Source organism: Carcharodon carcharias, chromosome 34, assembly GCF_017639515.1.
Source record: "Carcharodon carcharias isolate sCarCar2 chromosome 34, sCarCar2.pri, whole genome shotgun sequence".
Classification (NCBI taxonomy): domain Eukaryota; kingdom Metazoa; phylum Chordata; class Chondrichthyes; order Lamniformes; family Lamnidae; genus Carcharodon; species Carcharodon carcharias.
The window spans coordinates 5053245-5125087 of record NC_054500.1 but is presented as its reverse complement, the minus strand read 5'-3'; the positions used below and the strand labels follow the sequence as shown (position 1 = coordinate 5125087).

Genomic DNA, 71843 nt, shown 5'->3' with positions numbered 1-71843 from the left:
TCCAAGTCACACACCATCCTGACTTGGAAATATATCGCCGTTCCTTCACTGTCGCTGGGTCAAAATCCTGGAACTCCCTCCCTAACAGCACTGTGGGTGTACCTAGTGGTTCAAGAAGACAGCTCAACACCACCTTCTCAAGGGCAACTATGGATGGGCAATAAATCCTGGTCTAGCCAGTGACACCTTCATCCCATGAAAGAATATAATGTGCCCTCCCTAAACCTTTTTGCCTCTCAAGCTCTCTCTCCTCCCTTAAGATGCTCCTCCTTCTGTAACTAAGCTTTTATCGTCTCTGTTCATTTCTCTGTCTTTGACACAGTCTTGTAAACACAATCTGTAAGCTCACATCCTGGCATATCCCTCACTCAGCCATTACCATTCAGCCTGGGGACCAACCCTGAATCAACGAAGAGTGCAGAGGGCCATGTCAAGAGCAGCAGCAGGCATACCTAAAATGAGACGCCAACCTGGTGAAGCTACAACTTCCTCCAAATAAAAGGTGTGGCTATGGGTACCCGCATGGGCCCCATCTATGCCTGTCTCTTTATGGGGTATGTGGAACATTCCATGTTCCAGTCCTACTCCAGCCCCCTCCCACAACTCTTTCTCCGGTACATCGATGATTACTTCGGTGCTGCTTCATGCTCTTGTCGAGACTTGGAAAAATTTATTAATTTTGCTTCCAATCTCCACCCCTCCATCATTTTTACGTGGTCCATCTCTGACACTACCCTTCCCTTCCTTGACCACTCTGTCTCAATCTCTCGTGATAGACTGTCCACCAATATCCATTACAAGCCTACCGACTCCCACAGCTACCTTGACTACAGCTCCTCACACCCCGTTTCCTGTAAGGACTCCATCCCATTCTCTCAGTTCCTTCGCCTCCGTCACATCTGTTCTGATGATGCCACTTTCAAAAAAGGTGCTTCTGACATTTCCAAAGCTACAACTCGCCTGCTAAACACCGGGAAGAGCGTGTTATAGTCAGAGAGTGATAGAGATTTACAACACCAAAGAGGTCATTTGGATTCAGAAATAAGCCATTCCCCAGCCAACGAATCAGATCAAAGTGCTGCCACACCTAGTCACCGATGGCGATGGATAATAAGCAACAACTATGAGGAGGAGGAGGCCCCAGGAACATCCCCATCTTCACCAAAGGCAGAATCCCGACAAGTGAGTGCAGCAGACAAGGCTGAAGTGTTAGCAACAACCCTCAACCAGAAATGTCGAGTGGACGATCCATTTCGGCCTCCTCCTGAGGCCCCCAGTCTTCAGCCAATTCGACTCACTCCACAGGATATCAAGAAACAGCGGAAGGCACTGGATACTGCAAAGGCTATGGGCCCTGACGACATTCTGGCTGGACCAGCACCACCAACATTATATAGCACCTCTAACATAGTGAAATGTCCCATGGTGCTTCATTGGAGTATTATAACACAACGTATGCCATCGAGCCACATAAGGAGATGTTAGGTCAGATGACCAGAAGCTTGGTCAAAGAGGCAGATTTTAAGCGGAGGAAAGTGAGGTAGAGAGGCGGAGAGGTGTGGGAGGGAACTCCAGAGCCTGGAGCCCAGGCAACTGAAGGCACGGCCGCTCTTGAATATTTTTAAGGCAGAGCTTAATAGATTCTTGATTAACAAGGGGGTGAAAGGTTATTGGGGGTGGGCGGGAAGTTACAATCAGGTCAGCCATGATCTTATCGAATGGCGGAGCAGGCTTGAAGGGCCGAGTGGCCTACTCCTGCTCCTAGTTCGTATGTATGTTCAATGGTGCGGCGATTATGATTGGGAGTACACAAGAGGTCAGAATTAGGGGGGGGGGGGGGCGCAGGTATCTCGGAGGGTTGTGGAGCTGGAGGAGGTTACAGAGGTCGGGAGGGGTGAAGCCATGGAGGCATTTGAAAACAAGGATGAGAATTTTAAAACCAAGTCGCTGCTGGATCGGAAGCCGGTGTAGGTCAGCGAGCACAGGGGTGATAGGGGAATGGGAGGGGCTGCGAGTTAAGACATGGGCTGCAAAACGTTGGATAACCTCAAGCGGAGCGCAGAATGTGGGAGAGCAGCCAGGAGTGCATTGGAATAGTCGAGTGCGGAGGTAATAAAGGCATGAATGAGGGTTCCAGCAGCAGATGAGCTAAGACGGGGGTGAAGTCAGATGATGTTACAGAAGTGGAATTAGGTGATCTTAGTGATGGTGTGAATATGAGGTCAGAAGCTCATCTCAGGATCAACTGTGACACCGAGACTGTAAACAGACTGGCTTAATCTCAGACTGTTGCCAGGGAGAGGGATGGAGTCAGTAGTTTAGGAACAAAGTTTGGAATGGGGACTGAAAGTAATGGCTTCAGTCTTACCACTATGAAGACTTGTGCTCCAGAACTTGCCGCGCCCCTAGCCAAGCTGTCCCACTGACATCTAACCAATAATGCGGAAAAGTGCTGAGGTAAGTCCTGTCCAGAAAAAGCAGGACAAATCCAACCCGAGCCATTAAGGCCCCTTCAGCCTACTCTCAACATGAGCAAAGTGATAAGGGTGTTGCCAACAGTGCTATCAAGCAGCACTTACTCAGCTATAGTCTGCTCACTGACACTCAGTTGGGATTCCCCCAGGGTCACTCAGCTCCTGATCCCATTACAGCCTTGGTTCAAATATGGACAAAAGAGCTGAGCTCCCGAGGTGAGGTGAGAGCGACCGCCCTTGACATCAAGGCCAGATTTGACCGAGTGTGGCAGCAAGGAGCCCTAGCAAAACTGAAATCATAGGATTATGCAGGGTATATGGTACAGAAGCAGGTCACTCAGCACAGCCAGTCCATGCTGGTGTTTATGCTCCACTCAAGCCTCCTCCCATCTTTCCTCATTTAAATCTACCAGTATAACCCTCTATTCCCATCTCCCTCATATAATTGTCCAGCTTCCCCTTAAAAACATCTATACCATTCGCTTCAACCACTCCTTGTGGTAACGAGTTCCACATTCTCCCCACTCTCTGGGTAAAGGAATTTCTTCTGAATTCCCTATTGGGTTTCTTGGGGGCTATCTTATCTCAATGGCCTCTAGTTGTGCTCCTCCCAACAAGAGGTAACATTCTTTCTGTATCTACTCGATCAAAACCTTTCATAATTTTAAACACCTCTCTCGGTCACCCCCTTAGCCTCCAATTTTCAAGAGAAGAGAGACCCAGCCTGGCAACCCTTTCTTGATATGTATGCCCATGCACTCCAGGTAATCATCCTTGTAAATCTTCTCTGCACCTTCCCCAGTGCCTCGATATCATGTTTATCATATGGTGACCAGAACTGGACACAATGCTCCAAATATGATCTAACTAAGGTTCAATACAGGTTCAGTATCGCCTCTAGAAATAAAGGCTAGTACTTGGTTTGTTTTACTCCTGACCCTGCTAACCTGTGCTGCAATTTCTAATGATTGATGTATCTGTATTCTGAGATCCCTTTGTCTCTCTCCCACATCTCAACTTGCACCTTCCGGGTAACAATTGACTTCCCAAATTCTGCCCCCCCAAAACTTAAATACCTCACATTTATCTGTGTTGATGTCAATGGGAATCAGGGGGAAAACTCACCGCTGGTTGGAGTCATACCTAGCACAAAGGAAGATGTTTGTTGGAGGTCAATCGCCTTAGCTCCAGGACATCACTGCAGGAGTTCCTCAGGGAAGTGTCCTTGGCCCAACCATCTTCAGCTGCTTCATCAATGACCTTCCTTCCATCATAAGGTCAGAAGTGGGGATGTTCGCTGATGATTGCACAATGTTCAGTACCATTCGCAACTCCTCAGATACTGTCAGTCCATGTCCAAATGCAGCAAGGCCTGGACAATATCCAGGCTTGGGCTGACAAATGGCAAGTAACAATCACGCCGCACAAGTGCCAGGCAATGACCATCTCCAACAAGAGAGAATCTTAACGATTGCCCCTTGATGTTCAATGGCATTACCATCATTGAATCCCCACTATCAACATCCTGGGGGTTACCATTGACCAGAAACTGAACTGGGCTATCCATATAAATACTGTGGCTACAAGAGCAGGTCAGAGGCTGGGAATCCAGTGATGAGTAACTCACCTCCCGACTCCACAAAGCCTGTCCACCATCTACAAGGCACAAGTCAGGAGTGTGATGGAATACTCCCCACTTGCCTGGATGAGTGCAGTTCCCACAACAATCAAGAAGCTTGACACCATCTAGGACAAAGCAGCCCGCTTGATCAGCACACCATCCACCACCTATAACATTCACTCCCTCCACCACCGACGCACAGTAGCAGCAGTGTGCACCATCTACAAGATGCACTGCAGCAACTCACCAAGGCTCCCTCAACAGCACCTTCCAAACCCTCAACCACTTCCACCTAGGAGGACAAGGGCAGCAGACACATGGGAACAGAACAACCTGCAAGTTCCCCTCCAAGTCACTCACCATCCTGACTTGGAAATATATCGCTGTTCCTTCACTGTCACTGGGTCAAAATCCTGGAACTCCGTCCCTAACATCACATGGCCAGCAGTGGTTCAAGAAGGCAGCTCACCACCACCTTCTCAAGGACAACTAGGCAATAAATGCTCCTGTGCCCATGATTCCCATGCACTGGTATTGAATAAATAAAAATAAATGACATTTTTAAAAAGTCTTAACATTTATCTGATTCCATTCTTGTGAAAGACCTCAGGAAGTCTCCTGCTGTTAAAGGCACAATTTAATTGTTGTTAGAGATGATGCTGAGCTTGGACTTTGAAAGACAGAAACAGCAAGGGAGCTCAGAGGGAGGCAGGGAGTTCCCTAGTTTGGAGATCCTGGACTTGTAGAGATTGTCAGCATCAAAGTGCGCACTGTGGTCCACCTGTCTTGCCCGGTGTAAAGTGTTAGAGAGAAGTGCAGCGTGAAGGATGGTGTATTTGGAGTTTAGAGAGAGCAAGAGAGAAAATTTCAGACAATCCAAACGTGACAGTTGATCAATCAGAGTGACAATCAATGTGTTACAGTCGGGAGAAGTCAGAACGGATCGGGTGTTCGAAGACAGGCTTTCCCTCCGACTCTGTCAAGGACCGTGAGGGAATTGAAAGTCAAATGGCGAGGGAAGATTCCAAGTTGGGAAAAGCCAAACTCAGGATTAATATCAGCAAGTGTTTTTTCAGAAAGTGTGCAAAGGAATTCTGGGGCAGCTAAAGGCCAAGGAGCCAAAGGTACCAACTGATAGGTATTTTGGGACATTTTTCTCTGTTGGCTTTGACCGACACTTGGGATGAACTAAGGGAGCAGAGGAGGCAAAAGGGACAGAACTATTGGAGGGACAATTAGATGTTGCAGGGTCATGTTGGGTGAACAATGGGCTGAATGGCTTCCCTCATCTGGAAATTGTGGTCAATATATTTTACATTTCGTTGACAGGAGGAAGTATCCTCTTTTAGGGATAATGATATCTAAACACTTTAAGATAAAGAAAAAGCCCTTTCTAACATCATTTCTAACAATTACTGTGTTCATTGCAGCTAATTTGACCTTTGCCCTTTGACATTACCCAATTTGAAGAGCAAAGGAATTTTAAACTATCGGGTTCTCATCTCCTCCCACATTCTGTTTCCAGATCTGATCCCTTTCGCATTTAGTTCTCCGAAGTATCTTCTCTGGCTTCCCCTCCCCTCCCCCACTTCACATAAAAGATTCTCAGATTATTTGCGTTTACGTAAGGTGAATGTACTGGAATTTCCCTGTCACTGAGTCCAAACAGGAAGTTGGTTTTCAGGCTGATGTTGAGTCTAGAGCGTCCTCTAGTGACTCCAGTCTCTGTCCTGGGCGTCCTATGGCAATCCGAGTTACAAGCAGCAACGCCATCTGGCTCCCCTGGTGGCACACTTAGTCACTGCGGGGGCTGATAATGAGCCATCCGAGTTCATCAGACCCCAGAGTCGGTGGTGATTTAACTCATCTCCATCGCGCCAGCAAAACAGAGGACTGAGGAGCAGGAGTAGGCCATTCGGCCCTTCGAGTCTGCTCCAGCGTTCAATAAGACCTTGGCTGACCTGGTCCCAACTCCACTCCCCTGTCTGCTCCCCCATAACCCTCGACTCCCTTGTGTATCTAAAATCCCTCTAACTCAGCCTTGAATAAAGTCAATGACCCAGCCTCCACTGCTCTCTGGGGAAGAGAATTCCACAGACTAATGACCCTCAGAGAAAAAAAATACTCTCCTCATCTCCGTCTTCAAATGATAGACCTCTTATTCTTCAACTGTGTCCCCTAGTTTTAGTCTCTCCCACAAATGGAAACATCCTCCTGGTACCCACCGTGTCAAGCCCCCTCAGGGTCTTATATGTTTCAATAAGGTCACCTCTCATTCTTCTAAATTCCACTGGGTGTGGGCCCAACCTGTTCAACTTTCCTTCACAAGTTAGGACATAATGATAAGGGTCCATCCTGTCCTCCCCTTCCACTCCATATACAATGGATTATCCTCCACCATTGCTGCTAGTTCCAGCAAACTTATCTCCCCCTCCTTTCCCCTTTCAGCATTCAGAGGGGACCGTTCCCTCCACAACAGCCTGGTCCAGCCTTCAGTCACTCCTAATACCCCCCCTCCTCCCTTCCCCCTGCCCCACCCCCCACCCCCCAGCACCTTTCCATGCAAGCACAGGAGGTGCATCACCTGCCCTTTTACCAGCTCTCTTCTCACCACACAAAGCCCCAAACACTCCTCCCGAGTGAAACAGGGATTCACTTGTCCCCCTTTCGGTTCAGTGCACTGTATTCACCGCTCACCATGTGGTCAGCTCCACACTGGACAGGCCAAATGCAGATGAGGCGAGCACTTTGTGTGTGACACCTCCATCCAGTCTGTAAGGATGACCCTGAACTTCCCATCACCTGTCATTTTAATTCTGCACCTTGCTGCCACACTGACCTCTCTGTCCTTAACCTTTCACCTCCCTCACCGCACCCCCCCCCCGCCCCTTGCTTAACCAGAATCTCTCTACCTTGGCCTTAAAGACATTCACAGACTCTGCTTCCACCGCCTTTTGAGGAAGGGAATTCCAAAGGCAGGAATTTTGCCTTTGGTGGGTGCAGACGCACGCGATTGGTGGGCCTGGGAGCCGGCGGGAAGCGGGAACGCAATCGGCCCCCGACTGGCGAGAGGCTCAGCTCTGATGGGGTGGGAGCGGGAGGAGGGCGAGCGATGACCTCACCGCAGGCATGGGTCAGCGCTGAGAGAGGGAGCTGCCTCAGGGAGCCGCAGACCTGGAAATCATCAAATAAAGATTTTAAAAGCTGATAAAAAAAATGCTGCCCACAGATATTCATTTTTATTTTATTTCATAACAGAGATTTTGTCCGGCCCTCGGCTGAGGTTTGGTGAGAAATGTAAAGGCCGCCTGGCCAATTTGCCTGTCCACCAACCGTAAGGTTGCACAGGCCACGGGAAATCGGAGACAATTTCACCGTCAACACTCCCGACGATCTGAGTGAAAAAATTTCTCATCATCTCTGTCCTAAACGGGTGATCCCTAGCTCTAGATTCTCCCACAAGAGGAAACATCCTTTCCACATCCACCCTGTCAAGACCCCTCTGGATCTTATATGTTTCAATCAAGTTGCCTCTTACTCTTCTAAACTCCAGCGGATACAAGCCAAGGCTGACCAACCTTTCCTCATAAGACAACCCACCCATTCCAGGTATTAGTCTGATCAGCCTTCTCTGAACTGCTTCCAACAAATAAAATCCTTCCTTAAAAAGGCACCCAATACTGTATATGGTACTCCAGATGTGGTCTCACCAGTGCTCTGTACAGCTGAAGCATAACCTCCCTACTCTTGTATTCAATTCCTCTCGCAATAAATGATAACATCCTATGAGCTTTCCTAATTACCTACTGTACCTGTATACTAACCTTTTGTGATTCATGCACTAGGACACCCAGATCCCTCTGCACCTCAGAGCTCTGCAATCTCTCACCATTTAGATAATATGCTTCTCTTTTATTCTTCCTCCCAAAATATACAGTCACTGGAGGTCAGCGGCTACACCTTGATGGGCACCACTCTGTAATAAGGAATCCCTCCGACTCTTACATTGGAGTGTGTTGGAAAGATTTACAGGTTGATCCTCAATTATGAACACACCTTCCATGGCCATCAAGTCCTGGAGTGGGTCTTGAACCTGGAGCTTCTAGCTCAAAGGCAGGGACACCACCCACTGCCCCACATGACCTCCATCCAACACCTCCACCATAACAATAGCAACTTGTATTTATATAGCGCCTTTAACAATGCTCTAACCTCCTAAGGCGCATGCCTCGGAGTGATCTCAGCCAAAATTTGACACCAAGCCTCACAAGGAGGAGTTAGAATGGGAGATAAAAGTCTTGGTCAAAGAGTTAAAGCATCTTAAAAGAGGACAGAGAGGCAGAGGGGTGTAGGGTGGGTATTCCAGAGCTTAGGACCCAGGCAGCTGAAGGCACAGCTTCCACCTGTTAACAACCATTTAAATCACCTGTTGCCTCTTCTGACTTCCGATTTTTGAATCCTAGCTGCATGAATTCCACAGAGTGTAGAGCGGACCAGGGGAAAGGAGGCCTGAACTTGGTGGATTCATTTGGATAGCCAGGGTTCTCCTTCAGATAGGGTCCTGGGACGCCTTTCAGATAGACAAGGCACCCTCTGGGATCGTTAGAAGTCAACATGGTTATGCACATTTTGTTCACAAACTCTTTGGAACTGTTCAGCTGTTAAGGAACTGTCAAACTGTCCAGGAACTGTCAAAGGACACTAGGTGAGTTGACATGGAGGGGGTAAGGGCAAAAGGCGGGGATGTGTGGGGGGCATGAGTTGGCAATAGTTGGTTCTAAATTGACAAAGGGAATGAGGAGCTAAAGGGGTAGGTAGAGGGGCTTGGGTAGGTATAGTTTGCATAGATGGGGCATAGGGAGTGTGTGGGAGGAGGTGGTGCTGGAGGGTTTTTAAAAATTTAATTAAAAACGGTGCCGGGAGACAGAGGCAGGACTTAGGCCCCCGGCCTCTCAACCCACCGAACTCCCCACCCACCGAGCTCCCCACCCCCCGGCCTCCCCACCCCCGGCCTCCCCACCCCCGGCCTCCCCACCCACCGAGTTCCCCAACCCCACCCCCCCCGGCCTCCCCACCCCCCCCAGCCTCCCCACCCCCGCTGGGCTCCGCACTCATTCCGGGGTCACTTCTGTTTCAGCTCCACATCCCCAGACCAAAAATCCCAGCTGTGCCTGGACATCTCTAAAAGCTGGTTTCACCGAGACGGGAAATCCGGAGCTCGGGGACAGGAACCCCGGCCACAGATCGGTCAACCTTCCCGGGGTGAGGAGATTGAGGGCTATGGAACCAGGGTGGGTAGCTGGAGATAAGATCGAGATCAACCATGATCTCATTGAACGGTGGAACAGGCTTGAGGAGCCGAATGGCCTTCTACTGTTCCTAATGTGACGGATGAATACATTTTATTCTTGATCGGACAACCCATCCATACACATGGACCCATTCCACTTGATTTCAATGGGGCATTAAGAAGGGATGGGTCTATTCTCCTCTCACCTCGCGAGCCCCCTCTCTCTGTCCAAGGCACAGCAGGAAGAGTTGTTGCAGATTTGCACTAAGCGCAGTAGCGGGTGGGAAAGAAGTTAATTTACCCGCCGGCCGCAATGGTTGGTTTTCACTCTGCGTTGTTCCACTCCCGCCTCATTAATAATACATTTGTGGGAAACACACTGGACAGGCTCGGATTTGCCTGCCCTGCTGTGACCTCAGCATTTCCTCGCTCCAGGCGCCATATTTAAACCAGAGCGCCGCCCACTGTCTCCAGACCAGGACTGCTCCGGGTGATATTTGGCCCTGAAAACAAAGAAGATGGCAGCCCACAAATTTAGAGATGCCTCTCTGGGGTGCTTGCTGGCTGCAGTGGAAGGCACCGCGATGTCCTCTACTCCCACTCTGGCCACAGGAGGTCCAGAGACATCAACCCAGCCTGGGAGGCGATGGCAGCAGTGGTCAGTGCCACTGGAGCACAGAGCAGGTCAGCCATCCAGTGCAGGAAGAGGATGAATGGTTACATCTGTCCACCAGGGTAAATCAACCACCTCATCACTCTCAACTCACACACTCACAAACCCAGCACACACCCACAGGGATCTCACACCTCAAGGGACAACACCACTAACTCTCACACACACCCTCACATCTCCATCAGGCTCATACCCTCTGGAGCTGACATCCACATCCTGTCCACGGCTCCTCTCACCACACTAACTCAGTGCCATGTGTCCTGCTCACACTCTCTCCAGCTGTTTTCATGCAGGAGAAGCTGGCTCACAGCAGCAGGGAGAGGTCCCAGACCGGGGGGGGTGGACTGGCCCACATTAGACCCCTCACTCCCTTTGAGGAGCGACCATTGTGCTGAGTGGTGAGGACATGGACCCTGCCTGTGGTGTGGGTGAGATTGGATGTGAACACCCTCATGAGGATCCTGCACCACATCATCCCTCTCAATGTAAATGTGAGTGCTCTCTCTCCTGCTTTTGATTCTGCTGCCATGCACTCATTATCTCTACTTTGGTTCACAGGGAGCTCTGCCAAGCGAACGACACTCTCAGCCAGCCAGTCCCTCTGCTCCATCCCGGTCCTCACCTCCAGCCAAGAGGACACCTCCTCCATTGAAACAGCCTGTAAAACCCATCACCGCACTTACCCACACCCTGCACCAGCCCAGAGACACACACCTGAGGCTCACGTTCACAATCTGGTTGTCACCACATGGACACAGTCTACAGCAGGAGGAGGTTGGTGTGAGGTCCCCGGCACCCCTTGGAATCACCTTCCACCTCCCCACCGTCACTTACCAGCCTGAACCCTTTTCTTTCCAGGATGTCCAGGTGAACATGTACATTCCCTACCTTCCTGAGAATCCCACCCCCATCCACATTGATCTGACTGACCTCCTCCTTCCCACTCCCAGGGTCCGTGTCTGCCTCCGAGTCCCCACCAACCACCCTCGCTGTCCCTTCTACCACTCCCTCCCACCCTTCTGGCTCTATCTGCCCCCTCTCATACTCACCATTTCCTCCTCCCACACCCACCCTCAGTTCACTCTCCAGGAGGCAGTCATCAACTCCACAGACCCCTCCCTTGCATGTTCACCTAGACAGGTCTCACCCCTTACTCTGTCCTCCACCCTTACTTCCTCCTCCACCCTTATTCCTTCCTCGACCCAGACTCCTTCCTCCCTCTGCCCTCCCCCCGCTCTCCCCAGACACCTTCTTTCCCTGAACTCCTTATCCCTCCAAACTCCTTCGCCCCTCTAAACTACCTCCACCTCTCAGACTCCTTTCCCTTCCTGAACTCCCTCCTCTCCCCCAACACCTTCCTCCCCCTGCGCTCCTTCCCCCCTCTGAACTCCCTCCTCCCCCCAGACTCGGTGCTCCCTCTGAGCACCCTCCTCCCCCTGGACACCATCCTCCCTCTCAACTCCTTGCCCCCTCCAAACTCCTTCCTCCCCCCCTTCCCCACCCACCCAGACATCTTCCCTCCTCTGAACTCCTTCCCTTACATTTTCCTTCCCCTTTACATCTACCATCCCACTTGCTGCATTCTCCCCTGTAAACCCCTCCTCACCCCTTATTCCCTCCTTTTGTCATGATTATAGCTGACTGTGGTTGTGGACTCTAGTATTAGATACTATACGGTGCTCTGTACTATATACAGGGTTACCTGACCTGGGGGTTGAAGGTCAGATAGCACCTGTCTTGATAGAATTCAGTTACCGCACATATGTGTTCATGTTGAGAAAATGTGTTATCAATAAAGTTAGCTCAGCTACAATGTTGATGGCCTGTGTGCACCATTAAAAAGAGAAACAAACAAGACATGGTGTCAGAAGTAAACTAAATGCAACAATGGAGGTTCTGAGACCACTAGAGTTCAGTTTGGAGGGAAATCTCACCAAAATGTGGAGGAGGTTCCGGCAGCGATTCGAACTTTACCTCACAGTGATGGGTAGGGATAAAAAATACCCTCAGGTACATTCTTCCATCTCTCTGCACGTAGCAGGGGAAGAAGACCTAGGAGTCTATAACACATTCACATTTGAAAGTGATGAGAAACAAAATGACTTGAAATAATGAAAAAATTCAAACCCTGCTGCAGCCCTAAGAAATACATCACGTATGAAAGATACCGATTTTTTACACACTTGCAAGGCAGTGACAACATTAATCAGTAAGTAACTGAGCTGAGAAAATGAGCTAAATCATGAGAATTTGGAGAGTTTGAAGAATCATTCACCTGAGATAGAATAATTTGTGGGATCACAAATGACTCTTTGAGAGAACAGCTTTTGAGAGAAGTTAATCTCATGCTGGAGAAAGTAATAAATATCTGCAGAGCGGCAGAGATAATGAAATGCTAGATTAAACAGATGACAGAAGATGATAAGCTGCACATGGTCAAGCAACTAGATGCAGTTAAACAGAAACAGCCTCAGGAAAGAACAAATAGACAGCCTGAAGGTAAAAAGAACAAAACTGCTATTAAAACATTTAAATACAGCTGATGCAGAACAGAGCATTTACCATGTAGTTGTCCAGCCTATGTAAAGCAGTGTAAGAACTGTGATAAACTAAATCACTTCGCTAAGATGTGTAAATCAAAGGAAGTGCACACGATTGCAGATGTTGACACAGACACTGAAATTGAACTTCTCGTTGGTGCAGTAACAACAAATTCCAAAGAAGACGAATGGAAGGTTGATTTAAAAATTGCCAACATGATGGTGAATTTCAAGCTTGACACAGGTGCACAAGCGAATGTTATTCCCATAAGCCTGAATCGTAAAATAAGCAAAGAAGAACAGCTAACTAAAACAAAAGTGAAGCTGTCAACTTATACAGGTGAAAACATTACTGTAGAAAGCAAGTTCACACTTAAAGTGAACTACAAATAACAGTCTAAAGCACTTCCATCCATAGTGGTGAAAACTGATGCAAAACCCATTCTTGGAATCAAAGCTTGTGCAAATCTGAAGCTAATCAAGAGAATAATGATCATCACCACTGATGACATCCTGAGTAAGTATAAAGATGTGTTCCAGGACAGTCTAAAAGGAGAACACACCAACACCATCAAGATTGACAAAAACAGAAAATGCTGGAGAAACTCAGAATGTCTAGCAGCACCTGTGGAGAGAGAAACAGAGTTAACATTTTGAGTCCATAATAACCCTTCTTCAGAGGTCTGAGGAAGCTGCCAGACCTGCTGAGTTTTTCCAACATTTTCTGTTTTTGTTTCAGATTTCCAGCATCTGCAATATTTTGCTTTTATCAAGATTGACGAAACTGTGACACCCAAAATACACCCGCCAGGAAAATACCAGTAATGCTGAGAAAGTGACTGAAAGCAGAGTTGGACAGAATGGAGAAACTTCACATCATCAAGAAAATTGAAGAACCGACAAAGTGGGTTAATCCAATTGTAATTGTAGAAAATTCAGATAGGAATCTGCGAGTCTGTCTGGATCCCAGAGATCTAAGCCAGGCAGTACAAAGAGAGCATTACCAACAGCCCACAGTAGAAGAGATCACAGGTAAACTAGCTGATGCTAAATACCATTCAACATTGGATGTGAGTTCAGTCTTCTGGCAGTCTTCTGACACTGAGGAATGCAGCTCCTATCTCTGTACCTTCAACATACCATACAGGCGATACAGGTTTTTACGCTTACCTTTTGGTGTTAATTCAGCTCTGGAGGTGTTCCACAGGACAGTGAAGCAGCTGTTTGAAGGGTTAGAGGGCATGGAAACCTACATCGATGATGTGCTGGTCTGGGGAGCCTCACAAGAAGAACAAGACCACAGACTGAGGCAGGTACTGGCCAGAAAGGAACCTCAAGTTGATGAAGGAAAAGTGAAAAATAGATCTTCATGACATCAAGTACATGGGACGTGAGCTATCAAGCAAGGGACCGAAGCCGGACCTGAGTAAAATCGAATCAGTCGTGAACATGCCTCCCCCAGAATGTAAGAAAGACCTGGAGAGGTTTTTGGGAATGGTGACCTTCATTCCAAACATGTCAGAGCTGACAGCATCTCTCAGAGAACTTCTATAAAATGATGTGGAATGGCACTGGGAACAAAGTCACCAGGAAGCTTTGACCAGTCTGAAGAGAACATTAACCCAGGAACCAGTGTTAAAGTATTACAATGTCAGTCAGCCGGTCAAGATCTCAGTTGACACTTCAAAGACTGGCCTGGGAGCTGTCCTCTTGCAAAATGAGGCACCAGTGACATACACTTCAGAGGTAATGACTGAAACACAGCAGTGGTGTGTCCAAATAGAGAAAGAAATGCATTTGACCTAGAACGCTTCCACCAGTTTGTCTATGGTGAAGATATGGAGTTACAGTCTGATCATAAGCCTTTGGAAGCTATATTTAAAAAGCCTCTGAACTGTGCACCATCAAGAATCCAAATATTTACTAATGTGTCTGCAGAAGTACCAGTTCAGAGTTAAATACAAACTGGGCAAGAAAATGTATATCACAAACACTCTGTCATGTACATACCCTACCCATCATGGAGAAAGAGGATAAAGAAACAGAAGCACAGGTTCACACACTGACAAAGAACTTAACTGTGGCTGTAAGGGTGAGATCAGGGAAATGACCAAAAACGACCCCACCCTGAGAAAACGGCAGCAGATTGTGGAAACTGACTGACCCACACACCGGAGCGGAGCCCCTACTGCTGTACAAGAGGACTGGAACCTTTATGAGGAACTTCATGTAGCAGGAGGAACACTTTCCAAGGGAGAAAAGATTGTAATTCCTGCAACACTGAGGAAAGCAATGCTGCAGCACATACATGAAAGTCACCTCGGCACAGAGACATGCAGGAGAGGAGCTCGAGATGTAATGTATTGGCCTGGAATGGGAGCACAAATCAGCGAAATGGTGGATGCCTGTGCAGTGTGCCAAAAGTACAGTAAATCATAACAAAAAGAACTTCAACCATACAGTGTTCCAGAGAGGCCCTGGCAGAAAATTGGAGTGGACTTATTCACATTTGACAACAGTGAGCACCGACTAGCAGGAGATTATTACTCAATGTTTTCTTGAGTCTGTGCTGCTGAGAAATGATCGTAAGAGCATCACTGTAATAAATCATTGAAATCAATGTTTGCTGCCACGACATATCTGAAGATAACGGTCCACAATGCTCAGGTATTGAGTTTCACAAAGTTGCTCAGGATTGGGAGTTTTGCCACATCACATCAAGTTCCAAATATCCACAATCCAATGGAATGGTGGATCGCACTGTGCAGACCCTGAAACACCTGTTGAAGAAGGCAAAGGCAGATGGAAGAGACCCCCACCTAGCTCTGCGGATTTCAGGAATACTCCATTACAGGGCATTGGATCATCTCCAGCACAGCTCCTGAGGGGGAGAAGACTAAGAACTCGGCTTCCAACTGCACCCCTACTGTTACTTCCACAGCCAGTGAGCTACAGCATGTAGGACCTGCTCAAACTGAGACAGCAAAAACAGAAACAGGACTTCAATTGAGGTGCCCGACCTCTGCCTGACCTGAACATGGAAGAGACAGTGAGGATTCAGCATGAAGGGATCTGGAATCCTGCTGTTGTCGCAGGAATCACAGGAGAACCAAGGTCTTACATAGTGCAGACTCCAAACGGACAACAGCACAGGAGAAGCTAGAAATTCTTACAGAAAACAAATGAAACACAACACTGCTCTGAACCAGGAAGTGTAGCTGAAGATCAAAATCCAGAATACACCAGTGAAGCAACAGATAACCAGACAAAGCCTGAGAGTCCTGAAAACTTTCCAAGGGCTGATAGTGACACAGAGCTGGAGAAGGCCCCTTGTCCTTCAAAATCACTTCTGTCACCGTTCAGAACATCCAGTGGAGGAATTGTGAAAAAAAGCCACAGAGGTACAGAGATGAGTAAAAGACAAAACACAGAGTGAGAAAGAATAGATAAGAGACTTTGTGTACTTGAGTGTATAAAAGTATTTTTTTAAAAAGGGAAATGTCATGATAATAGCTGATTGTGGTTATGAGCTCCAGTATTAGATACTATACGGTACTTTGTATTATATATGGGATCACCTGACCTGGGATTGAAGGTCAGATAGCCCATGTTGGAGTCTTTCTTGATAGAGTTTAGTTACTGCAGATATGAGTTTATGTTAAGAAAATGTGTTATCAATAAAGTTAGCTCAGCTACAATGTCAACGGCCTGTGTGCATCATTAAAGCAAAAAAACAAGAAACAAGACACCTCCCAACCCCCACCCGAACCCCCACCCTTTCTCTCTCACTCACAGCTGGACCTTCCTCTCCGCCCCCCTCCCCCACCCACTGATCATCCACGGCCGAGACTGTGATGTCCTGAATCAGACCCCAGACATCGACGGAGACCTCCCACCTCCCGTGAGCTGCTTCACCCAGCACGTGATGCACGTATTCCTCCAGCGTCCGGCAGCTGTAGGGCTCTTCTGCTCCTCGGACGTCCGCGATCTGAGTGAGGCCCTAACAGTGAGTCCCGACTTCTTCACGTCCCTCTTGTCCAGATGTGTTCTGGGTCAGTGTGTTTTCCTGCTGGAGTAATGGTAAAGATGGTGTTGGGGAGGGGGAGGGACACAATTCCGGTCAGGCGTTACTTTGCATCCCGGGATGTAAATTGGGTTCACACCGGCCTCCAGCGGGATTGGCTGCCCACGGACACCATCACCGGTGTGGAATCGATAATTGACATTCTCGTCATATTGTCCATCCCACTGCCCAATGCCAACAGGGGCTGGAAAATTCCAGCCAACACATCTTCATAAGATGAAGAACAGAAGTTTGAACTATTTACTAACTCGTCGACATAAGAAAATATTATGGGCTGGACGAGCCCTGAGCTGGAATAAACTTGTAACCCAGTCAGGCCTCCTGTGTCTGGGCTCCCTTGGAGTGAATGACCATTTACCATTAACTCTGTGTTGAGTCATTCTCTTCAGATTTCACAAGCTTACATTTAGGGTAGTTTTGGGGTTGCCGGATTGTTTTTGAGGCAGTTGCTCAGATTTTTCCTGGTATTGTAGGTTGGCATGGAAACAGTTCCGTTGTCATGGGCTAAGTCACAGTCTTGCTGACCCTTGGTGACCAGACTGCAGAGGAACATGAAATGCTGCAGTCTCTTGAATACCCACCAGATGGCACTAACTGCCCACAGTTCATCAAGATTCCTGGTGTGACCTTCCTATATCATAGTTGTAGAATCATTGTGGCACAGAAAGAGGCCATTTGGCCCATTGAGTCCATGTCGGCTCTCCATAGGGCAATACATTCAATCCCATTCCCTCACTCTATCCCCTGTAGCCCTGCGCATTTACTAGCCCCTCCCCCCCCACCCCCGCTGAGTGCCCACCCAATATCCTCTTGAAACCATTGGTCGTATCCATGTCCAGCACCTTCCTTAACACTCACTGTGTAATAAAATTCTTCATCATATTCCCCCCTTCATTTCTTACCCAAAATCTTAAATCTGTGTCCCCCTAGTCCTTGTGCCCTCAGTCAATGGGAACAGCTTATCTTTGTCTGCTTTATCTAATCCTGTTATAGTCTCGCACACCTCGATCAAGTCTCCCCTCAACCTCCTTTGCCCCAAGGAGAACAGCCCCAGCTTCACCAACCTAACCTTGTAGCTAAAACCCCTCATCCCTGGAATCATTCTGGCAAATCTCCCCTGCACCCTCTAATGTTCTCGTTGTGGCCTACCCAGATCTTGGTACAGGTTCATGTGCATTTATTTAGCACCTTTCACAGCCCTAGGACGTCCCAAAGATCTTTGCAGCCAATCAAGTGTTGTTGAAGTGTAGTCACTTTTGTCATGTGTTAATGATGAAGTGCGAGGCGAGGTGGAATTGCGATTCACTCCCCAGGTGAATAACCTGATAACATTTTCTGTCACACAGCAAGAATTAGCCCTTGGGTGAGTTATGGAGGGAGTCCTGCAGCTCAGGGAGCCGTATCCAGGAAAAGCAGGAAGCAGGAAACCCTCGAGTTGACTTCCCATGCTCGGGTCTATCACTCCCAGGTCATTCCCGAAAGTCAGTTCAATCCCTCATTTCTGATCGGTGATTATTGGAGAGAATGTTCGCCTGCGTGAAATGTAAAGGCCTCCACTGCGTAGAATCATAGCTTGGCTGCAGCACTGAAGGAGACTATTCAGCCCATCGTGCCCATGCTGACCCTCTGCAGGACCAATTCAGCCTCGTGCCGCTCCTCTTCCGGTTTCCCAGCAGCTCAGCTCATGGCCCACCTCCTTCGGCCATGAGGTCTGAAACAGGGGAAGCAGCACTGCCACCATGACACAGCCCTTGTAGCCCATCACCTACACCGGCAAGAAAGTCCCAGGCAGGCTGGGAGGATGCCACGTTTAAAGGGGCAGCCTCTACATTAAAGGAAAGGAACTCAGCCCATACCACACACTCGGTGTGTTCAAATTAAAGACAGGTTTTTTCATCCTATAGCACCTTTCACCACTTTGGGATGTCCCAAAGGTGCTTTACAGCCAAGGGCACACTTTTGAAGTGTCTTCACTGTTGTTATGTAGCAATCACAGTGGTCAATTTATGCACAGCAAGCTCCCACAAACAATTATACAATAACAATCAGAAAACCCGTATCTGGTGATGTTGATTGAGGAAAACATATTGTCCAGGACACCAGGGAGGAGTCTCCCAACTGGTCATGGGATTTCTTCTGTCCAGTTGAAACAGCAGTTAGGGACTCAGTTTAAATGTCCCATCTGGAGGACAGCACCCCCAACTGTGCAGCATTCCCTGAGTACTGCACAGGTGAGGCAGCCGCACTTGGACTGATGTCCTTGACTGGGACTTGAGCCAAACCTGTTCTCACTCAGAGTTAAGATCACTGCCCACTGTGGAGGCCAAGTCACTGAATAAACTTAAGAAGGAAACAGATAGATTTCTAGACTCTAAAGACACCAAGGAGTATGGGGAGAGAGATGGTGTTGAGAGAGAGGACCAGCCATGATCACATTGAATGGTGGAGCAGGCTCAAAGGGCTGAATGGCCTACTCCTGCTCCTAGTTTCTATGTTTCACCCCAGGGGTTTATTTTATTCTTTCGGGGATGTGGGCGTCTCTGGCTATGCCAGCATTTATTGCCCATCCCTAATTACCCCTTGAGAAGGTGGTGGTGAGCTGCCTTCTTGAACTGCTGCAGTCCATGTGGTGTAGGTACACCCACGGTGCTGTTAGGGAGGGAGTTCCAGGATTTTGACCCAGCGACAATGAAGGAACGGCGATATATTTCCAAGTCAGGATGGTGAGTGACTTGGAGGGGAACTTCCAGGTGGTGGTGTTCCCATGTGTCTGCTGCCCTTGTTCTTCTAGATGGTAGTGGTCGTGGGTTTGGAAGGTGCTGTCGAAAGAACCTTGGTGAGTTTCTGCAGTGCATCTTGTAAATGGTACACACTGCTGTCACTGTGCTTCGGTGGTGGAGTGAATGAATGTTTGTGGAAGGGGTGCCAATCGAGTTAGCTGCTTGTGTCCTAGATGGTCTCGAGCTTCTTGAGTGTTGTTGGAGCTGCACTCATCCAGGCAAGTGGAGAGTATTCCATCACACTCCTGACTTGTGCCTTGTAGGTGGGGAGTCAGATAACACATGGTGTGACACTCTCACCAGACAGACCCAAACTAATCCAGGTTCGATTTGTGGCCTGGATTAGGTCTCAATCAGAGTGATGTTCTAATATATTATTATCGCATTGCTGTTTGTGGGATCTTGCTGTGCACAAATAGACTGCTGTGTTTCCTACATTACAATAACGATTACCATTCAAAGGCACCTCATTGGCTGGAAAGCTCCGTGGGAGACTTTGAGATTGCGATAGGTGCTATGTCAATGCAATTTCCTCTTCCAACCTTTACAAGTTGAGCATTTCCAATTTGGCTGAGATAATGTGGGAGGGGCTTGTTTCTGAGGAGATTAGAATGGCCAATGATTAAATTATTACGCATTGCGACTTTTTAAAAATTTAAACAAAAGCGCTGGGGGCACTCGTTCCCTGATGTATTCTCCATGGCAAATCCTTGACCAATCAGAGTCAATTTGCCAACCAATCGGCACCCTTTTCTCATGCAGTATAAATTGTTGTTCCCTCTGAAATTTGGCATTCTTCAATCTGTCCTGGTGAAGCTTAGACAGCATTGTCTCTTTCTCAGCAATGATTATAGATTACTGCCTGTCACTGCAGTCAGTACTGGGATGGGGGATGATCCAGATTAGCTGGGATAATGCAGCTAGATCCACGGTTACTGGTCGTTCATAAACACCCACTATGAGGAGTCACTGGGCTCGATTTTACCCTGGGCCTGGGCAGCCTGATGTTGGGACCCAGTGGGGTTTCGGAACCTGAACTTGCAGGAGTGGGACTGATTCACTGGTCTTACAGGCAGAGGCCTCCCAGCTAGCAGCTCCATCACTGGGAGGGGTGGGGGCTGCTGAGACAGGCTGGCAACCAATAGGGCCCCCTCCAGGTAAACCGGTTCAACCTGAAGGACTCAGGGGGGCTGTGGGGCGGAGAGGAAGCCCCCTCGGGATGCTCCATGGGGGGGGGGGTCCCCGTGTTTGCCGCTCCTGTCCGTGACTCCCTCTTTGGCCGGTGGTCACCCACCCTGGGCTGCTGCAAGGAGACCTCCTCCATGAGGGTTGGCAGCCTCGCCATGCAGTGGGGGGGGCACACCGCCATCGACAAAACGCCAGCGGCCCCACTCAACGGCCCCTCACTGGGGCCTTAATCGTACAAATTGGCTGCCCGCCTGTGTGGGGTGGGCCTCATCCTTTCAATAACCCAGGGGCTACTCCAGCGGAAGGGGAGCAGGGTGAGGGAACTCCTGATGCTTCCCCGATCCCCCCTCCCCCACTCCCTCCATTCCAGCCGCTCGGGGGGGCGCTGGTAAAATTCAGCCCATCGATCGTCACCCAGAGACACAGGGGGACGAGCAGAAGAGAAAAAGAAAACCTCTTTTTCGGGAGGACAATTCCTCACAACCTCCCTTTCAGGGTCACCTGGAACCCACGGCGGGTTGTTGAATTCGGGTTTCTGAGATCAAGCCCCACCCTCAGGCTTCCGGGCGTGATGTAGGCCACGGTGAGAGGGTGTGCCGGGCGTCTGCGCTCTCAGTGAGGCCACTGAGCTAACCTAAAAGCTCCAGAAGGGCAGCTCGATGAAGAGACGAGGGTTTTCCTGGTGTCGGGTCCAACGTTATGTCCCCAAAGCAGGCTGGAGGGGGGGTGGGGGGGTGGGGAAGCAAAATAAAAAAACAGATTCAATCAGAGTTGCTGTTTTTGGGATCTCGCTGTGTGCAAAGTGCTGGCTGACAGTGACAGCCCCTGTAGATTCTGGTTGTCAGTTCAGAAGCACTTGTTTATTGTTTATTGTCTCTCAAGCTGCACTGTGTCCTCATCGATAAGCCCAGCCTCCAGGGTGCTCCAAGGCCTTGTATGAGGGAGCAACCAGATGTGACGTTCCCATCTATATTGCTCGTGTTTGGTTTTGTGACGCTGTCCATGTGGTTTCCAGGTCAAGAGCAGACCCTGAGCTCTGGATTCCCTACTCCCCTCCACCTCCACCTCCCCTCCACCTCCACCTCCACCACCTCCCCTCTAAACCTCTCTCTCCTCCTTTAACTTATTCCTATATGGATCACTTGTTCCAATATCACTATCTTTTGAGGCCAGATGTCAAATTTAATGGTATTTTACTATAATGAAAGCTTTGTGCATTCCTGTTTATTCTTTCACACAACGTAGGCATCACCAGCATCTGTTGCCCTTAATGCCCTTCAACCACATGGCTTGCTCGGCCATTGCCCAGGGGCAGCTAAGAGCCAAATCCTGGACTCGATGTTGACCCCCACCCTATGGGTCAGAGCAGGAAAGGCTCCCTAGGGGGAGCCAGATGGGTTTTTACAACAACTGCACTGAGGCTAGCTTTCAATTCCAAATTTGATTAACCGAATTTAAATTCCTCGGGTTGGGATTTGAACCCATGTCCCCCCAGAGAATTAGCCTGGGTCTCTAGCCCAGTGACGTTACCACTACGCTATGATCTTCCCCGTAAAGACGCTCTGTTGTTAAGTTTCCCTGAAACGCTTTCCTGTTCTGTAACATCACAGGACAAAAGCTTTGTGGACGCTGAATTTGCTCCTTTTCCTGTCCAGAAGCTGTCCTGCCGACCACAGCCAGGAGAGACTCACAGAATCACACAGCACAGAAGAGGTCCTTCGGCCCATCGAGTCTGCACCGACACGTGAGAAACACCTGACCTACCCACCCACCTAATCCCATTGACCGGCCAGAAAGTTTAATTCCATCTCTGGATCTTGACCTTTATCTCCAGCTGATACTTCCACACTCTGTGAGCTCTCCTGGATGCTCTGGTAGATATTTGCACCACTCTTTGCGCTGCAGAGACATACGCAGCGAGTTCCAGATAGCCCCCTACCCCCACTCTGACCCTGAACTGTGCTGATAGGTCTGATCTCAGCTGAGGCAGTGACTGGGGAGGGGAGGGGGAGGGGGAGCTGCAGTCAGCCGCGTAACCTGGGTTTCGGAGGTGGGGAGAGTTAACGCTAAAGAGCTGCCGGGGTTCCAGCTCCTGATCATCCGCCTGGCGATCGCACCCAAAAGGTGGCGGAATCTTGCTTGACTGTGACGCTGTATGTAGTCGAGAAGCTAACAACATTCCACGGCAACGTTTACACACAGCCCTTTTGTGGGGGCATAGTCAGAGGGGGGAGGGTGGGGGTTCCTGGTGGTTCTGCCCAACGCCCCCCCCCCCCCAATGAATCAGCGATCTTTATACCACTCCTTTCATCAGACTCCCCAAAGCACTTTACAGCCAATGAAATCCTTTTCAGGTGTAGTCACCACTGTAATGTGGGAGATGTGGCTGCCAATTTGTGCACAGCAAGCTCCCGCAGACAGCCAGGTGATAATGCCCAGGTAATCTGCGGTTGTGATGTTGGCTGAGGGATAAATGTCATCCGGGACACTGCGGGGAGTTCCCGAATAGTGCCATGGGATCTTTCACATCCACCTGAGAGAACAGGCAGGAGCTCAGCGCACGTGTTACCTGAGAGGCAGCGCCTCTGACAGTGCAGCACTTCCCTCAGCACTGCCCTGAAGTGCCAGCCTAGAATTTGTGCTGAAGCCTCCGCTGTGTGGACTTGACCTCATGACTTTCAGGTTCAGATGATGGGAGAGACACCCATTGGGCCAAGGCTGACACACTGAAGGGTAAAGGAGGAGCCAGACAGTGAAACCAGGAAATGAAGGGGACCAGTAAAACTTGTCCAAACTGGTCTTGTGCACCTCACAGAATCACAGAATCACACAGTGCAGAAAAGGCCCTCAGCCCATCGAGTCCGCACCAACACGTGAGAAACACCTGACCTACCTACCTAATCCCATTTACCAGCACTTGGCCCATAGCCTTGAATGTTATGATGTGCCAAGTGCTCATCCAGGTACTTTTTAAAGGATGTGAGGCAACCCGCCTCCACCACCCTCCCAGGCAGTGCATTCCAGACTGTCACCTCCCTCTGGGTAAAAAAGTTTTCCCTAAACCTCCTGACCCTCACCTTGAACTTATGTCACCTCATGACTGACCCTTCAACTAAGGGGAACAGCTGCTCCCTATCCATCCTGTCCATGCCCCTCATAATTTTGTCCACCTCGATCAGGTCGCCCCTCAGTCTTCTCTGCTCCAACGAAAACAACCCAAGTCTATCCAACCTCTCTTCATAACTTAAATGTTTCATCCCAGGCAACATCCTGGTGAATCTCCTCTGCACCCCCTCCAGTGCAATCACATCCTTCCTATAATGTGGCGACCAGAACTGCACACAGTACTCCAGCTGTGGCCTCACCAAGGGAAGTTCTGTTGAAGGGTCATGAGGACACGAAACGTCAACTCTTTTCTTCTCTGCCGATGCTGCCAGACCTGCTGAGTTTTTCCAGGTAATTCTGTCTTGTTAAGGTTCTAAAGAACTCCAACATGATCTCCCTACTTTTGTAATCTATGCCTCGATTGATAAAGGCAAGTATCCGATATGCCTTTTTCACCACCCCACTAACATGCCCCTCCACCTTCAGAGATCTATGGACACACACTCCAAGGTCCCTTTGTTCCTCAGAACTTCCTAGTGCCATGCCGTTCATTGAATACTTCCTTGTCAAATTATTCTCTCCACAGGGTATCACCCTACACTTTTCAGGGTTAAATTTCATCTGCCATTTATCTGCCCTTGGAAAGCAGCTCCCGGTATTACTGGTATCGCTATGGCGGATTTTTACTGGGATTTGACAATTTGGAACTGTTCTGTCAGGAACACAGTTAACAAAGGAAAAGCTGATGCTTTGCTTTCTCTTCACACAGCCTCTGAATTAATGCAGCTGCTTTAGAGTCCACAGTTGGTCAGCAGTGTGGAGTGACTGCCTCCCAGCCTCACGGGTTTAGACAAGACAGCAGCAGTAAAAAGGAACACATTGTGAACGAGCAGAGGGAGCTCTGAGAGCGAGCGACCTGTGTGCTCGAAACCTTGTTGAAGTTTCAGGGTCACAGTCGGGCAGCTACATCAGAGAGCCCGGCCCTGCATCAGCTGCCCCATCTCCCTCCTTTCACCACCCAAACAGCTGATGCCTCAGTAAACTGCCGCGGGAGTGGGGGAAGTCCTGTCATTGGAGGGTGAAAATATCAGTCCCACCGGCAGGGCGGGTCATGTGTGCTGTGAAATTGAGTCCAGAGTGTGGAGTGTTCCCAAAGTGTCTGAAGGAGGGAGCGCAGGCTGCAACATGGGTTCCTATTCCTCTCACCTTTCCAAAATTGAGGATCTGCACGAGATTATACAGGAGACCGGCTGTAAGTGACCGGGTAACAGTCAGGAGATTGCATTTATGTGTTTGCCTGTTCAGCTGGGAACTGCTCCACTAGATTTCCTGCTGTGCGTTGCAAACTCAGGAGCGGGTTGAAGCGGTGAATGTATTCACACTTCAGAACCTGGACTGCAATCCTTCTGCTTTCCACCGCCCCACGCGAATGTCTCTCTCTCTCTCTCTCTCTCAGCACTTGGGAGAAGCTTAGCTCGTTGTGTTGAAATTTTGAGGCTTGAAAGACTTGGGCAAAATGGGCTCGGGCGATGTGGGCTTTAGTGTGTGTGAAAAAAAAACTACAAAGTATGAATTCTTCAACAGCAGAGCATTGGGGGAAGGAATTTTAAACTTCAGGTAGGAGCTTGGCAACAGGGTTTTGGATAGATACATGGATGGGAGAGATCTGGCGGGTTATGGACTAGGTGCTGGTCAGTGGGACTAGCGGAATAATATTTCTGCACAGACTAGAAGGGCCGAATGGCCTGTTTTCTGTGCTGTAGTGTTCTGTGGTTCTATGGTTTAGGGTGGTGGTGTGAAGAATACTTGGCATTTATATCCCTTTACTTTTGAGGATTTGTCTCAAGGCGCTTTACAGACAATGAAGTACTTGTTGAAGTGGGAACATTGACAGCCAGGTTGCGCACAGCAAGATCCCACAAGCAGCAAGGTAGCCTTGACCAGACTGTCGTTTCGTCCAGATGTTGGTTGAGGGATAAGTATTGGCCAGGACACCAGGGAGAACTCGCCCCCCTGCTCGTCCGAAATAGTGGCCAAAGAATCTCTTCCCTCCAGCCACCCAGAAAGAAAGGTCGGTTCAAACTGTTCAAAGCCCAGTAAAAATCAGAAGGATTGGAATTCCGCTTCTAAGGCTCGCAATATCAGCTCGGACAAGTTTCACTGGGTGCCCTTCATCCCTGAGTTTTACTAACTCTTTCCTCCTGGGCACTTCTCGTCTAAAGGACGGCACCTCTGGCAGTGCTGCACTGTGTGTGCTGTCCCCAGGTCCTTGTGCTCAAGTCACCAGAGTCCGATAACCATCAGACGCCAGGGTAGCAACGCACAGCCAAGGGTACAAAAGGTGTGTGTGCGGGGGGGGGGCAGAGTGGGGAGGGGGAATATCCTGTAATTTGGGACTTGGAAGAGGGGGAAATGAGGGGAAACAATCATGCACCATCATCGACTATTTTGTGTGCACTTTGATGTCCAGCGACTGTCGTATAGTCAAATGCAGTAGTTGTTTTTCTGAATGGCAAGATCCCACACATAGTGATTAAGAGGAGTGGCTAGTTAGAGGATTTAGTTAACTTTAGTGAACCTGTATTTTCTCACTGCAGCTGCTGCTATTCTGTTTTATACTCTTTACCCTATTGCTGGGGCCTCCAGTTTATCTTGTTTATATTGCTGCAGGAAACTCAAAGCTCCAGCAGCAACGCTGGAACTATCACAAATGTACTTTGTGCTCATTGAGTTACTCACTGGTCATAAACCTTCACAATCACCGGAGGCGGGGGTGAAGGGTTCAGGGACATCAACAAGCTTCAAATTGCCTCTCGGGCCTGTGTAGGCAGGCTGAGAGCAAAGCCTGCCCCGTGGCCTGGAAATATTAGGCAACCCGTGGTTTATCTCCCTGATCATGGTTGATTATGTTGGAGGAAGGAGCTGTTTCACTCCCTGAAAAGCCTCCAATCGAAGCTACATTTTGTTTTGGTCAGTACAGTCCAATCTCTTGAGTTAGGAAAGTCATGTGTTCAAGCCCCACCCCAGAGACCTGATGTCATCCAGACTGGCCCCTCGCTGAGGGAGTGCTGCACTGTTGGAGGTGCTGCCTTTTGGAGGGGGCGTTAAATCGAAACTCAGCCTGCCCCCTCGGGAACATGTGTTAGGTCCCTGTGGCCACTATTTCAAAAGGGGATTAACCCTCATCTTGCCAACGTCATGAAAAGGTCAGATTATCTGGTCATTATCACATTGCTATATGTGGGAGCTTGCTGTGCACAATTTGGGTGCGACATTTGCTACAGTACAACAGTGACTACAGGTTAAAAAGTACTGTATTGGTCGTAAAGTGCTTTTGGAAATCCTGAGGGGATATATAAATGCAAACTCTTTCTTTTATAGGGTTAAACAGGAAAGATTTTGATCCATCAGACTGGGAAGCAGTAAAGCCCATTGGAAGAGGGCAGATACATTGGCATTCTCCAGACTGAGGACCATTTTGCCCTTCCAATGGGAGGAGGGGCTTGTCTTATGAGGAAAGGTTGAGCAGGTTGGGCCTATACACACTGGCGTTTAGAACACTGAGAGGTGATCTTTTGGAAACATGGAAGATCCTGAGGGGCTTTGACAGGGTAGGTGATGAGAGAATGGTTCCCCTCGTGGGGGAATCTAGAACAAGAGGGCAAAGTTTCAAAATAAGGGGTCTCCCGTTTAAGACGGAGGTGAGGAGGAATTTTTTTCTCTCAGAGGGTAGTTAGTGTTTGGAATTCTCTCCCCCAGAGAGCAGTGGAGGCTGGGTCATTGAGTATATTCAAGGCTGAGTTAGACAGATTTTTGATCGACAAGGGAGTCGAGGGTTATGAGGAACAGACAGGAAGGTGGAGTTCAAGCCACAATCAGATCAACCGTGATCCTATTGAATGATGGAGCAGGCTTGAAGGGCTGAGTGGCCTACTGCTGCTGCTATTCCTTATGTTCTGGGGAATGGGAAGTAGAGTAATTCTCTAGTATTGTATAGAAAAAGAGGGAATTTGGTACAGTAATACTTTATACATTGGGAAGCAGTTTGACCACTGGGGGTGAATAGACTGGGGCAAAGTTGGCCCATTGTTATATTGCAGCATAACTGCAAAGCGTTAATTTAAAGGATTTAAAGCGTTAATCAGTTTTTTGCAAGATTCCAGGAAGAATGTATTTTTTTAAACACTGAAAGGGGTCATACAGATGACTCACTTAATGACAACAGTCTGATGTTCCTATGTTCATTCTTCCAGTTTCTAAGGCTCACATCTGCCGCCTGTATGATCGATTTGAAGAGCTGGACAAGAGTAACAGTGGAGAATTGAGGCAAGTGTAAGAAACTGATTAGTTATTATTAATGGAAATGCAGCAGCTCCACCGACAGGTGAACACAAGGGGTTGGTGACATCGGTGGAACTTGGGAACCTCTTTATTCGACTAGAGAGAGATTGGCGGAGAGAAGCTGGTGAGTGGGAATCCAGTCAGGCTGGTCTGAAACTCAAGAACCCTGAGCTCCCCAAGCCTGCTCCACCCTGGCACGACCCACCTCCACTGTCCTCTTCCTCCTGAGGTCACCTTGCGTTCCTCACACGCACTGCCCTGTGTGAAACAGCTCAAACCATCCCTGGTCTGTCCTTATGCCAAGCAATTTGCATCAAACAAAATTATTTACACCCCTATAGAAGCTTGAAAACTTCAATCAGGTGTCTCCCCATCTGGCTGTTTTTTTAATTCATTCATGGGATGTAGGCTTTGCTGGCTGGGCCAGCATTTATTTCCCATCCCCAGTTACCCTTGAGAAGGTGGTGGTGAGCTGCCTTCTTGAACCGCTACAGTCCATGTGGTGTAGGTATACCCACAGTGCTGTTTGAAACAAAAACCGTTACTATACAAGAATTAACAAAAGCAGGCAGTACTAACAACACTATCTTTCATAAACACTTATACTTTAAACTCAAAGATTTCAACAGAACACCCCTCATCCTAGTTTTGTTTCCACCCAAGCATTCCCCTATACTTTACAGGATCTTGAGGGATCCTTCTCTTCTTCTACAACCAAACCAAGGTGTGCCACAGCTCTCAGGAATTCACTTTGATTCTCCTCCATGTTCCTGCTTTTCTCCAAGGTATGAGATTTCTTGGAATCCTACAATTGACATCTAGCTAGGCGAACCCTCCTACTCTCCTTCAACACCTCATGAGTGTGGACTCCCCAGTTCTATCATAGGGCCTCTTGCTTCCTTGCTCAGTGACTTTGGGTCAGAAACACCCCTGGTCCCTGATAGCCCTCTGCTACTTGTTCCAGCTGCTTCTAAGCACCAGCTGCTGGCAGTTTTCTCTCTCTCTCTGCTCCCAGGCACCAACCAGCTCCTTCTGTAAGAACTCTCACAGATAAAACTCAAAACCAAAAAAAAAACACCTCCCTGCAACCTATCCCCATGGCATCTGGCGAGCCTGGGATGTCCCAGATAGAGATTTCAACCAATTATCTCCAATTACCAAGCTTCCCCTTTGGGAAACTATATGAATAATTTCAACCGCTTGTTGAGGCAGCTGTAGACACCCCGTCTCCACAAAGAAGCTCAGAGAGATAGCCCATTGTTCAGTTCCCAAAACTTCCCACCATCACCCAATGAAAAAAACATAAGCCACTCTTTGATTTGCAATTACTTTAGATTTCTTTACCAGCTTCTTAAACCAGGTGTTTTTATTTATCTTACATTTAAAAATTTCATATCCCAGACTAAAATTTATACTCCGAAAACATACGAATCATAAAATTAAATATTCATAACATTGACAATGCCACAATTTTAATCTCCCCATGGCCACTCACCCTATCTCTGTAATCCCCTCCAACCCCTACAACACTCCCTATATCTATAATCTCCTCCAGCCCTTCAGCCCTCTCTATCTCTGTAATCCCCTCCAACCCCTACAACTTTCTCTATAATCTCCTCCAACCCCTACAACATTCCCTATGTCTATAATCTCCTCCAGCCCTACAGCGCTCTCTATCTCTGTAACCTCCTGCAGCCCCTACAACACTCCCTATATCTATAATCTCCTCCAGCCCTACAGCCCTCTCCATCTCTGTAATCTCCTCCAACCCCTACAACACTCCCTATGTCTATAATCTCCTCCAGCCCTACAGCCCTCTCTATCTCTGTAACCTCCTGCAGCCCCTACAACTCTCAGACATATCGGCACTCCTCCAAATAGGGCTTCTTGCCCACCATTTATTGCCCTACCATTGGCAGCTGTGACTTCAATTCTCTAAGATCTAATGTTCCCTCTTTAAATCTTCCATCTCTCCAACTCTCTTTCCTGTCAAATCACTACTTAAAAGTTACCTCTTTGACCAAGCTTTTGGGCACTTGTCCTAACATCGCCTTCTGTCAAATTTTGTCTGATAGCACTCATTTTGCCACATTAAAGGCATGATATAAATATACATTTCTATTGTGGTACACTGCACTCCACACTGATGGTATAAATAAACTGTCTAACAGAAGCCCCCCCATCACACCCTCTCCTGTGTGCCCTGTAGGCTGGAACCAGTCCCCTCCAGTTCCCAGTGCTACAACCCTCACCTTTGTGTTGTACTTAGACCAGGTGCAAATCCAGGTTTTCAATTTGCTACAAAGCCCAGTCCAAATGACTTAACTTGTCAGCCTCAATGTGGGCAAAAGATTTCCCAATCACTGGGGAAGCTGGTTTCTATAGTGAACGGGAATGATTGTAGTCAGCCTGTGGTAGTGAGTCTGCATGAACAGCAGTAGACTACCAACAAGGAAAAAACAAAGAGAAAGGTTTGCATCTATATAGCTCTTTTCATGAACACCAGACATCTGAATACATGACAGCCAATGAAATACTTTTGAAGTGTCGTGACTGCCATAATGCTGGAAACTCCAGCAGCCAATTTGCACACAGCAAAGTCCCACAAAATGCAATATGATGATGACCATATAGCCTGTGTTTTTTTTTTGCGATGTTGATTGAGGGATAAATATTGGCCAAGACACCGGGGAGAACTCTCCTGCATTTCTACAGAACAGCACCATGGGATCTTTTACATCCACACGAGCAGGCAGATTGGGCCTCAGCTGAACATCTCATCCGAAAGATAGCACCTCCAACACTGCAGTGCTCCATCAGTACAGTGCCAGCCTTGATTTTTGCGCTCAAGCCCTGGAGTGAGACATGCGCTGCAGTGGCCACTGGCAGAGCTGTGTGAGATGTTGTGTGATGATTTATTAAAATGTAGTGACTTCCACGGGTAGCCAGCATGTGTGAGTATTGAAATGTGTTAGAGTACTTTTCCAATTGGAAAAGGGGCTCTTATGCATTCAAAACAGTTGAAAAGAGTGCTTGGGAACACGCTTGTCTTGATTTGAACATTGAGTTTAATGTCCAGACTGCCGTAGCTTAGAAAAAAAAACCTAGCCATCTATTCCTTCAATTTCAAGAAGATCCATTGTATTGAGCTGTAATGCTTTCTTGATGTAGCTGGAATCTTTATGAATGCTTGGCTGGGTTTCAAAATGACTAATGGCCTGAGCACAGCATGGGATTGTTTACACAGTTGTCCAGCAGACTGAGAGTTTTGTGTGCTTTACAGTTTCATCAGGTTATAGTGGGATTATCTGTCTTTGATCCGGTTTTTGAGTGGATGTGTGTTTACTTTCATAACTTTATGAAAACTTAAGGGAATTTCATTTTTTTCAGTAGGATTAGTGTTTTCTCACTGGCGTATGAATGGGATGTGTGTTTGATTGACAGGTATAGGAGCTTGTAAGAGATTTTTTTTTGGAAGTCCATTTGAAAGGCTTCTCAATGCTATTGCATAGCCAATAGGAATCCCTCTAGCACTGAAGAAGCAGCAGCTGGTCTTTTCACGTAAGGGGAAGGGAAGGTGCCCAAAGATGGACACAACACTCTCCAACACTTCTAACTTTAAAATAAACTTTAAAGACCAGGAAGAGCATGCAGCAGGTCAGGATCACTGTGAAGCACATAAATAGTAAGAGGGTGGGAAAAGGAGAAGTAGTTTGGAACCAAAAAGGGAATTTACACCTGGAGGCAAGGGGCATGGCTGAGAAATTGAATGAATACTTTGCATCTGTCTTTACCAAGGAAGAAGATGCTACCCAGGCCATGGTGACAGAGGAGGAAATTCAGTCACTGGAAGGGTTTAGAATTGATAAGGAGGAAGTGTTGGTAGGCTATCTGTAATTAAAGTTGACAAGACACTGGGACTGGATGAGATGCATCCAAGGATACTGAGGGAAGTGAGAGTGGAAATTGCAGAGGCACTGACCATTATTTTTCAGTCTTCTTTAGACTTGGAGGTGATGCTAGAGGACTGGAGAATTGCAAATGTTACACCCTTGTTCAAAACAGGGTGTGAACATAAGCCCAGTAACTACAGGCTAGTCAGTTTAACTTTGGTGGTGGGGAAGTTTTTAAGAAATGATAATCCGAGACAAAGTTAATAGTCACATGGACAAACGCAGGTTAATTAAGGAAAATCTGCAGGCATCTGTTAAGGGAAAATTGTGTTTAACTAACTTGCTGGAGTTTTTTGACGAGGTAACAGAGAGGGTTGATGAGAGCAATGCAGTTGATGTGGTGTACATAGACTCCCAAAAGGTATTTGATACTGTGCCACACAACAGACTTATGAGAAAAGTTATAGGAATAAAGGGACAGTAGCAACATGGTAATGAAATTGGCTGAGTGATAGGAAACAGAGGGTAGTTAACAGTTGTTTTTCAGACTGGAGGAAGATTTATAAAGGAGATCCCCAGGGGTGAGTATTAGGACCCATGCTCTTCATGATATATAATGATGACCTAGACCTTGGTGTATGGGGTACAATTTCAAAATTTGTAGATGGTACGCTACTTGGGAGTGTTGTGAACCATGAGGAGGACAGTGTTGAACTTCAAAAGGACATAGACAAGTTGGTGGAAAGGGTGAATAGGTGGCAGATGAACTTCAATGTGGAGAAATGTGAAATGATTCATTTTGGTAAGAAGGACATGGAGAGACAATATAAAATAAATGGTACAATTCTAAAGGGTGTGCAGGAGCAAAGGGACTTGTGTGTATATGTGCTTAAGTCATTGAAGTGGCAGGACAGCTTGAGAGAGCAGTTAGTAAAGCATACAGTATCTTAGTCTTTATTAACAGGGGCATAGAGTACAAGAGCAGGGAGGTTCTGTTAACTTATATAAAACACTGGTCCAGCCTCAACTGAAGTATTGCATCCAGTCCTGGGTGCCACACTTTAAGAAAGATGTGAAGGCATTAGAGAGGGTGCAGATAAGATTCATGGGAATGCTTCCAGGGATGAGGAACTTCAGTTACATGGATAGATAGATTGAGAAGCTGGGACTGTTTTCCTTGGAGAAGAGAAGGCTGAGAGGAGATTTGATAGAGGTGTTCAAAATCATGGGGGGGGTCTGGACAGAGTAGATAGGGAGAAACTGTTCCCTGTTGGAGGAAGGATCAAGAACCAGAGGGGACACAGATTTAAGGTGATTGGCAAAAGAAGCAACGACGACATAAGGACAAACTTATCACGCAGCGAGTGGTTAGGATCTGGAATGCACTGCCTGAGAGTGTGGTGGAGTCTGGTTCCATTGAATCTTTCAAAAGAGAATCAGATCACTATCTGAAAAGATAAAATGTACACAGCTACAGGGAAAAGGCAGAGGCGTGGCACTAGGTGATTTGCTTTTTCAGTGGGCTAGCACAAACATGAATGTCTGATTGGCCTCCTGTGCTGTAACCACTCTATGGCGCTATAAATTCTTTAAAAAATCCCCTTAGCAACTGGGCCACCACATGAAGGTGGATCCCCTCCGTAGGGGAGCCTGTGGCTGCAGCTGAAACCAGGCAGTCAGAAAGGACCTCTTGAGCCTCATGCTCTTCATGCTACATCGCACACAATTAATGATTCATGCGGCAGTGCAGCACTCCCTCAGTACAGTACGGGGAGGGTGTCAGCCCAGATTTTGTGCTCAAGTCTCTGTAGTAGGATTTAAACTACCCTCAACCCTGGAAGAACATCTCCAGGCATTTTCGCAGTTCCTACCACCTCTGGAGACCCCGACACTGAGTGGAAAATCCCAATCGACCTGCATTACCTCCAAATAGGTGGGAAAGTAAGTTGCAATGAAGAAATAAGAAATTTACATATGGATTTGGAAAGATTACGTGAATGGGCCAAAATTTGGCAGTTAGAGTTTAACATGGATAAGTGTGAGGTTATCCATTTTGGTCGGAAGAATAAAAAGGCGACTTATTATTTAAATAGAGAGAAACTTCAGAATGCTTCAGTGCAGAGGGATCTGGGTGTCTTGGTATATGAATTGCTGAAAGCTAGTATGCAGGCACAGCAGGTAATAAGGAAGGCAAATTGAATTTTGACATTTATTGCTAAAGGAATAGAGTATAAAAATAGGGAAGTGTTGTTGCAACTGTACAAGGCATTGGTGAGACCGCACCTGGAGTACTGTGCACAGTTTTGGTCCCCTTACTTGAGGAAGGATGTAGTTGCACTGGAGGTTCAGAGGAGATTCACTAGATTGATTCCAGAGATGTGGGGCTTGTCTTATGAGGAGAGATTGAGCAGTTTAGGCCTATACTCGCTAGAGTTTAGAAGGATGAGAGGAGATCTAATTGAGGTATATAAAATGCTAAAGGGGATAGACAAAGTAGACGTGCAGCGGATGTTTCCCCTTGTGGGTCATTCTAGAATGAGAGGCCATAGTTTTAGGCTAAGGGGTGGTAGATTTAAATCAGAGATGAGGAGGAATTACTTTTCTCAAAGGGTCGTGAATCTGTGGAATTCACTACCTCAGAGTGCAGTGGATGCCAGAACACTGAATAAATTTAATGGAGCAGATGGACAGATTTTTCATTAGTAATGGGTTGAAAGGTTATGGGGAGAGGGTGGGAAATTGAAGTTGAGGCCGAAATGAGATCAACCATGATCATATTGAATGGCGGGGCAGGCTCAAGGGGCAGAATTGCCTACTCCTGCTCCTAGTTCTTATTACTGGAGCCTTAATGAGGTGAATTTGTCACTTGCAGCTTGTGGGAGGGTAGCCCTGCTGTCCCCGGCCCCCCAATCCTGCCTCTGGGAAACCACCCTGGGGGTGAGATAGAGCCGGCACACAGGCTGGTTGCTCAGATTCTCACCACACCCACCCCACCCCACACCCCAACCCTGCGCTTCCGTGTCCCCCCTCATCGATGCTGACAAATCCAGCTCAAGTGTTTTATGAACGGCTGGTTGTAATATCCAAATGAACCTGTGCTGTGCTTGGAGGAATCAAGACATCTCTGATTCAATCCCAGTACTTATCGCAGACGGCACTGTAGTTGGGGGTCTTACAATGAGTAGTCACAGGGTATCAGGCCTAGTGAACAAGGGGACACTAATCCAGGGATCAGTGTCCATCTGGCAAAGACATGAAGGTCAGTTGAGAATAACATCAGCCTTGACTGTGACACACTGAGCCAGAAGGTCATGGGTTCAAGTCCCACTACAAAGACATAAAATCTGGGCTGACACCCCCTGTACAGTACTGAGGGAGTGCTGCCCTGCCAGAGTGCTGCTCTGCTGGAGGTGCCGTTTTCCGGATGAATTGTTAATTGTGAGCGATGTAGCACAAAGGATGTGAGGCCTGTACTTTGTGAAAAGCTCTCGAGGGTGCAAACCATGGAGGAGCTAAAATAAAAATGGAGGTGGGCAAAAAACTATTTTACTTAGAGTCCAGACTCATCCAGTCAGCTAATGGTCAATCTGCTCCCCTGTAACCATTTCCCACATTCCCACAGCCAGTGGGAAAGCAGGGCAACGTCGGGATGGACGGATCGTCAGCCAATGGTGGGAGAGTGGAAGGGCGGGGCAGCTGGGGACCGGATAATCATGTGACAAAGGTGGGTGGAACATGTCAAGCCAGAGTTAAGGCTGTGGAAGGGCTTCTGGAGATACTGGTTGGACAAGTGAGGAAAGGGGGATAAAGGGATATGGGAGCAGGATATGGACTTGGGATTGGGACCACTGCAACAAGGACCAGTTGGGCCAAATGGTCCCTTCCCGTAATGTAATTCCCACGTTTCGGAAGGTAGTCAGTGAGACAAGTTAGTAGAAAGCTGCTGTTAAAAGTGGGAGCCTGTGGGAATCAGCACCTTCACAGAGTGAGGAGAAAATTGGAGAAGGGGGAAAGTGTTGAATCGAGCTACAAGTTAGGTGAGTGGGCAACAAGATGGCAGATGGAGTATAATGTGGGGAAGTGTAAAGTTATTCACTTCGGTCATAAGAATAAAAAAGCAGAATTTTTTTTTAAATGAGAAACTTGTAAGTGTTGATGTTTGGAGAGAATTGTGTGTAACACCCAGGTACAGCTAGCAATTGTGAAAGCAGATTGCAGGTTGGCCTTTATTACAAGAGGTTTGGAGTACAAGAATAAAGAAGTCTTGCCATAATTGTACATGGCTTTGGTGAGACCGTGTTCTGGAGTACGGTGTGCAGTTTTGGTCTCCACATTTAAGAAAGGATTTGCATTGGAGGTGGTACAGCGAAGGTTCACTAAGTTGGTCCCTGGGATCGAGGAGGTACCCAATGATGAGAGGCTGAGTAAATTGGGTCCATATCCTCTGGAGTTTAGAAGAACGGGAGATGATCTCATTGAAACTTAGAAAATTCTGAAGGGGCTCGAGAGGGTGGACGCTGGGAGTTCCGCTGGTTGGGGAACATAAAACACGGGGGCACAGTCTGAGGGAAAGGGGCTGATCATTCAGGACTGAGGTGAGGAGAAATTACTTCACTCAAAGGGTTGTGAATCTTTGGAATTCTCTACCCCAGAGGGTTTGTGGAAGCTCCATCTCTGAATACATCTAAGGCTGGGGATAGAGAGGTTTTTGGTCTCTCAGAGAATTAAGGGATATGGGGAGCGGGTGGGAAAATGAAGTTGAAACCCAAGATCAGCCATGATAGTATCGAATGGTAGAACAGGCTCGATGGGCCGAGTGGACAACACCTGCTCCTATTTCCAGTATTCCTGAGTTGAAAATTCTCATCAAAGTGGAAGTAAGATTCCAAACAGATTCAGTCAAAGGGGAATATGTATGAGTTGAGCAGGTTATTTGATATCCCAAAACACATGAGCCTGGCTTGAGATTCACTATGAAACATCCAAGAGCTGCCAACTGCTTTGACCCTGACTCACCCTCTCTGTGGAGTTGGCAGTGTTGCCGGGTGATTCTCGGTGAAGCTGCACAGTGCGGTTTTAGCCAGTGTTTCCATTCCCTTTAATTACAGAGCACATCTCTTAAAGGGGAAAGCTCAGCTGGCTGAAATGGATGACTATTTTACCATTCACTTTCTCATTTTGCGCCAAAGGAACTGAGTCAAACTGGCAAATGCCCCATTTCTTCATGAGTGAGGCTGGGCTGGAGTTCAGGCATTGGGGGAAGGGGGAGGGAGCTGGGGATGGGCGGGGGGAATGAATATCACAGCTGAGATGGAATCTGTATTTATCCAGCATGGTTTTTTTTTATTGGTTAATGGGATGTGGGTGCCATTGGCTCATCAAACAGTTATTGCCCTCCCCTAATTGCCCCTTGAGAAGGTGGTGGTGAGCTGCCTTCTTGAACCGCTGCAGTCCATGTGGTGTAGGTACACCCACAGTGCTGTTAGGGAGGGAGTTCCAGGATTTTGACCCAGCGACAGTGAAGGAATGGCCGATATATTTCCAAGTCAGGATGGTGTGTGGCTTGGAGGGGAACCTCCAGGTGGTGATGTTCCCATGTGTCTGTTGCTCTTGTCCTTCTAGATGGTAGAGGTCGTGGGTTTGGAAGGTGCTGCCTAAGGAGCCTTGGTGAGTTTCTGCATCTTGTAGATGGTACACACTGCTGCTACTGTGTGTCAGTGGTGGAGGGAGGTTGCAAGTTTGGAAGATGTGTACACAGATTTTTTTGAAAATTGATCACTAGTTTGTCAATCAGGAGTGGGAATCACCCCTGACACACAAGATGTTTACCCCGCAACAGCCCCAGAGGGGTGCTGAGGCCAATTACTGCACCCCCCACTGCTGCTGCTGCAGCTCAAGTAAGCTAACTTGAGCACAGGCCTGAAATCAGACCCATTGGCTTTGCATGTATGTGTATGTGAGCACACGCGTGTGTGTATGTGTGTCTGTGTTTTAACACCACACTGGGCTGTGCAGTAACCAGCTGAGCCACAAGGGGAGCTCCTGTACTCTCCCTCTGTTCAGATTGACCCATGTTGAAGTGGGGCCCAGTGGTTGCCAGCGAGAGGTTCTTTACCATTGATCACCACATCAGTCATGATCCATTGATTGTGAATTTACTTGAAACCTTTGTAATTTTTATTTTTTTTTAAAAGAGTAAAGAGCACTGCCCAGCCGTTCTCACATGGGGAAGTAAAATAATGCAAATCCAAGCCGTGTCCATCCAGGCTGCAAAATGCAAGGGCAGAACAGCCCGAGTTTACCTCATCCCGTCTAACTGCGTTGGTCACCTCTTAGCTTCAATGTGGGGAAATCTCTGTGAGTGTTTACAAATGCAAGGAAACCCCAAACAATCCTCAGCAGGATGATGTTAACTACCCACTTGACAGCTGGGATTGGCTGTCCATTGGCAAACCATTTAACCAGCAAACAGGAGCAGAATAACAGACGGGCAAGTCAACCGCACAGAGAATGTGGGATCCCCAAGAGACTGTGCAGGGTAACAAGGCCCAGGCAAATCAAACTAACCTTTGCGTGGTCCGCCACGTTGTTTGGGAAGTCATCAACTCCATTTTGGAAATTCCCTGGTTTCTTTTTAATCTGAGAAAACTGGCTAAGCAGTTGGAACACATAGGATTACTGGTGCACAGAAACAGGCCATTTGGCCCATCGGTTCCATTCTGCAGTTTGTTCTCCACATAAGCCTCCTCCCACCCCTCCTTGTCTCACCCTATCAGTATATCCTTCTGTTCCTCTCTCCCTCCCTGTACTTATCTCCATCCTGAATGAATCGACTCTGTTCACTTCAGTCACTCCCTTTGCTAGAGAGTTCCACCTCTCAACACTCTCGGGGTAGGGAGGTTTCTCCTGTAGGGTTTTTTGGTGACTATCTGACGTTTGTGTTTGGAAATGGATAGAGGTAAATCAGGAAGCAAATGGTCATGTGACTCCATATGAGAGGAAGGAAGGTCAGTCTCCAGTACTGACCTCTGTCTGTATGAAGCCCAGGCCCTCACAATGCAAACTCCTGTTCCATCCGACTCCCCCTCGCGTGTAGGCACTTGCTCCCCCTTGCACACCAGCCCTCCCCACTAATACGCCCTCCCCCTTTTGCTCATGCCCTACCCTCCTCTCATGCACCATGTGCTCTCTGCCCTCTCAAACACACAGGCTGCCCCCCCTCTCTTGCAAGCATGCCCCCTCGCATGTGCCCTCTCCTGCGCCTCATCCTCCTCTCCCTTCTCCCAGCTTCCCCTCCCCAACACTCGCCACCCCCCAGCCCCCCCCCACCCCCCCCACCCCCCCCCCTCCCCCCTCCCCACAACCCAACCTCGCCAAAAGACTGCCCAGGGAGTGCTGCAGTGTTCTGGGGGTACTGAGGCAGTGTTGTAATGTTGGGCCAGCGCCGAGGGGGTGCTGCGGTGTGGAGGGAGTGCTGCGGTGTGGAGGGAGTGCTGCGGTGTGGAGGGAGTGCTGCGGTGTGGAGGGAGTGCTGCGGTGTGGAGGGAGTGCTGCGGCGCTGAGGGAGTGCTGCAGTGCCAAGGGGGTGCTGCGGTGCTGTTCTGTCCTGTGGTTTGCCAAGAAATAAAGATGGTGGCCTGCTGATTTAGACGAACCCTAGTGATCCCAAGGTAATATCCCCCTCTAAAAACACCTTATTGCAGTATTTTGAGAGATTTTATTCTGTCTGCAATGGTCACTGTGATTGTGCATCTCAAGCAGTTACATTGTGAACTAACAGGTGAAATGGTGGCACCGTCTCTGTGAGTTCCAACAAGGGACAAACAATCGCCTGCGTTTGTTTTACAGCCGAGAAGATTTCCAGCGTATCGGAGAGCTCGCTGTGAACCCACTCGGAGACCGAATCATCAACGCTTTCTTTCCTAATGCGTAAGTGAGCTGGAGTTCGATTTTTGGGCAGATGTTATCTGTATCTCAGTGGGAGGTGTGTGTATGCCTGTATCTTAGTGGGTGGGGGAGGTGTGTGTGTGTCTGTATCTCAGTGGGTGGGGGAGGTGTGTGTGTGTATGTATCTCAGGGAGAGGGGGAGGTGTGTGTGTGTATGTATCTCAGGGGGAGGTGTGCGTGTGTATGTATCTCAGAGGGAGGGGGAGTTGTGTGTGTGTATGTATCTCGGGGGAGGTGTGTGTGTGTATGTATCTCAGAGGGAGGGGGAGGTGTGTGTGTGTATGTATCTCAGGGGGAGGTGTGTGTGTGTATGTATCTCAGAGGGAGGGGGAGTTGTGTGTGTGTGTATGTATCTCGGGGAGGTGTGTGTGTGTATGTATCTCGGGGGAGGGGGAGGTGTGTGTGTGTATGTATCTCAGGGGGAGGTGTGTCTGTGTATGTATCTCAGTGGGAGGGGGAGGTGTGTGTGTGTATGTATCTCAGGGGGAGGTGTGTGTGTGTCTGTATCTCAGTGGGTGGGGGAGGTGTGTGTGTGTATGTATCTCAGGGGGAGGGGGAGGTGTGTGTGTGTATGTATCTCAGGGGGAGGTGTGTGTGTGTATGTATCTCAGAGGGAGGGGGAGTTGTGTGTGTGTATGTATCTCGGGGGAGGTGTGTGTGTGTATGTATCTCAGGGGAGGGGGAGGTGTGTGTGTGTATGTATCTCAGGGGGAGGTGTGTGTGTGTATGTATCTCAGAGGGAGGGGGAGGTGTGTGTGTGTATGTATCTCAGGGGGAGGTGTGTGTGTGTATGTATCTCAGAGGGAGGGGGAGTTGTGTGTGTGTGTATGTATCTCGGGGGAGGTGTGTGTGTGTATGTATCTCAGGGGGAGGAGGAGGTGTGTGTGTGTATGTATCTCAGGGGGAGGTGTGTATGTATCTCAGTGGGAGGGGGAGGTGTGTGTGTGTATGTATCTCAGGGGGAGGTGTGTGTGTGTATGTATCTCAGAGGGAGGGGGAGTTGTGTGTGTGTATGTATCTCGCTTTCAGGCAGGCCTCTGTGGTCAATCCTATGAACACATATCAGATTACGACTGCAAAAGGAGGTTATGCTCTTTGTAAGTCGAGAGATCCAAGGCAATTGGGCAAATTGGCTTAGTGGCCGGAGGCAGAGGCTGATGGTCGAAGGTAGTTTTTGCGATTGGAAGCCTGCGATGAGTGGTGTACCACAGGGATCGGTGCTGGGACCTTGCTGTTTGTAGTGTACATTAATGATTTAGACATGAATATAGGAGGTATGGTCAGTAAGTTCGCACGAAAGCTGATGGCATCGTAAATAGTGAGGAAGAAAGCCTTACGATATAGATGGGCAGGTAAGATGGGCAGAGCAGTGGCAAATGGAATTTAATTCTGAGAAGTGGGAGGTGATGCATTTTGGGAGGACTAACACGACAAGGGAATACATAATGAATGGTCGGACCCTAGGAAGTACATAGGATCAGAGGGACCTTGGTTTCCATGTCCATAGATCCCCGAAGACAGCAGCACAGGTAGATAAGGTAGTTAAAAAGGCATGCGGGATACTTGCCTTTATTAGCCGAAGCATAGGATATAAGAGCAGGGAGGGTGTATTGGAGCTGTATAAATCGCTAGTTAGGCTACAGCTGGAGTACTGTGTGCAGTTCTGGTCGCCACATTATAGGAGGGATATGATTGCACTGGAGAGGGTGTAGAGGAGGTTCACCAGGATGTTGCCTGGGCTGGAGCATTTCAGCTATGAAGAGAGACTGGATAGGCTGGGGTTGTTTTCCTTAGAGCAGAGAAGGCTAGAGGAGGCCTGATTGAGGTATACAAAATTATGAGGGGCAAAGATAGGGTAGATAGGAAGAAACTTTTCCCCTTAGCGGAGGGGTCAATAACCATGGGGCATAGATTTATGTTAAGGGGCAGGAGGTTTAGAGGGGATTTGAGGAAATTTTTTTTTCACCCAGAGGGTGGGGGGGAATCTGGAACTCACTGCCCAAGGGGGTGGTAGAGGCAGGAACCCTCACAACATTTAAGAAGTATTTAGATGAGCACTTGAAACGCCAGAGCATACAGGGCTACTGGAAAATGGGATTAGAATAGATAGGGGCTTGATGGCCAGCACAGACACGATGGGCCGAAGGGCATGTTTCTGCGCTGTATAACACTATGACTCTATGACGCAGCTTTAAGGTAATTGGCAAAAAAGCCAAATGAGAGGTAAAGAGGTTTTTTTCACAGTGTGTTTATGATGAGCTGTAAGATTAGTGACAGCAGAGTCAGTAGACCCCTTTGCAAGGGGAAATGGCTTAAATAATTAAGGGGTGAAAATTTGACAGGCTTTGGGAGGAAACAGGCGAGTGGGATAGTGGGACGGTTATGTGGAGCATAAACACCAGCATAGACTGGCTGGGCCGAATGGCCTTCTCCTACGCTGTAATCACTCCATGGAAATCTCACTTTTGGCCTTGCATCTCTTTTGGAATCATTTACAGGAAACAGACTCTGGATTTCCGATCGTTCGTCCGGATCCTGGCCACCTTCCGACCCACAGTAAAGGACAAGTTGGCCAATCCCAATGCACCGGAGCCGATTAACAGTCGAACCAACAAGCTACGGTGTAAGTACCGGGTCTACTTGACCTGTCTGCAGCTTCTCATAGAGGTGTTCGTGTTCCAGCTTAACCTTTGACCCTCAGTCTGACCCTAGTAAAGCTCCGGCACTGTGCTGCTTGGCGACCTCCCACATTTGACCTTGCCATCTCACATGGCCTCACTACTCCCATTGGCTCAATCACAGATCATCTCTGATCACTTCCTTGTGTCATTCTCCACCCATATCCTCTTCCCCTTCCCAAACCTGTGTCTGTGCCAGAAGGAAAATTTACTTTGCCAACTTACTTAGAACTGTACTTTCAAAAGCCCAGTCCTTTAGCCTTTGGTGCTTCCTTCACCACAACGTTTCTGAGCTACTGATTGGCTCAGCCATACCCTCACCCCCACCTTTGATACCCAAGTCTCCTTTAAAATCATGACTCTCTCTCACCCTAACCATCAGCCCCCGCCCAGTTTGGGCCTCACCTCCACTTGCCTTAATCTAAGGGATACAGACTTGAATGGAGATCATAGATGGTTTAGCCATTCACCATCAGACTGCAGAGATGTGTTATAGCACCGTAAATAATGTTCCTGCACGCTTGCAAACGAGTGTCATCTCTGCTTTGCTTTGAAGCAAATCAAATATAGAAAATATACGACACCTGCCAGGTTCACTAAGGTTGCTGGTTGGGGTGCCATTTTTCACCCGGCTAAATTATTAGCAAGAAATCCTTACAGTACTGAGTGGTTGAGTGAGGGCAGGTCAGGGGGCTTAGTGGCGATAGGAGAGACCTGCTCAGTATATCCACTGAAGCCAGCCCAAGAGCGGGAAAACAAGCACATGAGAATTCCCGTCCCTGGGAAGGTCTGTCCTACCAATGCCATCATTCTCTGAGTACTCCTGGGTTACAGTGTAACAGTGTGTACCCCCGTAGTGATGAGCAGGGTCAGTGCCTACGTCTTTGGTTGATGCCTTAAACAATCAGAGATTGACAACGTACACTGGCTTTAAGTAACAGCATTCTTTCTGCTTCTCATTACAGTTGCATTCCAACTGTACGACCAGGACAGAGATGGGAAAATCTCCAGAGAGGAACTAATCCAGGTAAAGGCTGCAATGAGACAGTCATGAAATTTGGGATCTGAATAATTACTCTTCCCAGTAAGCTGTCTAACCGGCGCTTTCATTAACAAGTTGAGATACCAATTTTCTCTACGAGTTGTGACAATGGGTTATCAAGGCCAAAAAAAACCCAAAACCAAGCACCAGGCTTTAGTTCTGGACGGATAGAATTGAAAAGTAGGACGGTTATGCTAAACCTGTATTGAATCTCAGTTAGGCCACATTTAAGAGTGCTGTGTGTGGTTCTGGTCGCCATTTTATAAATAGGATAAAGAGGCACTGGAGAGGGTTCAGAGAAGAGGGTGATGCCAGAAATGCATGGGTATACCTATCAGGAAAGGGTCGACAGGCCGAGTCTCTTTTCTCTTTAAAAAAAGAATAAGGCCGAGTGGGTGAACTAATCAAGGTCTTTAAAATTATGAAAGCGTTTGGTAAAGTGGATACAGAGAGAATAAGACCAAAAGACGTAGGAGCAGAAGTAGTCCATTCGGCCCATCGAGCCTGCTCTGCCATTCAATGAGATCATGGCTGACCTGATAATCCTTAATCCCACTTTCCTGCCTATTCCCCCATAAACTTTGATTCCAATGTTTCCAGTTGTGGGGAAGAGCAGAACTAGAGGCCATCAATTTTAGCTAGCCACCAAGAAATCCAATCGGAAGTTTAGAACAAGGTGTGATTCCAATGGCGTCTAGATGTCATTAGCTAAAGGAGGCATGTATGAACGCCAGACAAATGGGTGCACAAAATAATTTATTGTCTGTCCTGTCCTGCATGTGAAAATTGGGATCTCAGCTGGATAGAGGTCCTGTGAGATTAACCTCCTCCTACACTGCCTTCTGCAGAGACTCAAAACTACAAAAGCCAGATTGTTTCAAAACAGGAAAACAGATGAAAAACAATGTTTGTATTGTGTTAAACCCAGCATTGTACTAGTTTCTTTGCTGCTATCTGCCTCAATGTAAACTTGGTTACACAACAATTATAAATATCAGTTTTAGCTGAGATATTAGTCTGACAGTGTATTCACCGCCTCTAAGTGGATGGGAAGATCCCATGTGCTGTCTGGTGCATTACTCAATGACTGAGATGTAATTGTAATCCCTGGCACACTAGCCCAGTAATGCACATTTAAAGATTCAGATTCTAGTCCCAAGGAGACTCCAACTGGAATTTCCTCAGAACAGCTCCAATTCTTCCATTTGTAACCTGGTTGGAAGTGGAGCGTGAACCCAGTTTACGTGAGTGAAGGAGTTTTCACCCTGAAGATTAGAGCGTTGGGATAAGAGAAGTTTAGGGGGTAGCTCAGTGTCCTGGCCTTTAAACAGAAATGAATAAGTGCTGTGTTTTTCTGTGAAGTGTGTAACAAAAAGAATTCTGGATTGTAAAGCTGACATTATCTGAATTCCTTTAATACTTTAGCGGTAGCGTAATCTCATTTCACATCTACTAATAAACATCTGGATTAACAGATGATTTGCTTGTTGGGCTACTTCAGATGTTTACAGTTAAGAGTCAGAACAGAGAGGATTGTTGAGAGTCCTTCCTAAAACAGCTTTGGTGAAATTGGAATTTTTACGAAGTCTAGCTGCTTTCGGTGATGTGGGCTATCTGATAGTTTTCGATTGGTGTTTGAACCTGTGACCTCTCCTGCTGCTGGTCCACTAACATGGCCACTAACTAACTGTATTTGTTAATGGATTCCATGCCGGATTGTGAAATATGAAACCAGACACAAATCCTTTTATCGATAATAGGCTTATTTACAGATTGCAGCATTACGTATGTCTGCCTTCTACCTACTACCCAGTGTCCCTGTGGTCTCTTTTTATAATCTTTTGAGTAAAACAAATTTAACAAATTGACAAATTAATCAATTGAAAAGAAACCAATTAAGCCAGTTAATAGCCCCTAAGGTGCGCTGTAACTAAAGAAAAAATTTAAAGGAACCTTGCCGAATTAAATTAAAATATTTTGGGAGCTGAGGAAGCACTCAGGCCCTGTGGTGCCCAGCAGCCATGGAACAGTCTCTCCTTGTAAGCTCTCAAATTCTTAAATTAAACAAAGCCCGTCATCTGTGTATCTTGTCAATCTAATTAACATAACATTAACACCATGTACCCCTTTCATCCACTAATGTGTCGCTGACAATTTCTCAGTGAACATCAAATACAAATCTCTCTTTGATTAGGTGCTTCGTATGATGTTGGAGGCACAAGTTACAAACGACCAATTGGAGAGCATCACTGATCGGACCATTCAGGAGGCTGACCTGGATGGAGATGGTGCCATCTCATTTGAGGAGTTTAGAAAGGTACTTTCACCACCCAAATAACTTGAGTCCAGTAGAGTGCTGGGGATAACCCATTGATCAGACATGTTGAACTGTTGGTTAATCAATTCACCGTATAGTGAGAAAGCACGCAGGCCAGGGAGGTAACTGGGTCAGTGTGTGATTTTGATGAAATCATTAATCTCCAACTGGGAGTACTAGAATTTCCCTGGGGTCTCGGGGAGGTTTTGGGGGAGGAGGGAAATCAATCCAAGTTCCATTCTTGTCCATTCTCCACTGATTTCTGCTGACCGGTTCCCCAAGTGGACATTGGATGTGGGTTGAGGTCAGACCTGCTATGATGTCCTCTGACTGTTTGACTAGGCTGCCTCATCAGGCTGAGATCAGGAAAATGGCTGGGTGCTGTGCCTGGATGTTTATAAGATGTAGTCACATATCCTTATTACCCTTATGTGGGGGTGTTATAGTATATTGTCATACTTACCGTCTCTTGAATACATGTTTGAGGGCTACAAGACACTGCAAGGTCTGTTAATATACTTTATATTAAATTACGTTAATGAGACACAATCCCTTACTTAATATCGAATTAATATTCATGTACCAGGGACTGCTCAGGAGGCTGCAAGCTTGTCATCTTCATTGCTCATGCTAGCCTCAGCTAGACAGTGTGGAAATCCCTGAGGCACTCTAGTAGGTTATCTCTTTCATAGGTTTCATTACGTGGGATAAAAGTGGGTCCCACAGTTCTGTGTGTATGCTGCAAATCAGTAAGCTCATTTAGTGATGAGGTTAGCAACCATCATTTGTGGTGCTGGCCATTAATGGCTCGAGTTATTTAGGCTCCAGACCACCCAAGTGAAGTCTCACTGGACTCTGTGGCATTCATTCCTCCTCTGAGTACATCCAGGCACAAGCCGATTAATATTCCCCCAGAGTCTCCAAACTGCCTATATTACTCCTCTCATGGACAGTTAATGAAGCAATGGCTCCAATTTTTCAGGCCTGACCTTGTCTAGCCATTGTAGAATGAATGTAGTTTGCTATGGCTGTTTGACCTGGCACTGATGGAACAGGCCACCCCAGGCAAGCATATCCAAGCACGGGTCTTACACCTTCAGCAGAGACTCTGCAAGGAGAAAAGGGGAAAGCACACATGGAATGTCTAATGTCTCTCCACTTCACCCTCTGCCTGCAGTGTTACTTTGATAGCACTCTCACCTCTGAGTCACAAGGTTCGAGGCTCAAGTCCCATCCCAGAAACTTGAGCACAAGAATTTAGGCAAACACCCCAATGGAGTACCGAGGGAGTGTTGCATTGCCAGAGATGCCATCTTTCAGATGAGATGTTAAACAAAGTCCCCATCTCCTGTTTGGCTGGATGTAAAAGGCCCTATGGCACTATTGCAAAGAAGAGCAGGGGAGTTTTCCCCAGTGAACAGGACAATATTTATCCTTCAGTCAACATCACAAAAACAGATTATCTGGCCATTATCACACCGCTGTTTGGGGGAGCTTGCTGTGTGTAAATTGGCTGCCATGTTGCGTATATTACAACCATGACTGCACTTCAAAGAGTACTTCATTGGCTGTAAAACGCATTGAGACACCAGATGGTCATGAAAAGCATAATATAAATCCAAGTCTCTCTGTTTTTCTTCTCGCAGTCACTCGAGAATATTAATTTGGAGCACAAGATGAGCATTCGATTTCTTCAGTAATGTCTGGAGATTTGCCAGGAAGGAAGTTTATTGCTGATGTGAATTCCTGGGAAGAGTAACTGGATGGAGATGAGAATTGTGTGCTGCTAAACTGCCATTTGAGATTTGTGCATTGAGATTTTGAGCTTCCGTGAATCCCCTGCCACTATCAGGGTTTTGCTGAGTTTCTCCGGTGAGTATGGGGGTCCGTACAGGAACTGGGAGATTCTGGGCTCCGTTCCCGGCCTGTGTTGAGTTCTCTGTTCTTCTGACAGGTTGGTAATAAGGAATTGAGAATCACTTCAGCGTTCTGGCATCAGGAAGCAGAAATATCAGCCCGGCTCGCAAAACACAAAACAGTGTCCAACATTAGATGTGATTCCGCGATTGGACAGCATTTGCTAAATAATCCTCAGTGTGCTAAGAATTGCGCTGACAACAAATTTAAGATTGTCGGTCGGGCTCACATTATGGTGCATTTATGTGGACTGGGCGGCTACATATATTAATACACGGGGCCCTGTTCTTTACAGACAGAAAGAACATGTACACACGTGGCACCTGTTTCAGCTAAACAAAATAAGTGACAGCCATTCGCTGGTTCATTCCCCTGACATTGGTACTCTCTTGCTAATTGTCCTGATGAGTGCAATACAAAAAGCTTCAACAAAACCGTCATTCTTTTCAGCAAAACACTCGAGTTTTTATTTAACGGAGGTGACGGGTGTCTTGCCCATTGGCTGGAGATCCAGCGAGTGCCCCATGCCACCTCCTTTGGGGGAAGCCGGTCGAATTAAGTACCTCCCAGGCACTTAAGTGGCCTGTGGCAAGCCTTACCCCAGGATCAAGGCCCACGGGGCAGGAACTCCCACACCCCAGCCTCCCCACAAGAGCTGTGGGCCAGAGGCTGGCAGCTGTGCATTGTCAGCCGTACCACTGGGGGAGCTGTGGCTTCAGCTGCAATACACTCACCGGAGGTCTCAGATCGAGGAACCCAGACCACAGGTGTATGTGTGGGATGGGGGTCCCAAAGAGGGAGGGGCTCACAGTGGATAAAGGGGTGGACAGGGGGATGGCTCTCAGTAGGCCCCGCCCTTCCTGACGTGAGGACCCTTGATCAAGCACACAGGGCCGGATTTTCGCTACCGAGGCAGACAACTGGAGTTGGGGGAAATTTCCTAGCTCCAAACATCCCCACTTCTGACCTTACGATGGAAGGAAGGTCATTGATGAAGCAGCTGAAGATGGTTGGGCCGAGGACACTACCCTGAGGAACTCCTGCAGTGATGTCCTGGAGCTGAGATGACTGACCTCCAACAGCCACAACCATCTTCCTTTGTGCTAAGTATGACTCCAACCAGCAGAGAGTTTTCCCCCTGATTCCCATTGACTTCAGTTTTGCCAGGGCTCCTTGATACCACACGCAGTCAACTGCTGCCTTGATATCAAGGACAGTCACTCTCACTTCACCTCTGGAGTTCAGCCCGAGGCTGAAATGAGATCAGGAGCTGACACTGGCAGAACCCCAACTGCACGTTAGTGAGCAGGTTATTGCTGTGTAAGTGTGGTCACTTTTCTGATGATTGAGAGTAGACTGATGGGGTTGGATTTGTCCTGCTTTTTGTGTACAGGACATACCTGGACAATTTTCCACATAGCCGGGTAGATGCCAGTGTTATAGCTGTACTGGAACAGCCTGGCTAGGAGCACAGCAAGTTCTGGAGCACAAGTCTTCAGTACTATTGCCAGAATATTATCAGGGCCCATAGCCTTTGCAGTATCCAGTGCCTTCAGCCGTTTCTTGATATCACATGGAGTGAATCGAATTGGCTGAAGACTGGCATCTGTGATGGTGGTGTCTGGGAGATTGTCCGTAAGGAATGATTCTGTGAGTATGACATTGTCAGGCTGTTCCTTGACTAGTCTGTGAGGCAGCTCTCCCATTTTGTCACAAGCCCACAAACATTAGTAAGGAGGACTGTGCAGGAGCCACAGGGCTGGGTGTGCTGTTGTCGTTTCCGGTTACACTTGGTTTTAGTCTTATTTAACTTTTCTGTAGTTTGATACAACTTAGCGGCTCGCTGGGCCAGTTAATAGTCAACCACATTGCTGTGGGTCTGGAGTCAAGTAGACCGGACCGGGTAAAGATGGCAGATTTCCTTCTCTAAAGGACTGTAGTAAACCAGGTGGGTTTTTATGACAATCGAAGATAGGTTCATGGCCTCCATTACTGAGATTGGCTTTTAATTCCATATTTATTTATTGATTTTAAATTCCTCCCCCCCCGCCAGCTGCTGTGGTCAGATTTGAACTCATGAACCCAGAGTGTCAGTCCAGGCCTCTAGTTTTACTAATGCGGTGACATTATCACTCTGCTACTGCTTTACACAGCGGGTAGACTTCGGAGCATGACCAGGCACAGGAGCCACACAAATCCGGAAGTCAGGAGCATTCCTGTACAACTCTTGGACTTGGACATTCTCTGACAGGGAATAGGGGTTTGGGCAGGGGAGGGAGGGTGTGTGCGATACAGAGCAGCACTCACCAGCCCTGGCCTGCAGAGGGGGGGGGCGCTGAGAGTACCTGCCGCTGGTTTTATTTTCACATTTGTTTGCTGTATGTCACGTGGCTTGTGTCAGAGGTCAGAGGTCCCAGTTACTATGAGTGTACTGTCATAGAGTGTATCACCCACTGGCCTTCCCCACACCCCCCTCTCCATCACACCACCCCCATTGCACCCCCACTACCCCACTGCACCCCCACTACCCCACTGCACCCCCACTACCCCACTGCATCCCCACTACCCCACTGCATCCCCACTCACCCAACTGCATCCCCACTCACCCCACTGGACACGTGTCACAGTATAACTGGGGTTCCCAACTCCATGACTCAAGGTGCCCTCTGACTGACTCACCCTGACACATGGAGGGTCTGTCCAGCTTCCTGATCCCAGTAGCCATTGTGATATGAAGCCTCCTTCACCTTGGAAACAGCCAACACGGGGTTGGTCCCAAATATCGTGATGTTGAATTGATTTTAAAAGTGCCAAATTGGATTCTTTGCCGCTACCAGGGGAGCCCGATGGATTTGTAATAAATAAAATAATTCTGCAAACGGAGTGTCGAGTTGGGTTTTTTTTTGGCTCGGGCTGGTTTTTCTCCTCCTGAACTCACTCATGTATTTTCCACACACACGTTCGTCCTCCACCTGCGGAGCTGAGCAATGAGTCTCGGCTTCGGGGACCCTCGCCGCTGGGGTGGTTTGGATTATTGTCCACCGCAAACATGTCCTTCACAAGCGCTGTCCACTGTGGCTCAGTCACCTCCGAGCCCAGGGGGTTTGGTTCCAGCCCCATTCCAGAGGCTTGAGCACAAAATGCAGGTGGACGACGTGCAGGGCAGTACCGAGGGAATGCTGCACAGTTGGAGGTTCCGGATGAGCCATTAAACCAAGGCCCCCATGCAAGTGACACAAAAGAGCTGACATACCGTTATTTGAAGAAGACTATTCGATGTGGAGTGGAAAATGGCTACTGCTCATATTATGACATTTATTTACGTAGGATGACATCAGATGAGTATGGCAAGGCACAGGCTACAAAGGTATTCATCAAACATCCCCTTCCCATAAAAAACAAAGAGAAGAATTGCATGTGCTATCTTTGCAACTTATTCCACAAATGTAGTCCACAAAGAAAACGATCGCACATGAACAGAAGATGTTTGTTCTTTCTGGTCCATTCCGATTTTCAGCTCTCCCTACGCATGCATAGGCCCGGGTTTACGTTCCTGTGTTGGGTAGTGAGAGTCATGGAATTTCAGGGAAAAGTGCCCCAAATGGCAGGGTCTTTGGTCTGGGATTCAGGTACAGAATGGAGTCGGACCCTCAGATGCAGGTCGGAGGTGGCCACAGGGGCTTAAACAGCCCATCTCAGCTCTCTGGGGCTTTGTCCCAGTTGATTTCTTAAACATTAGGCCCTCTAGCCCTTTCACCCCCAGCCACTCCCTATGCCCATACATGCCAACTCATGAACTCATGCCAACCAATGTTCCTCACCTGCCCCAATGGCCCCTTATAGCCCCTGACAACTTAATGCCAACTCATGACCCCTCCACCTATCCCCAAAGTCCCCTTATAGCCTCTATGCCAACTCATGCCTCACCACCCTTTGCCCTCACACCCTCCATGCCAACTCACCCAGTATCCACCATGGGCAGATCTCAGGAGTGATGCTGAGATGAAATAAAGTTCAAGATATCTATTATTGACTTCACTATATATAGAAAACACTCTCCCATTCATGAAAACCCATTCAATAGATTTAAATTGCCTCAACTACTTAATCCCTTATAGAAACAAACACTTGTGTTCATAACACCGAACAGCTAATCCTTTAATAACCTCGGAGCTGTCGATCAAACTGTGAACTTACACCCAGCCCCTACCCCCACTGTGACGATGATATTTGTGGAAAGCAGCCAAGCATTAATAATGGTATAATGATAGCACTTTGGGTAATGTCATCAAACAGATATTGAAACTCTTCAAACAGATTTTTCAACTCTCACGTACATATGCAGGCAGTTTTAAAGGGCTGGTCATTTAAATAACTTGAAAGCATGACAGTTCTACAGGTATTATCTGCCCTTCAACAGCATTTATGACATTTCTAGAGTCACAACTCTCACACTGCTGGATAAGGCCCATGGTCCAGTGAAAATGGGGTCTGTTTGAACACAGCACTGAGTTCAATGGCCCGGCTGGGTTCAGGTTTCCTCTATGTGAAAGTCACTTCTCACCTCTGCTTCCCCAAGCCCCACCCCAGTGAAAATAGGGTCTGTGGAAAGTGGGGGTGAGTTTTCCAGATCGGAGGAAGGCACGCCATTTTGAAGGATCCCTGGATTCTCCACAGGTCTGCGAAAATCCAAACCATGGTCTTTAAAGCATTCAAGTTTTTTTAATCGTATGTATGCGAGTTGTTATCGGCTTTTCATCTGGTTCCTGGGGCAATGTGGCCTCTCTGGGGAATATTTGTTGCCATGGCGAGTGTTGCTATTGTGGTGATTGTTGCTGCTGATCTGTTGTATTTGTTGGGGAACGGTTGGCCTCTGGGACTGACGGTCATTCAGTTCCTTGTTCAGTTGGCAAGATCAAATCTGCCTCATCAGCTGTCTGTTGTGAAGAAGCAACTTCTCTGGTTAAGCGTAGGTGCCTGTGGTTACGATGCTAGATCTGATCATTCACTTTCACTAAGGTAACAGCCTCTCTAACAGGTCCCAAGTTGCCAAGTGGGCTGCCTTGTTGAGTGCATCGAATGTTTGCACTTTGACCGTCTCTCGAACGCCCAGCTCTCCAAAGATATGGCAGCTTCATCAAAGTGAAATTTGGCTTTCGGTCATTTCACTATGATTTTGTCACTCACTCTGTTTATTATTTCTGGCTTCAGTAGATTTTTATCTGTTGGAAGAGTAGACTGGGTGTGGTGTGACATTCGACACTGGGCTAGACTACTTTCCATGCTTTCATTAGGTGTGTTTCTCCAGTCTAAAATTGTCTTGTACGCTGTGTTTCTGGGTTCCTTTATGCAAACTCAGGTTCGATTTATTTGAAGATTCCAATTAAAATATATATAAATCAAAAGTTCACAAATCGTGTGAACCATTGAACAGCTTTCACACCCCTTGGTTGCTGAATCTCTGTTACAGCTCACACCTTAGAGCAAAGTCCTTCAGCTGTGAGTACGTGACCCACATACTTGATTTCAGTCATCTTTGGGTGCAGTATTTTCTTGTTCAGCTTTTGGTTATAGAGTCATAGAGGTCTACGACACAGAAAAAGGCCCTTCAGCCCATCGAGTCTCTGCCAGTCAAACAAGTACCTAACTATTGTAATCCCATTTTCCAGCACTAGGCCTATAGCCTTGTATGCCATGGCATTAGAAGTGCACATCCAAATACTTCTTAAATGTTATGAGGGTTTCTGCCTCTACCACCCTTTCAGGCAGTGAGTTCCAGATTCCCACTCTCACATTCTTCCTCACATCCCCTCTAAACCTCCTGCCCCTTACCTTAAATTTATGCCCCCTAGTTATTGATCCCTCCATCAAGGGGAAATGTTCCTTCCTGTCTACCCTGTCTATGCCCCTCATAATTTTATGCACGTCAATCATGTCCCCCCTCAATCTCCTCTGCTCCAGGGAAAACAACCCCAGTCTATCCAATCTCTCCTCATAACTAAAACTCTCCAGCCCAGGCAACATCCTGGCAAATCTCCTCTGCACTCTCTCTCTTAAATGTGATCTTCTGATGAGCTCTCTTGCAGCCTCGCTAGATTCTGATCATGACCTGCGATGGCTTCTTCCATCATATCTCTACATGGTCACAACCACATGTGAAGGGGTGAAAATGTCTCCCCTATTCTACTGCCCCAGGTCTGACCATAACAGGGTTTTTTTTCTGAATTTAGAGAGGATGGGCCTTTTAATACTCTGTGTATTTTCAGGTTATAAAGAATTGGTTAGTTAGGTCGTTTGGGTTTAAGCAAAGAACAAGATAAGGTTATTGAAACTACTTCCCGAATTAATAAAAAGGAATGAAACCGGACAGACCACCCGGCATGGATCAAGGCACCAAAAATGACAACAGTAAACCCAGTCCTGTCGACACTGCAAAGTCCTCCTTATGAACATCTGGGGGCTAGTGCCAAAATTGGGAGAGCTGTCTCACAGACTAGTCAAGCAACAGCCTGACACAGTCATCCTCACGGAATCATATCTTACAGATAATGTCCCAGACACCACCATCACCATCCCTGGGTACATCCTGTCTCACTGGCAGAACAGACCCAATAGAGGTGGCAGCACAGTGGTGTACAGTCGGGAGGGAGCTGCCCTGGGAGTCCGCAACATCAACTCTAGACCCCATGAAGACTCATGGCATCAGGTCAAAACATGGGCAAGGAAACCTCCTGCTAATTACCACATACTGCCCTCCCTCAACTGATGAATCAGTACTCCTCCATGTTGAACACCACTCGGAGGAAGCTCTGAGGGTGGCAAGGGCACAGAATGTACTCTGGGTGGGGGACTTCAATGTCCATCACCAAGAGTGTTTCGGTAGCACCACTACTGACCGAGCTAGCTGAGTCCTAAAGGACATAGCTGCTAGACTGGGTCTGCAACAGGTGGTGAGGGAACCAACAAGAAGGAAAAACATACTTGACCTCATCCTCATCATCCTGCCTGCAGCATCTGTCCATGACAGTATCGGTAGGAGTGACCACAGCACAGTCATTGTGGAGACAAAGTCCCATCTGCACATTGAACCTACCCTCTATCGTGTTGTGTAGCACTACCACCGTGCTAAATGGGATAGATTTCAAACTGATCTAGCAACTCAAGACTGGGCATCCATGATGCACTGTGGGCCATCAGCAGCAGCAGAATTGTACTCGAATACAATCTGTAACCTCATGGCCCAGCATATCCCCCACTCTACCATTACCATCAAGACAGGGGATCCACCCTGGTTCAATGAAGAGTGCAGGAGGGCATGCCAGGAGCAGCACCAGGCACACCTATAAATGAGGTGTTAACCTGGAGAAGCTATAACACAGGACTACTTGCATGCCAAACAGCATAAGCAGCATGTGATAGACAGAGCTAAGTGATCCCACAGCCAATGGATCAGATCTAAGTTCTGCAGTCCTGCAACATCCAGTCATGAATGCTGGTGGACAACTCACTGGAGGAGGAGGCTCCACAAATCTACCCATCCTCAATGATGAAGGAGCCCAGCAAATCAGTGCAAACAATAAGGCTGAAACATTCGCAACTACCTTCAGCCAGAAGTGTCGAGTGGATGATCCATCTCAGCCTCCTCCGGAGGTTCCCAGCATCATAGATGCCAGTCTTCAGCCAATTCGATTCACTCCACGTGATATCAAGAAATGGCTGAAGGCACTGGATACTGCAAAGGCTATGGACCCTGACAATATTCCGGCAATAGTGCTGAAGACTTGTGCTCCAGAACTTGCCACACCCCTAGCCAAGCTGTTCCAGTACAGTTACAACACTGGCATTGACCTGGCTATGTGGAAAATTGCCCTGGTATGTTCTGTACACAAAAAGCAGGACAAATCCAACCCGGCCAATTACTGCCCCATCAGTCTACTCTCGATCATCAGTAAAATGATGGAAGGGGTCATCAACAGTGCTATCAAGTGGTACTTACTTAGTAATACCCTGGTCACTGATGCGTAGTTTGGTTTCTGCCAGGGTCACTAAGCTTCTGACCTCATTACAGCCTTGGTCTAGTCATGGACAACAGAGCTGAACTCCCAAGGTGAGGTGAGTGACTGCCTTTGACATCAAGACAGCACTTGACAGAGTGTAGCATCAAGGAGCCCGAGCAAAACTGGAGCCAGTGGGAATCAGGGAGAAAAATTTCAGCTGGTTAGAGTCATACCCAGCACAAAGGAAGATGGTTGTGGTTGTTGGAGGTCAGTCATTTCAGCTCCAGGACATCACTGCAGGAGTTCCGCAGGGCAGTGTCCTCAGCCCAACCATCTTCAGCTGTTTCATCAATGACTTTCCTTCCATCATAAGGTCAGAAGAGGGGATGTTCACTGATGCTTGCACAATGTTCAGCACCATTCACAACTCCTCAGATACTGAAGCAGTCCATGTCCAAATGCAGCGAGACCTGGACAATATCCAGTCTTGAGCTGACAAGTGGCAAGTAACATTCATGCCACACAAAAGTGTCAGGCAATGACCATCTCCAACAGGAGAGAAACTAACTATCACCCCTTGACATTCAATGGCATTACTATCACTGAATCCCCCATCCTGGGTAAATCGCAACCACCATTCGTATGTCAGACACATTCCCGGTACAGATGGCAGAATAAGAGGATAGACTTAAAGATTTTTTTACATTTCGTGAAGTTGATAAAACAAAGGAATACAGTGTTAACTGTCCTTTGGCTGCTCTTGACGTGGTGATTCCATGTTGCAGCCATTTTGTTCAGTTCTCTTCCTGGATGTAGCTATAGGAAACAGATTTCCACATTTTATTTCCAAAAGATCTCGTTTGCGGGGGATTTCTCTCTTCTCAGAATGGTTACTTTGCAAATCTGGGCACAATACATTCGGGGAGAGAGTGAGAGAGAGTGAGAGAGAGAGATTCTTTGCAGTCTTTCAATGCAGCATTCTGATCTTTGATCCCTCTGGCTTGGTAAACAGTCCTTAAAGCCTGTATATTCCAGAGGAATTCACTTAATCCATGTTTGCTGCTGTCATTGTTTTTCAAATATATTTTGATATTTCATCTCAGAAACATGTGAAAAATTTCAGGATGGGGTAAACAGGAGATGGGGTCTTTCACACTCCCCAGGGTGTTTGAGTGTCTGTTTGTTTTCATCCCACTTGGGTAGAATGCAAGTTTGTATGTTGTGACTGGTCATCCATTGTCTTGATAAGGTTACAGTTTATTGTTTTATCAAAATCGAGCCACAAAAGTTAGAATTAGAAATTGTATTTTTTTTTTAAAAAAAGGACATGCTCGTAACAACAGTCAGCAGCTCACCCACGATTGATTCCATTTCTGGAAGATCATTGACTACTTCATGCTGTCAACGTTGATATTCTTCTGGAGCAGTAGAAATGCCAAATGGCATACACAACCACCCAGACTGCCCAAATGTAATCAGAAAACTACCGCTTTCATCCAGCATCACTTGGCAATGTCTGTCCTTCACATCTAGGGTTGGAAAGATCTTTGCCTTGGCAAGTTGAGGCAGAATTTCTTCAATGGTTGATGTGAGGTAGTGAGATCTCTTCAAAGCTTTATTGCGCTCTTTTGGGTCTATGCACGCTCTCAGCTTTCCCAGCTTGTTTCACTGCTCCTACGCTGCTAATCCCAACTCTAGGAGTTGTCACTTTCTTGATTACTCCCAGCTCCTCTAACCCACCTTTCAGGCTGGACTTGAGAGCAGCTGGAACTCTCCTCAGAAGGTGCTGCAGTGGCCTCATGCTCTCATATACTTCAAGGTGATATTCATCAAGGAGACATCCAAGGCCCAGGGAAACATTTTTGCAATTGGTCAGGATCTGTTCAGTAGTCAATGGCTTGGTATCATGTGAAACACTGCAAATCTCTTCTGGTACATGGAGAGTTATCAGTCCAAGCTATTGACATGTTTCAGCTGGGACGAGGGGATTTTGCTTAGTGCCCACTATCTGGAACTGAAGATCTTCTTTCTTCCTGTTGTATTGGATCCTCAGCTTAGTTTTGCACGTAGCACTGGTGTCTATCTGAAGCGTCACATTAACTTGATGCTCTCCTTCTGCAGGTATCATTCCAACAGTCACAAACCACTCAAGACTTGAAGGCACCAACCTGTTCGAGGTGTTCAGTGATTCGTCAAAATCATCGTCTGACATCTCTCCAGCTGCCATCTTTTTGGGTTTATTATTCTTCTTTCCAGTGAAACACGTGTGTACAAAGTGATTCAGCTTCTTGCAGTTGGAGCACTGCTTTCCCCACGCTGGACATACTTCCTTTTCTTCATGCAGTGTCCTCCACAATGTTTACATCCTGGAATTCAGCCTCGATCTTTTTGCTGTTCCTTCTTTAAGTTGTCCTTCCTTTTAATCATTGACGTGCTTAGAAGGCTTGGTCTGCCTCTCAGCATGATGCAAAACCTCATCAGTTTTCCCATCAGTACTCTTCAGTTGATGATTAGCCACCTCAGAGCTTCTGCACACGTCAATAATTTTCCTGAGAGTGAGTTTCTCTTAGCTGACGTTCTCTCACAGCAGCATCACTTCTTGCTGTTAGCGCCAGGCAGCTGGTGACGGAGTGCAATCATCAGCAGGGAACTTAAGTCACAGGGAGGTGTACAGCCTGCGGACAACTTCCGTAGCAACATGTGGAAACATGTCTTGTTAAAGTTAATGGTTTTGCAATGCACTGGTCAGGTCTCGTGTAGATTATTGGGCTCAACTTTAGGTGCTGCACTGTCAATATTGCAAGCAAAGAGCATCAGTGAAGAAAGAGGATGAGGTTTGAACAGAGATACTTAAACTCTAAAGTCCAGGGCTGGGGTTGCTAAAGGAACTTTATGATTAAATATTTAAAGAAATAGATAAGGTAAGGATAGTTTATGATTTCAAAGTCCACCCATATTAACTCAGAGGATATGAAGGGAAAGTACAGTTTGGGATAAATATCGGGATAGACTCCTTTACTCACAGGTAAACATTTGCACTAATTTCCTAACCAGTCAAAAGCATTGGGATTATGAAATGCTATGAGGTGAGACAACTGGTCTATTGTCATCAATGACAACTTTGTGCTTCAAACTCAACTATTCCAACGCATTCCTCAATCCACATTCTACCCTCCGCAAGTTTGCACTCATCCCTAACTCGACTGCCTTAACTGGGCACCAGCCCCCTTCCCCTATCGCCTTCCATGGTCGCTGACCTACCGCTACACCGTGATTTTTAAAACCTTCATCCTTGTTTATCAAGTCCCTCCATGGCCTCGTCCTTCCCTATCTCTGCCATCTCCTCCAGCCCACAGACCTCCAAGATATCTGCACTCCTCCAATTCTGCTCTCTTGTGCATTCCCCAATATAATCGCTCCACCATTGGCGGCCGTGCCTTCAGTTGCCAGGGCCCCAAGCTCTGGAATTCCCTCCCTGCACCTCTCCACGTCTCTACCTCACTTTCCTCTGTTAAGACGCTCCTTAAAACCGACCTCTTTGACCAAGCTTTTGGTCACCTGACCTAATATCTCCTTCACAAAAACAGAAAATGCTGGAAAAACCCAGCAGGTCTGACAGCGTCTGTGGAGAGAAAGTCAGAGTTAACGTTTCGAGTCTGTATGACTCTTCATCAGAACTAATAACTCCTTACGAGCCTCAGTGTCATACTTCATGTTATAATGTTCCTGTGAAGCACCTTGGTACATTTCATTGCATTAAAGGCGCTATACAAATATAACTTGTTGTTGTTGCTCAATATTGGGCCTTGAAACCTCAACTTTCTGCTGCTGATTCCAGCTCTGGACACTCACCTTCAGTGTCCCTAATCTAAGCTGCAAACCCCACAAATGTCACCTCAGCAGGATCCCTCTCCACCATCTCCAGAATATTGTCCCTCTTCCCTGTTACCTATAAACCATCTGCACCACGGGAGCTGGGACACACCACGAGGACAGCAATTTATAAAATCACAGAATCGTGACAACTCAGAAGGAAACCACTCGATCCATAGAGCCTCTACCGGCTTTCTCCACAAGAGCCACTTAGCTAATCCCAGCCCCACTACCCCCTCCCCTCAGCTTTTCCCGGCAGACAGGCAATTCTTTTTCATCAGGTAATTCTATTCTGAAACCACTTGATTGACCCTGTTTCCCCCACACTCTCAGGCAGCACATTCCAGATCCTAACCGCTCGATTGACCCTGTTTCCCCCACACTCTCAGGCAGCACATTCCAGATCCTAACCGCTCGATTGACCCTGTCTCCACCACAATCTCAGGCAGCACATTCCAGATCCTAACCGCTCGATTGACCCTGTCTCCACCACACTCTCAGGCAGCACATTCCAGATCCTACTCACTCGATTGACCCTGTCTCCACCGCATTCTCAGGCAGCACATTCCAGATCCTACTCACTCGATTGACCCTGTCTCCACCACGCTCTCTGGAAGCACATCCCAGATCCTAACCGCTCAATTGACCCTGTCTCCACCACACTATCAGGAAGCACATTCCAGATCCTACCAACCCGATTGACCCTGTCTCCACCACACTCTCAGGCAGCACATTCCAGATCCTAACCACTCGATTGACCCTGTCTCCACCACACTCTCAGGCAGCACATTCCAGATCCTAACCACTCGATTGACCGTCTCCCCCACACTCTCAGGCAGCACATTCCAGATCCTAACCACTCGATTGACCCTGTCTCCACCATACTCTCAGGCAGCACATTCCAGATCCTAACCACTCACTGTGTGAAAAAAAAGTTTCCCCTCATGTCATCATTGCTTCTTTTGCCAATCACCTTCAATCTGTGCCCTCTGGTTCTCGGTCCTTCCACCAATGGGAACAGCTTCTCCCTATCTACTCTGTCCAGACCCCTCACGATTTTGAACACCTCCATCAAATCTCCTCTCACCCTTCTCCAAGGATAACAATCCCAGCTTCTCCACCCATCCTCATAACTGAACTCCCTCATATTCTCATATTCCTCTCTCCAATGTGCTGCACCTTAAACTCCAATTCAACCTTTACTCTCCCATTCCTACCCAATCCCAAATGCCTTTGCTTCCTGCCCTCACTGACTTTTTTTACTGGTTTAAGTCCCCAAACCAACTGAATAAAAAACATTCATCACACTCCTGTTCAGCCTCTTCTGCAGTCTCTCCCTGCAATTCTTCTCCAGGCCTGTAATGTGGAGGTTGACCAAACCCTTGTGAAATAAAGTAAGTGGGGTGGAGTGTTGAGGGGGGTGGAGGGATGCTGCGTGGGATGTGGGCATAGTGCTGGTAACTGTGAGAGTAGAGGGAAGAGTGGGGAGGGGGGGCAAGAGTGGGGAGTGGGGGGGTGGAGGCAGGAATGGGAAGAGGAGGGGGGAATTGGGGGAAAAGCAATGGGTGGAGGGAAGAGAGGGGGTGTGGGGGGAGGAGTGGGGGTTGGGGGAGGTGTGGGAAGGAGGGGGGAGTGACACCATAAGACCATAAGACATAGGAGCAGAAATTAGGCCATTCGGCCCATCGAGTCTGCTCCGCCATTCAATCATGGCTGATAAGTTTCTCAACCCCATTCTCCCGCCTTCTCCCCATAACCTTTGATCCCCTTACCAATCAAGAACCTATCTATCTCGGTCTTAAATGCACTCAGTGACCTGGCCTCCACAGCCTTCTGTGGCAATGAATTCCATAGATTCACCACTTTCTGGCTAAAGAAGTTTCTCCTCATCTCTGTTCTAAAAGGTCTTCCCTTTACTCTGAGGCCGTGCCCTCGGGTCCTAGTCTCTCTTACTAATGGAAGCATCTTCCCCACGTCCACTCTATCCAGGCCTTTCAGTATTCTGTAAGTTTCAATCAGATCCCCCCTCATCCTTCTAAACTCCATCGAGTATAGACCCAGAGTCTTCAAACATTCCTCATATGTTAAGCCTTTCATTCCTGGGATTGTCTCGTGAACCTCCTCTGGACCCTCTCCAGGGCCAGCACATCCTCCCTGAGATACAGGGCCCAAAATTGCTCACAATATTCTAAATGTGGTCTGACCAGAGCCTTATTAAGCCTCAGCAGCACAGAGTGAGGGAGGAAGGGGAGTGGGTGAAGGGGAGGGGGTAGGAAGGGGACTGGGGGGGTGGAGTGAGGAGTGGGCGAGGAGAGGGTGGGGGATGAGTGGGGAGTGGGGGATGGGGGATGGGGGGATGGGGGATGGGGGATGGGCGGGGAGTGGGGGATGGGGGATGGGCGGGGAGTGGGGGATGGGGGATGGGCGGGGAGATGGGGGGATGGGGATGGGGGATGGGCGGGGAGTGGGGGATGGGGGGATGGGGGATGGGGGATGGGCGGGGAGTGGGGGATGGGGGATGGGCGGGGAGTGGGGGATGGGGGATGGGCGGGGAGATGGGGGGATGGGGGATGGGTGGGGAGTGGAGGTTGGAGAGGAGCAGGGAGTGGGGGGATGGGGGATGGGGGATGGGGGATGGGGGATGGGCGGGGAGTGGGGGATGGGGGATGGGCGGGGAGTGGGGGATGGGGGATGGGCGGGGAGTGGGGGATGGGGGATGGGCGGGGAGTGGGGGATGGGGGATGGGCGGGGAGTGGGGGATGGGGATGGGTGGGGAGTGGAGGTTGGAGAGGAGCAGGGAGTGGGGGGATGGGGTATGGGGGATGGGTGGGGAGTGGGGGATGGGGGTGGCTGGGGAGCGGGGGATGGGTGGGGAGTGGAGGTTGGAGAGGAGCAGGGAGTGGGGGGATGGGGGATGGGGGATGGGGGATGGGCGGGGAGATGGGGGGATGGGGGATGGGGGATGGGCGGGGAGTGGGGGGATGGGGGATGGGCGGGGAGTGGGGGATGGGGGATGGGCGGGGAGATGGGGGGATGGGGGATGGGCGGGGAGATGGGGGGATGGGGGATGGGCGGGGAGATGGGGGGATGGGGGATGGGCGGTGAGATGGGGGGATGGGGGATGGGCGGGGAGTGGGGGATGGGGGTGGGTGGGGAGTGGAAGTTGGAGAGGAGCAGGGAGTGGGGGGATGGGGGATGGGGGATGGGCGGGGAGTGGGGGGATGGGGGATGGGGGATGGGCGGGGAGTGGGGGATGGGGGATGGGCGGGGAGTGGGGGATGGGGGTGGGTGGGGAGTGGGGGATGGGGGATGGGCGGGGAGTGGGGGATGGGGGTGGGTGGGGAGTGGAGGTTGGAGAGGAGCAGGGAGTGGGGGGATGGGGGATGGGGGATGGGCGGGGAGTGGGGGATGGGGGATGGGCGGGGAGTGGGGGATGGGGGATGGGCGGGGAGTGGGGGATGGGGGATGGGCGGGGAGTGGGGGATGGGGGATGGGCGGGGAGTGGGGGATGGGGGATGGGCGGGGAGTGGGGGATGGGGGGATGGGGGATGGGGGATGGGCGGGGAGTGGGGGATGGGGGATGGGCGGGGAGTGGGGGATGGGGGATGGGCGGGGAGTGGGGGATGGGGGATGGGCGGGGAGTGGGGGATGGGGGATGGGAGGGGAGTGGGGGATGGGGATGGGTGGGGAGTGGAGGTTGGAGAGGAGCAGGGAGTGGGGGGATGGGGGATGGGGGATGGGCGGGGAGTGGGGGATGGGGGGATGGGGGATGGGCGGGGAGTGGGGGATGGGGGTGGCTGGGGAGCGGGGGATGGGTGGGGAGTGGAGGTTGGAGAGGAGCAGGGAGTGGGGGGATGGGGTATGGGGGATGGGCGGGGAGTGGGGGATGGGGGGATGGGGGATGGGCGGGGAGTGGGGGATGGGGGTGGCTGGGGAGCGGGGGATGGGTGGGGAGTGGGGGATGGGGGTGGCTGGGGAGCGGGGGATGGGTGGGGAGTGGAGGTTGGAGAGGAGCAGGGAGTGGGGGGATGGGGGATGGGGGATGGGGGATGGGCGGGGAGATGGGGGGATGGGGGATGGGGGATGGGCGGGGAGTGGGGGATGGGGGGATGGGGGATGGGGGATGGGCGGGGAGTGGGGGATGGGGGTGGGTGGGGAGTGGGGGATGGGGGATGGGCGGGGAGTGGGGGATGGGGATGGGTGGGGAGTGGAGGTTGGAGAGGAGCAGGGAGTGGGGGGATGGGGGATGGGGGATGGGCGGGGAGTGGGGGATGGGGGGATGGGGGATGGGCGGGGAGTGGGGGATGGGGGTGGCTGGGGAGCGGGGGATGGGTGGGGAGTGGGGGATGGGGGATGGGGGGATGGGGGATGGGGGATGGGCGGGGAGTGGGGGATGGGGGATGGGCGGGGAGTGGGGGATGGGGGATGGGCGGGGAGTGGGGGATGGGGGATGGGCGGGGAGTGGGGGATGGGGGATGGGGGATGGGGGATGGGCGGGGAGTGGGGGATGGGGGATGGGCGGGGAGTGGGGGATGGGGGATGGGCGGGGAGTGGGGGATGGGGGATGGGCGGGGAGTGGGGGATGGGGGATGGGCGGGGAGTGGGGGATGGGGGATGGGCGGGGAGTGGGGGATGGGGGATGGGCGGGGAGTGGGGGATGGGGATGGGTGGGGAGTGGAGGTTGGAGAGGAGCAGGGAGTGGGGGGATGGGGGATGGGGGATGGGGGATGGGCGGGGAGATGGGGGGATGGGGGATGGGGGATGGGCGGGGAGTGGGGGGATGGGGGATGGGCGGGGAGTGGGGGATGGGGGATGGGCGGGGAGATGGGGGGATGGGGGATGGGCGGGGAGATGGGGGGATGGGGGATGGGCGGTGAGATGGGGGGATGGGGGATGGGCGGGGAGTGGGGGATGGGGGTGGGTGGGGAGTGGGGGATGGGGGGATGGGGGATGGGGGATGGGCGGGGAGTGGGGGATGGGGGATGGGCGGGGAGTGGGGGATGGGGGATGGGCGGGGAGTGGGGGATGGGGGTGGGTGGGGAGTGGGGGATGGGGGATGGGCGGGGAGTGGGGGATGGGGGATGGGCGGGGAGTGGGGGATGGGGGGATGGGGGATGGGGGATGGGCGGGGAGTGGGGGATGGGGGGATGGGGGATGGGGGATGGGCGGGGAGTGGGGGATGGGGGATGGGCGGGGAGTGGGGGATGGGGGATGGGAGGGGAGTGGGGGATGGGGATGGGTGGGGAGTGGAGGTTGGAGAGGAGCAGGGAGTGGGGGGATGGGGTATGGGGGATGGGTGGGGAGTGGGGGATGGGGGGATGGGGGATGGGCGGGGAGTGGGGGATGGGGGTGGCTGGGGAGCGGGGGATGGGTGGGGAGTGGGGGATGGGGGTGGCTGGGGAGCGGGGGATGGGTGGGGAGTGGAGGTTGGAGAGGAGCAGGGAGTGGGGGGATGGGGGATGGGGGATGGGGGATGGGCGGGGAGATGGGGGGATGGGGGATGGGGGATGGGCGGGGAGTGGGGGATGGGGGATGGGCGGGGAGTGGGGGATGGGGGATGGGCGGTGAGATGGGGGGATGGGGGATGGGCGGGGAGATGGGGGGATGGGGGATGGGCGGTGAGATGGGGGGATGGGGGTGGGTGGGGAGTGGAAGTTGGAGAGGAGCAGGGAGTGGGGGGATGGGGGATGGGGGATGGGCGGGGAGTGGGGGGATGGGGGATGGGGGATGGGCGGGGAGTGGGGGATGGGGGATGGGCGGGGAGTGGGGGATGGGGGTGGGTGGGGAGTGGGGGATGGGGGATGGGCGGGGAGTGGGGGATGGGGGTGGGTGGGGAGTGGGGGATGGGGGTAGGTGGGGAGCGGGGGATGGGTGGGGAGCGGGGGTTGGAGAGGAGCAGGGAGTGGGGGGATGGGGGATGGGGGATGGGCGGGGAGTGGGGGATGGGGGGATGGGGGATGGGGGATGGGCGGGGAGTGGGGGATGGGGGATGGGCGGGGAGATGGGGGGATGGGGGATGGGGGATGGGCGGGGAGTGGGGGATGGGGGATGGGCGGGGAGTGGGGGATGGGCGGGGAGATGGGGGGATGGGGGATGGGCGGGGAGATGGGGGGATGGGGGATGGGCGGGGAGATGGGGGGATGGGGGATGGGCGGGGAGATGGGGGGATGGGGGATGGGCGGGGAGTGGGGGATGGGGGTGGGTGGGGAGTGGAAGTTGGAGAGGAGCAGGGAGTGGGGGGATGGGGGATGGGGGATGGGCGGGGAGTGGGGAATGGGGGATGGGCGGGGAGATGGGGGGATGGGGATGGGGGATGGGCGGGGAGTGGGGGATGGGGGATGGGCGGGGAGATGGGGGATGGGGATGGGCGGGGAGTGGGGGATGGGGGATGGGCGGGGAGATGGGGGATGGGGGTGGGTGGGGAGTGGGGGATGGGGGATGGGAGGGGAGTGGGGGATGGGGGTGGGTGGGGAGTGGAGGTTGGAGAGGAGCAGGGAGTGGGGGGATGGGGGATGGGCGGGGAGTGGGGAATGGGGGGGTGGGTGGGGAGTGGGGGATGGGGGATGGGCGGGGAGTGGGGAATGGGGGGGTGGGTGGGGAGTGGGGGGAGGGGGTGGGGCAATGGGGGGAGTGGGAGGATGGGGGCTGGGAGATGCTGCTTGTGATCATAAGGCTGCCTGGTGTACAACAGCCACAGTGCACTCACTCACACAAAAACAAAGAGGTAAGAAGTGTCCCTAAAGGGATGAGGGACAGAGTCAAACTAAGGGACCATCCCTTAAAGTACAGGACAGTTGGTCACCCTGCCTGCAGCCCCCCCTTCCTCTGGCCCTGGCCCACTGCCTGCTGCCTTCTCCACCATTGATAACAGAGTCTCCAATCACCACATCCCCTACATCTGAAGGTCAGAATCAAAAGGTCGTGGGTCTACTCCAACTCTAAATACCTAGACACAAAATCCAGGCTGACACTCACAATGCAGTACTGAGGGAGTGCTGCACTGCCAGAGGGTCACTAATGAGGGAATGCTGCACTGTGGGGGGGTCAGTACTGAGGGAGTGCTGCACGGTCAGAGGGTCAGTACTGAGGGAGTGCTGCACTGCCAGAGGGTCACTAATGAGGGAATGCTGCACTGTGGGGGGGTCAGTACTGAGGGAGTGCTGCACGGTCAGGGGGTCAGTACTGAGGGAGTGCTGCACTGTCAGAGGATCACTAATGAGGGAGTGCTGCACTGTCAGGGGGTCAGTACTGAGGTAGTGCTGCACTGTCAGGGGGTCAGTACTGAGGGAGTGCTGCACTGTCAGAGGGTCAGTACTGAGGGAGTGCTGCACTGTCAGAGGATCACTAATGAGGGAATGCTGCACTGTCAGGGGGTCAGTACTGAGGGAGTGCTGCACTGTCAGAGGGTCAGTATTGAGGGAGTGCTGCACTGCCAGAGGGTCACTAATGAGGGAATGCTGCACTGTGGGGGGTCAGTACTGAGGGAGTGCTGCACTGTCAGAGGGTCAGTACTGAGGGAGTGCTGGACTGCCAGAGGGTCACTAATGAGGGAGTGCTGCACTGTCAGAGGGTCAGTACTGAGGGAGTGCTGCACTGTCAGCGGGTCAGTATTGAGGGAGTGCTGCACTGCCAGAGGGTCACTAATGAGGGAATGCTGCACTGTGGGGGGGTCAGTACTGAGGGAGTGCTGCACTGTCAGAGGGTCAGTACTGAGGGAGTGCTGGACTGCCAGAGGGTCACTAATGAGGGAGTGCTGCACTGTCAGAGGGTCAGTAATGAGGGAGTGCTGCACTGTCAGCGGGTCAGTACTGAGGGAGTGCTGCACTGTCAGGGGGTCAGTACTGAGGGAGTGCTGCACTGTCAGAGGGTCAGTACTGAGGGAGTGCTGCACTGTCAGAGGGTCAGTACTGAGGGAGTGCTGCACTGTCAGCGGGTCAGTACTGAGGGAGTGCTGCACTGTCAGGGGGTCAGTACTGAGGGAGTGCTGCACTGTCAGAGGGTCACTAATGAGGGAATGCTGCACTGTCAGGGGGTCAGTACTGAGGGAGTGCTGCACTGTCAGGGGGTCAGTACTGAGGGAGTGCTGCACTGTCGGGGGATCAGTACTGAGGGAGTGCTGCACTGTCAGAGGGTCAGTACTGAGGGAGCATTGCACTATCAGAGGGTCAGTAGAGAAGGGTGCTGCACTGTCAGAGGGTCAGTACTGAGGGAGTGCTGCACTGTCAGAGGGTCAGTACTGAGGGAGTGCTGCACTGTCAAAGGCTCAGTAACGAGGGAGCGCTGCACTGTTGGAAGGTCAGTACCGAGGGAGTGCCACACTGTCTGAGGGTCACTACTGAGAGAGCACTGCACTGTCAGTAAGTCAATGCTGAGGGAGCATTGTACTGTCAGGAGGGCAGTACTGAAGGAGCACCGCACTGTCAGAAGGTCGGTGCTGAGGGCGTGCTGCACTGTCAGTGGGTCAATACTGAGGGAGCGCTGCACTGTCAGAGGGCAGTACTGAGGGAGTGCTGCACTGTCAGTGGGTCAATATTGAGGGAGCACTCCACTGTCAGTGGGTCAATGCTGAGGGAGCGTTGCAATGTCAGTGGGTCAATACTGAGGGAGTGCTACACTGTCAGTGGGTCAATACTGAGGGAGTGCTGCACTTTCAGTGGGTCAATACTGAGGGAGTGCTGCACTTTCAGTGGGTCAATACTGAGGGAGTGCTGCACTGTCAGGGGGCAGTACTGAAGGAGCACCGCACTGTCAAAAGGTCAGCACTGAGGGAGCGCCGCACTTCAGAGGGTCAGTATTGAGGGAGCACTGCACTATTAGATGGTCAGTACTGAGGGAGTGCCAAACAGTCAGAGGGTCAGTGCTGAGGGAGTGCTGCACTGTCAGGGGGTCAGTACTGAGGCAGTGCTGCACTGTCAGAGTGTCAGTACGGAGGGAGTGCTGCACTGTCAGGGGGTCAGTAACAAGACAGCACTGCGCTGTCGGAGGATCAGTGCTGAGGGACTGCTGCACTGTTGGAAGGGCAGTACTGAAGGAGCACCGCACTGTCAGAAAGTCGGTACTGAGAGAGTGCTGTACTGTCAGATGGTCAGTATTGAGGAGGCGCTGTTCCGTCAGGGGTCAGTATTGAGAGAGCCTGCACTACCAACAGCTCAGTACTGAGGGAACACTGCATTGTCAGATGCTCAGTACTGAGGGAATGCCGCACAGTTGAAGGGTCAGTACTAAGGGAGTGCTGCACTGTCGGAGGGCCTGTACTGAGGGAACGCTGCACCTTTAATGGGTCAGTACTGAGGCAATGCTGCACTGTCAGAGAGGCAGCACTGTTGAAGCACTGCACTGTTAGAGGGTCAGTACGGAGAAAGTGCTTCACTATCCAAGTACAGCACTGTGGGAGCACTGCAATGTCAGAAGGACAGCACTGAGGGAGTGCTGCACTGTCAAAGGGTCAGTACGGAGGGAGTGCTGCACTGTCAGAGGGTCAGTACTGAAGGAGTGCTGCACTTTCAAAGTATCAGTGCTGAGGGAGTGCTGCACTGTCAGGGGGTCAGTACAGAGGCAGTGCTGCACTGTCAGAGGGTCAGTACTGAAGGAGTGCTGCACTTTCAGAGGGTCAGTACTGAGGGAGTGCTGCACTGTCAGAGAGTCAGTACTGAGGGAGTGCTGCGCTGTCAGAGTGTCAGTGCTGAGGGAGTGCTGCACTGTCAGAGTGTCAGTACTGAAGGAGTGCTGCACTGTCAGAGTGTCAGTGCTGAGGGAGTGCTGCACTGTCAGAGTGTCAGTGCTGAGGGAGTGCTGCACTGTCAGGGGGTCAGTCCAGAGGCAATGCTGCACTGTCAGAATGTGAGTACTGAAGGAGTGCTGCATTGTCAATGGGTCAGTATTGAGGGAGTGCTGCACTGTCAGAGGTTCAGTACTGAAGGAGTGCTGCACTTTCAGAGGGTCAGTATTGAGGGATTGCTGCACTATCAGAGGGCCAGTACTGAGGGAGCGCTGCACTAGTAGAGTTTTCGGATGGAACATTAAACTGAGGCCCCGTCTGCCCTCTCTAGTGGATGTACAGATTTCCACAGGCAGGGTGAGTTCCCCCGGTTCCTTGGTCAATGCTTAACCAACACCTAAATAATAATTAATCTGCTCCTTTATCACATTGTTGTTTAGAGGAGCTTGCTGTGTGCACATTGATTGCCAAGTTTTATATATTGCAACAGACAGCTGTACTTTATTGCTGTAAAGTACCACAGGAACCCTTAAGTTCGTGAAAGGCGCTGTACAAATGCCAGCTTTCTCCTCCTATGTCTTCCTGCTCATGGGAAAATTGTGTCTAATGAGCTCAACAGCATCATCTGCAGGAATAGTGAGTTACTGCAGCAGGTCCTCAACAAAATAGCCAATAATTCATTTCATGGTAAAAATGTGATTTAAAAGACAGAAAATGAAACTCCTCTAGGGGTCTCCTGTGTCCATCAGAGGCACCCTTCCCCCCCACCACCCCCCCCCCCACCCCAGTAATCCCCCTCACACACAGTGAAGGCCACACAAGAATTTTCTGTCCAATTAAAGTGATTCTGTTGAAGGGTCATGAGGACTTGAAACGTCAACTCTTTTCTTCTCCACCGATGCTGCCAGACCTGCTGAGTTTTTCCAGGTAATTCTGTTTTTGTGTAAGTGATTCTATTATCTTGTGCCCTGTCAGTTAATTTCGACAGTGATTACCATTAACTATTGCATCACGATTTATGAGGGCAGAAAAGTCGTTATGTTTCTTCCTGGTATCTTTATCTGGCTTCCCCTTCAACGCATCCACGTTAAATGCTCCAGGGGCCGGATTTTCCGGATGAAGGGGGTTTCCCCTGATACTTTTCCTGAAGTATCACCGTGGGACGCGTCACTGTCGATACCAACAGCCCTGCAGCCATTGCACGCTGCGCATGGGCGGGAATTGGCTAAAGTCCCCATCCGTGGAGGGAATCCCGTCCTGAGCCGCTGACCAATCCGAGCGGCGGCCACTGCTGTCCCCAAAGGAGGGGAGGTCATGCAGTCCGGATTTCCGGTAATCCTGGGGTATCGGCAGGCCCCACTCCAAAGGAAAAACCGGCAAAAACTTGGAAACGAAGGGTTTACCAGTAAAACTTGTCCAAACTGGTCTCGCTTAGCCTTTAAATAGAACTCCAGTGTTTACTGAAACATAAACAAAAACAGCTGGAAAAACTCAGCAGGTCCGACAGCATCTGGGGAGAGGAAGACAGTTAACATTTCGAGTCCGTATGACTCTTCACCAGAACCTGATCAGACTCTTCTGTTGAAGGGTCATACGGACTCGAAACGTTAACTGTCTTCCACTCCCCAGATGCTGTCGGACCTGCTGAGTTTTTCCAGCTATTTTTGTTTTTGTTTCAGATTTCCAGTATCCGCAGTGTTTTGCTTTTATCCGGTGTTACTGATACTGGGATTTGAAAAATTTGAACTAGTTTTTCCCCTCTGGGCAGTGAGGGGTTGGAGGGGTGGGTTTGTGGGGGGGGCTGGGTTTGAGAGGCCAGGGCGTAGGGTTGAAAGGGGGGGTGGGTGCTAAGACCTTGCGAGGGATGCCTTCAAAGGACACAGGAGAACCCCAAAGGATGTTCCACCCTCTTGCCCATCATCAGCTTGCCCAGTGAAAGCTGCCAACAGGCAGGTGCCTCTCCCTGTCTTGGGGTAAAATAGTGGCAGGAACGGGATGACATATTTAAGTGGACATTAAGAGCAAGGTCAGTCGTTGAGCATGTTCAAGACTGGATTCCAATGACGCCAAGGGAAGTGGGGATAGTGGGAAAAATGGCGCAGAGGTAGATGATTGGCAGAACAGACTGGGTGGGCTGAATGGCCTGCTCCTGTTCCCATTTCCTATGCTCCTGTATCCGTCAACAGGCCTGAGGGCTGGTGCCTCTCTTGACGCCTCCACTGCTTGCCTTAAAATGGGTCACAGGTCCGGCAAGCAGCCCCAGGGCAGGTCACACACACACTGCGATTTATGTACACCACCACCACCACCACCACCATCCAGCCTTCAAAGTTAGGTGGGTGGGGCCGGTAAAATTCCACCCCAT

At 49.6% G+C, this 71843-nt stretch overlaps 1 protein-coding gene across 1 annotated transcript; it reads left to right on the top strand.

Annotated features, from left to right (window-relative positions):
• Positions 1-24888: 24888 nt before the first annotated feature.
• Positions 24889-48926, top strand: chp2 (calcineurin-like EF-hand protein 2). The gene is made up of 7 exons (XM_041179405.1): positions 24889-25007; positions 28009-28081; positions 39838-39918; positions 42435-42559; positions 43580-43641; positions 45851-45973; positions 47620-48926. Exons 1-7 carry the CDS (start codon positions 24941-24943, stop codon positions 47671-47673), a joined length of 585 nt encoding a protein of 194 aa, XP_041035339.1. The 5' UTR covers positions 24889-24940; the 3' UTR covers positions 47674-48926.
• Positions 48927-71843: the final 22917 nt, after the last annotated feature.

What these genes read in the sequence shown, in the direction of transcription:
- chp2 (XM_041179405.1), top strand. Translation starts at nt 24,941, where the DNA reads ATGGGTTCCTATTCCTCTCACCTTTCCAAAATTGAGGATCTGCACGAG. An exon ending in AGTAACAGTGGAGAATTGAG is followed by an intron (nt 28,082 to 39,837) that starts GCAAGTGTAAGA and finishes TTTGTTTTACAG; the next exon opens with CCGAGAAGATTTCCAGCGTA. An exon ending in AACGCTTTCTTTCCTAATGC is followed by an intron (nt 39,919 to 42,434) that starts GTAAGTGAGCTG and finishes AATCATTTACAG; the next exon opens with GAAACAGACTCTGGATTTCC.